Source organism: Vanellus vanellus, assembly GCF_965231255.1.
Source record: "Vanellus vanellus genome assembly, chromosome: Z".
NCBI classification, from domain to species: Eukaryota; Metazoa; Chordata; class Aves; order Charadriiformes; family Charadriidae; genus Vanellus; species Vanellus vanellus.
Genome location: NC_138908.1, coordinates 29,735,042 through 29,807,130, shown reverse-complemented (window position 1 = coordinate 29,807,130; position 72,089 = coordinate 29,735,042). Strand labels below are relative to the sequence as shown.

The window sequence follows — 72,089 nt, the reverse complement described above, 5'->3', positions numbered from 1 at the left end:
ATACAATTCAGGTGTCAACCATTCTTCCATCTAATCTACTTCCCTGCTTCAATTGTGGCAATACAAAAGTGCAAAAAAAAAAAAAAAAAAGAAAATGGTTAAAAAAAGCCTTTAGTGTTTTTCCCTAAAACCTGCTAATAAGTAACTCTTGCTCGAGTAACTAACTCTCATTTTTTTATATTTGCAGACTTTTACTACATATATACTTTATGCTGCAATCTTAGAAACAGCTGTGGATACATATGTTTTTTATAACAGTTCCTTACTAAACATTAGGTTCTTCACTTCAGAGACATTTTTAGACTTTTATTTTACTAAATCATTTTTGTTTGGGCAGGTTTTTAATACTTTTTAAACTATTTTTTCTTAAAGAAACTCTTTCTTTTTTCACAGATCAAAATTAGTGTTATAACGCTGAGGTTAATTTCCAGCAAATTTGGATGGCTGATTAAGGTACCGCCTTCTATTATATTTCACATATTTTCTGTTCTACTTTCTTGAGTTTTAATTATTAGTGGGGCATTCTGAGAATTTGCAATTTGCAATTTGAATTTAGAATTCCACTAGATGAATGCATATTAGATTCTTGATTTTATTTTGAATATTCTCATCTATTAATACCTTCTTTATTACATGTTAGCATTGCTAACCATATGGGTAACTGACATTTGATATTACTAGACCCTCTTTTCACTTGGAAAATTTTGCCAAACTTTAATCACTGGGGGTGAAAATTTTCATGTATGTAACCACAATGTAACAGGAGGGTAAAATCAATATTAAGCTCTGAGTATCAGACAAAAACCACTATGATTTTGTGTCAATTATGGGACAAAAACTCACTACTGAGTCACTTTTTTTTACAACATGATAAAAAAATTAATTTGGTCCTGCCAGACATATGTTAAATTAGGTGTCATCTGTCTACCTGGAACTGATTAAGAGCAGTATGAAAAGTATAAAGTAAATATAAATTCCATTATTTCATGCTCTGATGGAGCAAAAATATCATGTGCCCAAACCAAAACCAAATCAGATCTGTACAATCAGTCTACTCAGTAGGGTTTTGGAACTATAGACTAAATCTTATCAACACAGTTATTTCTGAAAATGACATCAGAGCCAAGAAGTTTGTCCCATTTGAAAAAGTATGGAAATTTCTACTATGAAATAATAAAGCACCTTCATTTATAAGTCTTAAAATTTGGCATGAGTGGACTTTGTGTGAGCCATGCTTTGCCACCTTTGTGAAAATTTTCATAAATTTGACCAATTTATAAGACTTTGAAATACTGTGAAGACAGAAACCCTCAGATGCCCCTTAGGCTTTGGCTGTTAAATCTCAGGATAACTCATCTTTACCAGCTGAACAAGAAGCTTGAATAAATCATGTAGGAAGGTAAAGGGGAACTGAAAATTTAAGGATATTGGAGGACATTTGGCTAAGGAAAATCAAGAAAATGGGTTTGCTATATAAGGCTGATGGTGACTACAACTATGACTAAGAAAAACATACAGGAAGCAGAGAAGCAGACCTAAGATTGGCAAACGAAGAACTGAACTGGGCAAGCAAAGATGATGAGATAAGATGTTAATGGTGTTGAGAATGAATGAATGGAGATCTAGCAACGAGCAGGACAACAAGCAGTCTTGAGCGGTCCCCTTTCTACAGACTTGAAAAAAGCTGAAGATATTTACATTTCATCCTACATACTGCACAATATGAAAACCAGTTTACCTCTTAAAACCCCATGCAGAGGTGTGTGTGCACATATGTGCACATTAGATCAAGTATCTGAAATTAGGAAATAACAAATGGATATTTCCTTGCAACTTAAACATGCAAGAATTAAACAACATTGAACTAAAGCATTTATTTTCCATAGAACCTTGTCTCAGTCATTACATAGACTAGATGCTCAGGAGGTGAATCATGCATTTTCCTCATTTATTGAAAAACTTGAAAGATGTTTGGTAAATGAGGAGATTTAGAATGGATGATCTCAGATTTAGGGAATGTTTAGTTTTGATTATGAATAAATACACAAAAATAGAAATACTTTTGGAAAGGGAGAGAAGTCCAATCTTTCCACTGCAGTATTTTCAAATGTCATTTTTTAAGTCATTTACTTTGTAAGATACTACCAATTATTTTAAAAAGAATGTTAAAATACAAGGTGCTTTTATTACTTGAAAACAGTTATCTTCCACAAAAAGCTGAAAACAATTTAATTTTGGCTTAATCTGTACAACTATTTTTCAATTTTTTTTCTTCAGCTCTGAAAAATAATCTATTATTCACAAATCTCTAAAAGATGTATAATACGTTGTAGGATCATATTCTATGTTTTCCTCTTGCACAAGCTGTGTGACGAAAGGCAAGTCATTTACACCATATTTTTCTACGGTGACCATAGTTATATATTCCTCATTTTCTGAGTGTTTCTGGTCCCACATCTCTGATTGGGTATTCTGAATGATTTAGGACTTTTACCCTCATCTCTGTACCTCAGATTGCTATCAGAAAATAAGCATAATACAATGCCTTCCCCTCACAGAAATTTTGTGAAGGTAAATGAATATACGCGAAATACAAAAGTACCATATAAAAAATCTGTTAAAAGAGTTCATGAAAATAGTTAAATGTTTGACTCTATAATGAGAAGCTTCTAGTAGTTTGCCTTAACAAAAGCCTAGAACCATTAAAGGACCAGAAGAAAAAAATCAACCCTCCTCTGAATAGCAGGCTAGTAACCATTGCATACCAGTCACATTGAATATGGAGGAATCCTCTGAGGAAAAAACATTGTGCTGAGCATTAAATGAAGACCAACTTACTGTTGCACAGAAAATTTTCTCTCTGACAATTCCCTGTGTTTGAGTTTTTGCTTGCAAAGTATTAATTGTAACTATCATATGCATATATTAATATTGTTTCCATTCTTGTTCAAATCTATTTTCTGAATAAGTCCTGCTCCAGTCCATGAGAAAATCTTTCAGTAACAATATTTCAGATGTATTTGTATTTCAGGATTCCTAGTTCACACATTGTGTGTATTGCTAAATGCAAAGAATAACAATAATGGTGTAATTTGTTAAAAATATTTTACAGAACACTATTGAACTGGAGCCACTCAAAATATAGATCATCTTTAATTGATGTTAAAACTTTAAAATGTTTTATATTTCTCTTAAGCCATAATATCTAACCATCCTATGATTCTATGATAACACACCTCTGTGATTAAAAAAAAAAGTTACGTACTATCATTTTCACTTCTTCAGTTGTTTCAGTTTTAGGATTACAAAGTTGTGACAAAGTGGAGTTATCAGAATCAGTATATACAATAAAGCTCAAATTTATCAGCTGTGGACTGCATGAACTGCCTATCTATGCAAGCGTAATTGGAAAGTCTGGAAAATCCTGAAACTGCTCATCTGCCCATATGAAACATCAAGACAGAAAAACTGGTGGGCTTTTATTGTTTGTGTGTTTGTGGGGGTTTTTTGTTGTTTTTTTAAAGGGAAATAAAAAAAGAATTTGTCCAGAGCAATCCAGATTTAGCATCTCCCTGTTCTGGAGAAATTCCTGTGAAAGGTGAAGGTTACACACTAGAGCTTCTCCCTTCTACCACAAAAAGCTGGGTTAAAAATATCAAAGAATCTTTAATGAAGTTATGGATCTAAATTATCAGAATTGAAGATGAAAATCATTGAGCAAATCTCTAGGATGGTGACAGTATTGTGACATGTGCAGATGAGGTTCTAATGTGGCTGTCAGGTAAGGACCAGATGGTTTTCATTTTGAAAAATGTATGTTGAAAAGTAGACTTAAGATAGTGTGCAAAGTCAGTGACCTTGTCATAAAATATTCTGAAAAATCAAAACAACAGTAATGCCATTTGAATTCCATTAAATTCTGAAGTGTTCCAGCTTTGGAATTTGTCTGACATGTTATGACAGTGCATCAGGCAATTAACCAAGAGGTTAGGACACTGCTGTGGGATTATGCACAACTGTGGTTAAGCCTGAGAAGTAATGTTGTCGTTAAATGGCAGCTTAAGTTGCCTGCGAGAAGTCGTCAGTTCCAGAGTTGTTCAGTGCCAAAACATTGATGTTCTACATTATTCAGTTCTCTTTTTAATCATAGAAGGACAACAATAAAATATATGATTTTTAAATTATTTTTAAAGGAAAAAAGCTACGGCATTTATCCCTGTATTCCTGTACTTGGCTTAGCATGGTTGGTAAATGGTGGTGGCATTTATTGTTTTTTTAAACCTATTTTGCACTTACTCTTTTAAGCATGTTAACAAGCATTTTTGCAGACGAACCATTGATGCTACTGTATTCTAGTAGTATCAATAGCATAATAATAGCATATTAATCACTGAAAACATTGTCTGCACTCCCAAACATACTAACTTTCTACTGTAGTTGGCACCATGTGAATTTATTTTATTTAAATAATACGTGTATTGAGTTTTGAAGAATTAGTGTTCTGAGTGAAAAAGTAAATTTCAGGAAAGTCTTCAGAATTGTATGAATGAAACAATTTAAAAGTGCAAATATTTACATGAGTAATGGATTCTAGGCGTTACCCATTGAGATAAAGAATTGAAACAGCTTCAGTCTTGTTTCCAATTAAAAGTAACCAAAGCCACTTGAATTTTGAATATTAAATACTTCCAGTCAATTACTGCTATAATCCATCAACCATTAAATATTTCATAAATTATTCTGAAAATAAATTAACCAAATCAAGCAATAAATTACATTTGATATAATCAGAAAATGTTTCATGGGCGATTTGCAAAATAAAGCCTATATTGATTAGATAAATTATTTATGAATTATTAGCCCAGATTTAATTTCTATCTAGTTTAAGGTTTAAACTTGTCTGTGTGAGGGTTTCCTGGATAGTTCCAAGCTGCCTTCTGTCAAGCTGTTTGTTGTTCCTATGTTTTTAAGGAAAAAGTTATATACATATATGTATTTTATATATATATAATATAAAAATATTATATAATAAAATTATTAATTTAATACATATTATATAAATATATTCTTAATTATATATAAATATAGAACTGTATAAAATATATAATTGTCTCCTCAATATATAATATACAATATATTATATTGCATATACAATGCAATATCTTATATAATATATAATACATAACATATAACATATAGCATATAATTTATAATATAATATATAATATGCAATATATAATATATAATACATAGATACTCTCTCTCTCTCTCTATATATATATATATATATAAAAAAAAAACCAGATTCTACTGATGCAGCATTTTGAGACCTGTGTCCTGGAATTAAAGCTGGAATTCACTGATGTCACCTGGAATCCCTGTAGAAAGATGCAGTGATAAATAGAGGAGATTCAGTGGAGATAGGAACTATCATCATTAAATGTAGTGACCTGTACTATGAAGTAACTGACACATAACACTGATGGGGGTTATCGTACACTACAAACAGTGGCCTATGCCAACTGGACCCACCAAACCCTATCACGACCCATTAGGGAGAAATTGTTACAGCGAGTGTTGTGTTAGACATAGATGGTGTATTAAAAATGCTGAAAGCCACAACTATCTGTCTGCAAGCCCCAAAAGCCACAGCAGCTCCTGTCTCCCCTGTCTGACCTAACCTTTCCAGGTGGACTGTGTTTGTTTGCCTCCCCTAGCTCTTATTTGTTATGTCAATTTAGTATTGCTATCAGATCTCAATAATACAGGCCTTAAATGAACCAAAGGCACTACAGTTAACCTGGGTGAGCCCAGGCCTGCGCTGTGCCGTACTGCGCCGTGCTGCTTGTACGTGGGCTTCAGGTCTGTGCTGTGCGGCACAGATAAACCCCCAGAATAAGCTCCTCTCACTGTAACAGAGGAGCCTGCAGGCAGCGCCCACTGGGTACCAGCAACTATGCCTCCTCCTGTGTCGTCTTGCGTTTCTCGAACAGAGCGGCAAGGAGTTCCGATGTGAACGAGGCTTCTGTTTGACAGTAGAAATGATGAATCAAGTTCATTCCTTCTAAGAAAATCCCATAATAGCTGAAACAACCAAAATGAGAGAATCTTTTCTATGGATGGGGTCTGCCCTGCGTGGATCAGAAGCCCCTGTGATGCTACAGCATCCGAGGTACCCAGCATCTAAGGGGACGTAGGTTATCTACGCTGTTCTCTCCTTACAGTGTTAGCTCTAACAAAGAGCATTTCAAATTACGTGTTACAGACTCTGAGAGCCTTTCTGATTGGGATCGTAACAGACTAGCACCGCCTGCTGCAATACACCAGACCCTTGCGACACCCCCTTGTGCCGAGGCACACCTGTCTGGCTCTGCCTCTGTGGGGTGTTCACATGTGCGTGTGTCTTGGTAGGCTACTCACTTCAACTTCAGCTATAATTCACACTCGTTCTAGAAAGGATCAACCTTCCATAAGTATGATTATTCATTTTATTTGACACACTGAGGTTCTTGAAGACGGAATTTGTAAGCATTTCTTCCTGTTTTGTTTTTGGGGTTTGGTTGTTTTGTTGTTGTTGTTGTTGTTTTTAATATCAGCTAGCACTTAATTGAAAATACTTTCTCAGTGGTAACAGCAACCAGACTACATGTAACGTGTTTCATTAATGACCCCCACCTTTCTTCATTGCTTGTTAATCAGCTAGTCAGAACAAAGGCTACAACCTAAAACAAGCATAAATGAAAACTCATAGGAAGTTCCTGTTTATTTGTGGATAGTTCCGGGTGCAAGTGACTCTTTTAATTTGAGCTATTTTAACAGAAATAGGGCTTTGGAGGTCTGCAGCAAAGCTGACCTTACAGCATGCAATAGTGAAATAATTTTTTCCCCCACTTCTCAGTATAAAACTTTTCTTGGCAGTGGGGTCTAAATAAAAGATTAGTGAATAAGTATCTCTTGATATGCATGAGGGTGACAGGTCACATTCATACTGTTGGAAAATATGCCATGCAATTTATATTTACTCAGCAGCACAGCCTTCTTTCAGGTGCAGTTCAGGGGATAAAAAAGCAAAATATCTGCCTTTGGTGTATTAAAGTCTGTTCCAGCACATTTTCGCTGCTACTTTGTGTTATTAAAATTAATCTCCAGTATGTAGTAAGAATTGTTTATTAAGAGCTTTTTCACAAATTATTTTCTCTCCCTGTTGGTTTGCTATAGACAGAGTAACACAGAACATGCAAAAAGAATATTTCACAAGGGTTTCTGAAGGTATAAGGAGAGATTTATCATCCATATTGCATTGCAATTGTAACGTCTTGCCTCAGCAGGATTGCCTGTCCCCCAGCACTATATCTCTCAGATCAATAATGAGTAACTGAATCAAACCCTGCATCTTTCTTCCAACAAAATGAAAGGGTCAGAATTTCAGAGTTTGAACAGTCACTCTGTGAAATTTTGAAGGTCCTTGCACTAATTGAGTGCCTCATTCTCCAGGTTTTGATGGGATTTTGATACCTAAGCTTTTTGACAAATCCCACAAGGCACCTATGTAATCTTTACTTAGATGTTTGAAACTCTTCATGTATGCAAATAAAGAAACACCAGATCACCCTGACAGTAGAATATTTAATGACACAGAACCGGAGGACTTAGTTTACATTCAGTCGCAGAAGAGGGGAATATTTTGACAGAACTGCAAATAGAAAGAGATTACACTGAACAAAGTTCTTGAAAACCAACACAGCATCAAAAAGGCCCGTTAAAGATTATTTGATCAAACAGCTACACACCCTTTCTCCCACAAACATATAGAGCTGTTCAGATTTAAAAAATACCATCGTTGTGCACTTGAGTGAACAGGATACAGCCATATTTGTAGAAACTTCATTTTTTGAATGTACAGATGACTTACCTATTTTCCTATGTGCACAGGGACATGTTCAGGCTGCACATCTTATAGGATGCCCAGAAGATCATGCAGAAATGAACTGTGGATTGAAGAGAGAGATTTTATGTGTTATGCTTTAATCACTTCAAAATTTATTTTTGCAAGAGACATATTCAACACATTTTTTTAAAAGGGCCAGCCAATGCGTCAACTCTTCTTTTACTTTAGTTAGTTACTAAGTGACTACAGAAACATTTTGGTTCATCATGATATTCATCATAAATAAGAACTGAGAAAATAAAAGACGTAAGAAAAAAACGATGCCTGAAGCATTCACCAAATAAAAAAGTTTATGATGTAACACATTGTTGTCGTTGATCAGACCGTAAATACTGGTCTGAAATTTCAATCACCATTGAAAAATGTAAAATTTAACCAATTCTCCTAATTATGAGCTTTCTTCCTTTTATATAACTTAGTGATGCAAATTGGTAGCAAGTAAGTTTTCCAGAGTAACTACATTCTAACTTCTTTTGAAGGAAATGAGGGTGACATACCCAGGAACTTTGGGAATATTTTATTGGATTTCATTATTGGTGAATACACTTAGGTGTCTGAATACTTTAAAGCACCTAAAACAGTTCTGACTTTTTTTCCACCACTTTTTGGTTGTCATTAACATTACAAAGAAAAGTGACAAAGATGCGTTTCACCAGTTCAGAAAGATGACGTTTTTATCTTCCAAAGCTCATGTGTCTTAACTTGTTTGTACAGAAATACAGAACACAGAAGCCTGCTTTTTGATAAGCATCTATATTGACTGCATATATACCACCAAGAAAATGAAAATAACATGTGACACTGCCTTAGGAGAAGAAAAGGCCTTCCAAGCTTCAAGTAGTCCACCCTGGACAAAATGAAGATGTCTCAGTTCTTCTGAAGAGAGGTCTGGTGAGACTCATGGCTTTTCACCCCTCAGCTTTCTGGAGAGTCTCTGGGACATTGTTAAAAGTGACCAGTGTCAGTCAATTTGGTGGGGTTCAGCGTGGAAAGTGCATAGTGATTTATGAAGAATTGTTCAAGAATTAAGTGCTCGTAAGGAGAGAACCTCTCAGAATTTTTGAAATTAAGTGCATGAAAAGTTTCAGTTGTCACCTCCATCTCCATGGATTCACCAGAAAGCAATGGGATTTTCCAAGATCTGCTTGCTTAATGACTCACTAGAAGAAGCAGCTGCCAGGGAGGAACACTGAATTTGCAATATGGGATATGAGCATGGTAGCAAATATTCAGATTGCCATTTGTTTCTCAGATCATGCTCAGGATTTTTTGAGGTCTTTTCTTTTTGAGTAGTAGGAATGCTGACAAAATATAGGCTTATTATTTCCAATTACTTCCAACCCATGGAAGAAGGATCACATCATGATTTATTTTGGCCTTTGCTATATATCTTGCTATGTACATGCCGTTTTCTTGTGGCACCTGCTAAATGTTGAGAAGGTATGTGTCAGCATCATATGATTACCTGCAAGTTCACTCCACTAAAGGTGCTAAAAAATAGTGGTGTTTGGGTTTTTAAATCGGTTTGTATATTTTTGAAAATTCCACAGTTCATTGCTCCCAAGTGGTGAAATCACAAGGCTGGTTACATCCTAACAGGACTGTATCATAAAATTTTCTTCAGCCTCTCATTTCTCATTCTCATTCAGGTTGAGAATGCCCCAGTAGTCTTTTTTTTTTTTTTTTCATATTGACCTTTGTCAATTGCAATTAAAATTCTCAGTCGTCATATTGTTGTGGTTTTCAATCTTGAGTTGGTGGCAACTCTTTTCCTTTGCATTTTTTAGTTGCTCTTCTACTACAAGACAAATTTTAGGAGAGATTGTCCTGAATTGCTGATAAATTGCAAAAGAAGCTTTGGGGTGAAAAAGTGCCTTGTAGCCTTTTTGCCTTGCCTGGTTTTGAATGAGTACCGCCTGAGAAGAATCTCTAGTGCCCAGCCTGCATGAGGAACTGCTTCTGAGGAGGAGAATGATCTGTTTGCAGCAGCTTAAGAGGAGAACACGCAGACATCTCCATCCAGGAGGTCCCAGCTTGCCAAGAAACATGCTAATGTGACCACCCAAGTCAGAAGTGCCTTTATATCTTCACACACAGCTCATCTAACATTTTCAGACCCTGTTGTAACAATTGGTGGGGAGAAGTTAAACCTGCTATTGCCCCCCAGCCCCCATCCCTTTTACCACAACACAGCAGCCACAGCCCAGATGGTACCGAGGATGCTGCTCCTGCAGCATCTATTGCTTCACCAGGTTATGCTATACCCACCATGCCAAATAGACCCTTTGCACCAGGGCTGGGACTTCCCACCTTTCCAGCTGTGCACCCAGCTCCAGCAGCTATGCAGCCTGCCTGGACAAGCCTGCCTGCCTTGGCTAACCCATGGCTTGCAGTAGCTGTGCTGGCAGAAGCCTCTCCTCTTTTTATGCCAAGGCCACCCCACAGCCAAACACCGACATACCATCACTGTCCTGCTTGCACCTGCAATCCAAATAACTGACCTGCAGGCGATGGCCTGGGACCCCAACCCAGGGTATGCTAGATACCTCCAATAGCTGTTTCAGAAGTTGCATAGGCCAACGAAATAGAGTCTTGTAAGCGTTCAAATAAACTATCCTACTAAAAAGTCTTTGCCAGCTCTCCTGTTCTGTTTTTTAGAGTAGAATCACACTTAGGTCCTAAGACTAGAGATCAACAGAAGAACAAAATCAAGAAAGCGTGGGGTTATTCTTTTTCAGTGAAGAGAAGGTATGAGCTTGAGAAGAGAAAAACAGAAATGGAAAAGGATTCAGAATGCACTGTGTTGGGTCAAAGGTCTTGAAAATATTCCTCCAATTCCACAGTCTTTGGCTGACAAGAGATCTTTGAAATCAAATACCAAACACTGAAACATTTTCTTCTTTTTCCGAAGGAAATCAAGAGTGTTACTCTTGAGGTCAGTAATAGGATTAGGTTCCAACTGATTTGAGAGGGGAATCCAACAATCAGTTTTGGGGCGTTAGACCTATTTGGAAAAAATAAGTACAAGGCTGAAATAAGAGTTTCAGCTAGAAATAAATAGCACTATAGTATTATTTCTCTACTACATGTTAGAAACAAATTCAAGATTATTGAGTGAGCTGCATATGCTGCAGTCTCTAATTATTTCTGCTTCACAGTGGTGGGCCAGTCAGCTCCCTAGTTTTCTTGTAGTAATCAATGCTTTTTTTTGACTGCACTCTAAAGCGTGGAAAAGTGGAAAATGGAACATAAAACAAATAAAGAAGAAATATTTCTTGGTAGCTAGTTCTGTGAGAACATACCTTCAAAACCAAGCCACTGTCCATACCAATTTTCTGCAGAAAAAAGTTTCAGGATACAGTTGACAAATTTTTCACATCTCAGTCCTGAACCCCACACAGCTGGATTATGTGCCAGATTCTTCTATTGAGGGGCACATATATTTTGTTATCATCCATGAAGCATCCAAGTTTTGGGTGTTCCCCCTGGACATGATAATTTTGCGGCTGATGACTGCACCAAAGATTTAATGCATTAGGGCATGGGACAGAAAAGAGGGTGAGAAGTTACCCTAGAGTTGCAGCTAATGCCACATACTGGAACCCCCGAATTCAGATCCCAGTGACTGGCAGCCTCCAAAAGGAAGGGGAAAAAAAAAAAAAAAAAAAGAGATTAAAATAAATAACCTCTCTGAATATCAGGGTTTTAAATTGTTTTCTTTTGGAAGAGGGAACAAATTTTTATTGATTTTAACAAGTATATCAAACAGAATTTTCAAAAAAATTTTACTTGTGTTACAGACTTCTCATTTGCTGGATTCCCAGGTGTTGTGCATTGGCCACAGTGTGAAGGAAAATGGACTGGCCATCTGGCACACTATATAAGGATTTTGGCTCTTTAAACTTTGAGCTTAATTGTTGGATCAGATTTCTATTTATAATACCAGCTTACTGAAAAGCATGGCAGTCTTTCTCTTGAAAGACCCATCCCTTTTGTTATACTGAAGAGACTTTATAGTTATGAGTTCTGACTCATATTTTACATCAACAGCCTGGAAAGACCACTAAATGAAGCAGACAGACATTTTGGCTTATTCTTGCCAGGTTTTTTTCTGTCACAATGCAGGCCACAGTTTCGTGGCAGCCAAAGGTAACATGTCGGTTTTGGCCTCATGTTCCCGAAAGTACCAGTGCTTGTACAGCCATTCACTGACCTATTTTAGCACACAAATTCAACAGAAAACTATTTGCTTTTTTTGGCAGGTTGGTTTCCTGACAGAGCACTGCTGAGTGAGTAGTTAGACAAGTGCTAGAGCCAGCACAGGGAAGGTGGCAAGAATCCAACACTGGGACTAAGGGGAAAGGCAGGACTACGCCAGCCAGCTGCCACGGTAGCTTAGATCATGAATGGCCTATACCCTCGGTATGGTTCTGATGGAAACCTGTCGCTTACTCCACCTTAGACCAGCCACACAAGCAAGCAGAGAACTGTCTAAATCAAGAGAGGAAAGGCCAAATGCTCCAATTGTCTGCTTGGCAGCAGAAGTACCAATTCATTGTTGTTTTGTGTTTTTTTTTTTCCTTTGGGTTTGCAGGTTGCTCAGAAAGAGAGTGAAGAACATTCAGGTTGGCTACTCCTGTAATTTTTGCACGTTTCTTCAGAGAATAATTTATGTGGTACAGACCATTAACTAAAATTAATAATTCATATGGCATGGGGGTGCTCAATATTGTCACGTTACTTTGTCAGTTCTTGGTCAGGGTGCTATAAGCACAACACAGCAGCACAGCATGAAGAGCAAACCTGTCAATTTTACAATCAAAAATATACTATAAAATACATTGTAAGTGTATTGTCAAGCAGCCAAGCTCAATAATTTCTTTTTATGGATATTTATGCAGTTAGATCTCAAGCATTTCAGCATTTCATAGCTAGTGAACACAAAAGGGTTATGAATACAGTTAAAATGATCTTTACTTTTGAACTGGAGGTATGTTTACAGAAAATGTACCCTGGTCAGTACACTATGGTATTACATTGCCAGTGAAAGAAATAACCGTGAAAGTCAAAATATTGATTATGTAGTCTGAACAGCTATATTTTTCTGAAGGAGTATGAAAAGATGAAGCATGTGGGATGGTAATGGAAATACATACCTGCTGGTTCTCCAAATAAATGCCTGGAAATGATTGAGTGGTTTTTTTTCTGCTGTGTAAATTTGTTATAAGAAGAAACATCATATATGAGATAAGCACAAAGAGGTTAGTTAGCCTAACTAGATCTAACACAGCAACTCTCTGTAATAACTTGAAAAAGAAGGTTTCTCTTTTGCACAGAATCTGTTCTCTGCAATGAATGCTCTTAACAGCAAGCTAATTTTTCAAACTTAGAAAGTGTCACATCAATTTGGATCACCTGCAAGCAATTGAGTACCAGTTTGACAAATTTGGGTGATTCAGTGCTTCCAAGGGTTTATGAGCCTATATGCAAGCAAGAGGGCAAACTGCCCTTTCCAGCCATAACTTTATCTACATTTATGCCCTGCCTTTCAAAGTACATTTGCAATTCATTTGTACCTCTCAGAAAACAAATTGTGTTTATAAAATTCAAAGAATCTCCTCAGCAGAACCTTGAAAGTGTTTTCCAAACCAGAAGGATAATTTGATTTCAGTGTTCTTTAGTGTATGGTTTTGTTCTTAACTAAACAGGAGAATTTTTAAAAAGTAAACAAAATGTTTTAGCAGCTTAAGGAACCATTGACAACAGGTATTCCTTACTATGTCAAAATCATTCTCCAGAACAAAATTCAGATTTTCTTTAGTGCTTATTTCTTCTGTAGCATACTAAACATGTTCAACTTCTACTGGAGCAGTAAAAACAAATGAGAAAGGGTCAGCTGCTACAGCAACTGCATATTACTTAAAAAAGAACATCTGTTTATCTCTTGTACCTGTTATCTTGAGCTAGATAAGAAGTTAGACAGGACCTCCTTTGTGTAGCCCAGTGTTCTAAAGATTGCAAGGGAAATATTCTTAGCAGAATATTTTCTTAGCTCTTTACGACTTAGTATTGCTAAATTTGAATTTGTAACTTTAATGTCAACCGATCTCATGTGCAGGTATTGCAAACTTATTTCTTTAACATTCCTTGATTCTGTTCATTCACATTGCTCTTGGAAATTTTTCCCAGTCTGTTAACTTAAATGAGATGACCAGATATAGACAGACACTCTATATCCTCTCCTTGATGGTTATGTTGTGCTGGATATTTTAGATGTTCATCCTTTTGTTCTTAACAAAGTACAAAAAGTTCCCAAATTATTTGAATTATTGCTTGTGATGTTGTATTAGGTTTGCAAGGTTTTGCTAGCAAGGGCGGGGTGGGCTGTACAAGGGTGGCTTCTGTAAGAAGATGTGAGAAGCCTCTCCCATGACCAATAGAGCCAATGCCAGCCCACTCCAAGATGGACCCAGTGCTGGCCAAAGCTGAGCCAATCAGCGATAGTGGGTAGTGCCTCTGTGATAACATATTTAAGAAGGGGGGGGGGGGGGGGGAACAACCTGTGCAACTGCAACCGAAGAGAGGAGTGAGAATATGTGAGAGAAAGAACCCTGCAGACACCAAGGTCAGTGAAGAAGAAAGGGGAGGAGGTGCTCCAGGTGCTGGAGCAGAGATTTCTCTGCAGCCCGTGGTGAAGACCATGGTGAGGCAGGTTGTCCCTCTGCAGCCCGTGCAGGTTAACTGTGAAGCAGATATCCAACCTGCAGCCCATGGAGGACCTCACGCTAGCTCAGGCTGGTGCTCGAAGGAGGCTGTGACCCATGGGGAGCCAGTACTGGAGTAGGCTTCTGGCAGGACCCATGGCCCTGTAGGGAACCCACGCTGGAACAGTCTGCTCCTGAAGGACTGCAGCCTGTGGGAGGGACCCAGGCTGGAGCAGTCTGTGAAGAACTGTCTCCTGTGGGAAGGAATCATGTTGGAGAACGTCATGGGCAACTGTTGCCCATGGCAGGGACCCTATGCTGGAGCAGGGGAAGAGTGTGAGGAGTCATCCCCCTGAGGAGGAAAGAGCGGCAGAGACAACATGCGATGAACTGACCACAACCCCCATTCCCCATCCCCCTGCGCCACTGTGAGGGAGAAGGTAGAGAAATTGGGAGTGACGCTGAGCTCGGGAAGAAGAGAGGACTGGGGGTGAAGGTAGTTTTGAGATCTGTGTCACTCATTATTTTACTCTGATTTGATTTGTAATAAATGAAACTCATTTCCCCAAGTTGCATCTGTTTTGCCCATGACAGTAATTGCCGAGTAATCTCTCCCTGTCCTTATCTTGACCCAGGAGTCTTTTGCCATATTTTCTCTCCCCTGTCCAGATGAGGAGGGGATTGATAGAGAAGCTTTGGTGGGCACCTGGGGTCCAGACAGGGTCAACACACCACGGATATAGCGGGCTGCATATGTTATCTGTAACCTTAAACTATTTTGACACGTTGAAGTGACTAATAACACTGATTCCATCAAGAAATTCTAGTGATCATTTTAGGGACAGAAACTCTGGACATTCAAAATCTTGATATGAAATATATTTGTCGCACCACTAATTCATTAATGAACATGAAAAATAGTACAGTATTCAATTAGAGTTATGTTTAGAATTAATAGAACACAAGGAGAATATTTTTAATTTTATTTTTTATTTGGAAAAAAAAAATCAAACTCAATTGTAACAGGAAAACACCAAGATTAATAAACATGACATTGGGAAATAGCAAGTTTCTGATATTTTTTTTTATATATGAGCATGAGGTCTCAGGGGCCAATAGTATGATGGTTATATTACACATCAAGTTCCTGTTTGATTAGTCTCTTTTACCCTAGACAACTTTGATGACCAAATTATTAGTTATTTTGTAATATCTCTCTTTCTGAATTTCCTTTAAAAGCTTTTAAAGGTCCCAGTTCTATCTTGGTATAAACAGGGAAATATATTTTTCAATTTCAGAATTTCAAAGCCAGTAGAATATATTTTATGACCAAACCTAATAAAATACATCAAGAACAGTGGATAATATTTCCACACTTTTTTTTTTATGGTATGTTGATTACTTGAGTTTTCCCATTGCACAAGCTCTTCTGCTTGTCCTCTGCAAGGCTTTTTTCTGCTTCTCATACTGCTCGCCAGCGAGCAGGATGGGAGTACACAAAAAGTTGGGAGGAGACACAGCAGAGACAGCTGACCCCAACTAACCACAGGAATATTCCATGCCATATGATGTCATGCTCAGTATAGAAAGATGAGAGACGAAGTAGGAAGCGGGGGATGTTTGGAGTTACGGTGTTTGTTTTCCCAAGTCACCATTACACGTGATGGAGCCCTGCTTTCCTGGACATGGGTGAACACCTGCCTACCGATGGGAAGTAGTGAATGAATTTCTTGTTTTGCTTTGCTTGCATGCACGACTTTTTCTTTACTTATTAAACTCTCTTTATATCAACCCATGAGTTTTTCTTATTTTTCCAATTCTTCTCCCCGTCATCCTGGGACATGGGAGAAATGAGTGAGCGGCTGCGTGGTCCTAGTGGCCAGATGGGGATAAACCACAACATCTACCGTACCTACAAACACTTGCACTAGTACAAGAGAAGAGATGAGTAACAGTCAAGATGATTTGTTGAGAAAAAGTTATGACAGACGAACATCATGTGCAGAGCAAGAAGTCTGATGAATACATAAGAACTAGTAGATGTCTTTAGTTGATTTTATTATACTCCTGGTACTACTTAATGTGGAAAGCGAAAGCAATTTTAGATGAAAGTATCATAGCATGGATCCAAGACTGACTGGAAAATAAGTCAGTGTAACTGTCTGTCAAATGGAAGAGAAACATAACGTGGCACTCAGGAAAATCTGTACTATCCACTAAGAAGTTTGACAACATACTCAAGTAGTATGCTTACTTGAGTGACAGAAAGATGTCATGAAGCCAGAATACCCAAACAGTACAGTGAGGAACATAATTAACAGTTCCAATTGGAAAATGATCCCGAGCAACTGAAGAAATAATCTGAAAAAAATAAGATTAAATTTAACAAAAGCAAGCATAAGATACTCCATCTGTTCAAGAATAAGATTTTAAGGAATTATTTAAGTCAGATGAGGGTAGTCTACAGGAACACAATGTAGATGATAGAAGTCTAGAAAGCGAAACCAAAGTGGAAGGGATGAATGAATTGCGGTAGTTTAGCTCTGAGAAAATATTACCACTCCACTACTTATCTACTAAAAGGCTGCTGTACATAGAAAAGGAGTAATCTGGCTTTCATATCCATTTCTAATAACTTTAGAAATAGATATGTCATGAACTTTAAAAAGGCAGACTGCTTAGCTATAAGCTGAAACATACACGTTAAGAGTGGGTTTTTTTGATTCTAGACACTAAAAACATGATAAAACTACTGGCCTAGAAGTGAGAGGTCCCAGGTCAAGTTTCCTGGCTGTAGGTGACTATAGCCAAGTCATTTTGGCCTCACTTCATATAAATTGAGGTCCCTAACTGTGCAACTTTGGATCATTTACTCCAAAATCAAGTTGTTATACCACACGCAGATGCTACCTAAATTCATAAGTGCCTGAACATCCCTTGAGAGTTTAATTTTCCCAGCTCTAATTAATTTTCAAATCCATTTCTCTTGTTAGTGTCAATGGACAGTTACACATCTGTGAAACTTGCTGTAAGTATTCTTCCTCCTCTTCCCAAATGTGTTTTATGCAGGAAAAGACCGATATGGTCTTAGCAGGTGATTACATACTACTAAGATGGGCATCTTATTCAAGGCTGTGCTATACTGCAGCAGAACTCCTTTGTGAATCTAGTCCTTTCTGCCATGGTTTCTTCTGTACAACAGTGTAAAGCTGTTCTCCTCAATCACTGGGAAATGAATAAACAAAAAGGATTTCATGGTGTTCAGATGTTATAAAACAAACTAGTAAACATTTTATCAAAGGGATTGTAAAAGTTTTAATAGCAAGGGTTTTGTCCACCACGCAGGTGGAGGATAAAGAGGTGATAAAGTCTATGGAGTAACTAGTGTTTGGCATGATGTGGAACTCTGCTAAATCTGGGAGGCTCCTGCAGTTCTTTGAGACTTTGTGCACAGCGTTATACAAGCAGCCACTGACCCCCTGCAAGGCAAAATTTGCAGGTCCAGGTAATTTTCTGTGATGACTTTCCTTCCTACTTTGTTAGAGCCCTGACTGGTTTGGCACTCTCACCTGGTGTTTGGAAGAAGTGGGTGTAATGAATAAATCCTGGTGGTTCCAGGAGTAGTATATGGTAGTAAGAAAAGAAAGAAAGTGTCATCTTTTAGACCTGTGGAACCTGTAAGGCAACAGACAGCTCTCAGTAACTGAAACAACTCTGAGTATGTGATTGAAATCACGAATATAATAGTATATATAAAAACACCTGTTCTTTGGTTTTCCAAATGCGAGCCCTCATTTTTCAGAACAGTTCCCTAAAAAAAAGCATGCTATAAATGCATAATATTTCTTTGGAAAAAAAAAAAAAGAAGACACCTTAGTATTGTTCAGCCAGCTCTATTTCTTTGTATCTATTGCGGTAGATGGCGGCAGACTCAGGTCTTAACTACAAATTAATCTGGTTTAAATAGCAAAATACAGCAACAAATAAAAAAACCCACCATGAATACTCATTAAAAAATTAATGTCAATTTCACTGTTTTTAATGGCCCTTCCTAGCCTGTTTCCATGTACCCTTGAGCACTTTACATGTAGTGGCATGAAAATAAAGGAAATGTTAAACACTCACATGTGCTGTTACAGCTGTGATGATAAGGATACCAATAGGACACGGGCTGAATGAAGATGTAATGTCTTTCTTGCAGGGAAACTGGTTCACTTGGGAGAAACAGACAAATCTGTGGATATACAGGACAGAAGAAAGCCTATTTTTTTTCCAAATATATTAACTGATTTAATAAAGTATCTGGTGTCTTTCTAAACCTTTTGTTTCTATAAGACTTTGAAATTGATGCCTGAGCTTTAGGTTATATGTTAATTATAACATTTTAAATTCATAATTTATATTTAGCCTATGTACAGGTAAAGCGCTGGCTAGCCAAAACACTCTCCATTCTCCTTGTAATCACACGGAGTTAACACATTTGTCAACTTCCGACGATCCTTTCTCACAAGTGGGACTTGGGTGTTCTCCTATCTGTTTCAGGTGATCAACGATTCACTGGAGGGCTAAGCACTCAAAATGTGTTTCATGTAAGTATTTATGTTAAGCAGAAAAAAAAAAAAAACCAAAAACCTAATGAGTAGGAAAGGCTGAAGATATTACACCAACAATTAAGTAGCAGATGTCTCAGCCTGCAAACTGCCTTCTGGAATTAAACAGAAATCAGACTAATTTTTCCTTTTAGCCCCTCAAAGAAACACAGGGTACAGAATACTGCCCAACAGCCCAATGGATAAAAGATCCGTATTGACATATTCCTTTCAGTTTGAAAACAGAAACATTTGCAGAGAAATGTGTTTAACTATTGAGCGTTTCAGATATTGTAATGGTAATGATATAGAGTATTTCCTTCATTTTGTGTAGAGAAAGAAGTATCAAAACTTATTTTCCAGATAAAATCTTTCAGGAAAGACACTGGGAGAAACACATAATAAATAAAAACCTAAGGTACAAATTAGCCTTTGCAATAGCTGAAGTTCTCAAAAATTAGGCAGTTCTGTGCTTGCTTGCTAAGAGAAATTAGGTGTCTAGAGCTGATTTTCAGTGGAGCTGAACGGTACCACAAGCCAGCTTGTGACCACTAATGCCACTGAGATGTTAGAAGCACCAAGCGTTTCTGTTCCACTTTTAAATAGAGGCTCTTTGACTGTGTAGACAAGACATTGAAACAAAAATGTATGATTTTACTAGTATTTTACCAATGAGCAAAGAACAAATACATGTTGTAAAATTTTGAGTTCCCAGTATGTTTTCTGTTGTTTAGTGGCGTAAATCACACAATCAGACCATAGAAAAAATACCAGAGGATTTCTATAATTTGTGTAGTGAAAAAGGCAAATGCTTTTGATGAACTTGAAGCTCAAAAGCATTCACTGAACAACTATATATCTTTTTAATAAAAGCACATTCAAATATTTTTCAATCAATAACAATCCTTTAGAATAGTGAAGAATACATTTTTACAAATTACTGGTTGAGGTGTGAAAGTACTTTCCTGTGAGACAAGCTTGAAGTCTATGGAAAGATGTCAGTTTAGTACATAAACTATATTAATATCATACAAAAATAATAATAGACATTGCGATTTATAACAATTTCAGACAAATCCTCATCTGAGACGAGAGTAGTGAAGCAGAAATGTTATGAAAGTAAGAGGTACCATGTCAGAAATAGAATTATTTTAGTCTTAGATAGCCATGTACCACTTAATGCATCAGGGATGAAGAAGCAATATAATTTATGAGCTGCAACACGTCAACATTTACAGCAGTTTGTAGAGACAGAATATATCTCCCTCATGTAAGGCTGCATATTTCTAAAATGTGATTCCAACCAAGATAAATTTATGGATGCTTGGCTTCCTTTACCTTCCTTGTTTTTCCTCCAGGGACTACATAGGAAAAAAAAAAGATGAGAAAAGAACAGTATAAGCCTTTTGGAATTGAAGGAAAACAGTCTGGGACACAGACTTAACCAAGAGGGGAGACTTGTTTTCAGTTATGATCCCCATTCAGTGCTGGAGAGAAAAGCAGCTTGTGCAGATTCTCCTCCTTCTCACCAAGACTCACTCAGAGTGCAATTAGAAGAAACTCACCGTGCTGCCAAATGCAGTGATTGTTTCAGCTGCTATGTTCAAATAACCACTACTGCAATGAAACAAACTCCATGAGTAACCCCTGTGCCAGTAGTCTCTAAGCAGAATTCTTGCATCTTCTTCAGATTAATATTTTCAAACCATAAAGAGGTGCTCTGCGAGGGGGGTGGGGGAAGACTGTGAGATAATCTGGTAATCTTTCTAGTGGCTTCTTCAAAGATTTTGCTAGGGTTTGAATTTAAGATATTTACTACCTACAGGGCATAAACCTTGACATGGATTCTGTGTCTTCCTGTATTTAACCTAGACTTGTAAGTAACACCTAGATAGCCAGCTGGATCTATGCACACACGTGAGCAGGTACACGTCTCTCTGTTCAGGGAAGAATCACTAATATCATTTAGTAGTGAATTCAGTTTTCAGTACCTATTAGGGGAACAACTGGTGCACTTCCCTTTCATCCCAGTTTTATGCCAGGACAATCACCAGGTTCAATAAAGTTAGTTGTTTTGCATACATATATGAGGAGTACAAGCCCATGTGCAAGGAAGAGCTTTAAGAAGAGTCTTGAAGTATACTGTCTGAATTGCATTTGCATTGCAAACAGTCAGTACTGTCCCCATACCTTAATTTCTCACTGTTAGATCAATAGAGTGTCTGGGATAGAGTCAGAGCGGGTGAGGAAAAGCAAATTACAAAAGGAAATAAAAGAGAAGGTAATTACATAAAAGTTCTTAAATCAATAAGTTTCTTCAAAAACAACAAAACAAGTCATAATGACACAGTATGAAAACTGCATCACTTTTGAACAACAATAAAACAATTAACAATGGTATAGTACAACAACTGCATTGTTGCTGAACAACAATTAGTTCTGCTTTGCAGGGTTGAGAGTGCCTGGACTCTACGAGGTGCATGTCATTCCCTCTGTTAGAGTGGCTTCACAAATGACTCTGAGGTTTGGACTTCCAGCCAAAATGCTCTCTCAGCTACCGGAATTTACAGTTCAGGAAAGGCTTAGCAGGAATAAGGAAACTAAAATCCAGGAAGCTCAGAAGTGAGTTTCCTAAGATGGCTATAGGGAATGCAAAGCACAGGTTTGTGCCTCAAACTTCACTTTTCCAGCTTGGCAAAAAATGTTCTGGTTTGTGGGTTTGGTTTTTTTTTGTTTGTTTGTGTTCGGTTTTTTGGTGTTTTTTTTTTTTTTCAAAACAGATCTGTCCTTTTCTAAAAAAGTTTTTACAGAATAGAATTTGAGCCGCAGTCTTCTCAGTGTACAACCCCTTTGTTTTCTGGACCGTGTGATGAATAGGCCTATTAAATTAGGTCCTGGGTGGTTGGCCTGACTGAATCCTGCTAGCACCCACCCATGAGAGGCATGGAGACAAGCCTTTCCGACATTGCCAGTTCTGCATGTGAGTAGAGCAGAAATATAAAATGCCGAGGAACTTCAGCAGTCTAAGTGTAATTTAGATATTCTCCAGGTTAGGCAGAGGAGGGGAATGTACTAAAATCACCCTTGAAAATCTGCTGTGAACCCTATCTCTCTGTCTAGTATGGTGACAGGATCTTAGTCTATATTTCTAAGATTATGTCATCTAATCACTCTTAAAACCACCCTGTTTCTAGCCCCAGCATTCCCCTTATTATTTGCATTTTGCTCCTCTTTTCCACTCTTCCCTGTGTGCTTCCTCATGCTGATCTCTCGATTTTGGATGCGTCTTACCGTTCTGAATATGCTGTCCATTCTCCCATCGTACATCAAAGATCAACTTTTTTTAATCAGCTTCCAAATCTGGTGCTAGCTATTTCTCCAACTTTGCCTTCTTCTGAATCTTGTTCATTTACTTGATTTATATATTTTTTTTTATTTTTCTGTTTCATTTACACTGATCTGTGTTTATCTTTTCCTTCTCTGGTTTTTGTTAGTGCTTGCTTCACACTGTGTATCTTTGGAAAACAATGAAGTATGTATTAAAACCATAACTAGACGGAAAGGTAAAAGTAAAAAGAATTAAATTAATGGAGTACTGATTGTATTGATAGATAGCAAAACCTTTCTGAAGAAAAGATTTCAAATGCAAATATACAGCAGTGATACAGTCAACTGCAATTTGATTATTTTTTTTTAAACTGCAAATCTAGCTGACCAGAATGAGGGTGATTTTTCAACATCACTATGTCTGTGATAGTGGCAAGAGCTGCTATTTATTAAAGTACCTCTCATTTTTGAAAAATGGGTAAAGCCGAATGTAGATGGAGAGAGTGGTTGATTTATGCTCCATCAAATGCCCTGTGTTTGGCTATGTCTCTAGATTTTGCTAAGAAAAGACCCTGTGCTTTTTCTCCATCAGGTTTTAATGGATGGAAAAATACCAAGAAATGTGTAAATGACCATGGAAAATAGGTGAGACCATGGATTAGCCACACCTTTATTGATTTCTAGACTGAAAACAGTAGCAGAACCATTTCTTTTTTAATGTACAGCATTATCACAATAAAGATCGATACTGAAATGATACCTTAAATCAAGGCAGTATATTATCAATTATCATGCAGTTAGCAGAGAATGATCCACTACCCAATGGCATGAATACAAATATTCACCAGGACTGTAAACTATTGTGGAATTACTGTTAGTTTTACTTACTAGAGGGTAATGTTCAAAAGAAACAAAACTGTATTTTGTGGGTTGTTGTTTTCATAGAGACAAATGGGCCTTGATGATGGGAATAAATTGGATATTTGTATGAAAACTGAAATGTTACAGTTGGCGACTCTCAAAGATGTGCTCAGTGATGACTCGAACAGCAGAGTCTCTGAGGACTTAGTTCTAGCAACCCAGCTGCAGCAGCACACTTCAGAGAGGCTTCAGGACTGCTCTGAATTATACATCACCGGCAAAGGGCTTTGTCTACAATCTGCATTTAGGGTACAGTGCACAGAATCCACAGCATCTCTTGCTCTGCGTTTGTCCCCGTCGTGCAGACTAGCAGTACTGGTACAGTGCACGGCAATTTCTGAGAGTCTTTGGCACTCGACTGAATGACGAAGAGATTACAGTGGTAGGGTGTGGTTTACCCCTGAATACAGGGGTTGTGCTGGGTAATATTTTGTCATCAGGACCTTTTGCAGCTTACTGTGCAAAACCTGAGGCTTTTGTTGAGGGAAGCAACAACCCGAGGGACTGAAAAATGTGTACGGAAAAGAAAGTCTTTCCTATGGTCTCCATACAAATGCTGTTATAGAGAGCAGTGCAGAGAATTCATAACCAGTTCAGTATTTCCTCCACAAATCTACAGACAGCCTGAAACAAGAGGTCTGAAGAGGATTTACACACCCTATCCTCTAAAGGGAGTGTTAAGAGGAAAATAAAATTTACAATGCAATGTCTGCCTTAATTATATGGTTGGTGAGTATTCTAGTCAAACCATGCAACTAAGGTACTTATATTAACAACTCAAAAGCTCTCTGACATCTTCTCTGTTATGGCCCAACTCTCCCATACATAGCCATTAAAGCCTGCAGAGCTGTGGTCCTTATCAGTGCAGCTTTGGGTTACCAGTCCAAAATACTCCAGCATACAAAAAAATGGAAGTGTGGTGATGGCTTAAGATAAACTGAATTTAATCGCCAAGAAAGTAACACAGGAGACACTCACTGATTAAATAAACAAGAAAATGAAAAATGCAATCAATTTCTACTTTACTGTGTATTAAATTGTCCCAGTCTCTCCAGTCTGCCACATCATGCAGCAGAATTTAGTTCTGATGCTTCACAAGATATAAGACACAAGTATGATCTGGAGATCTTAGAAAAATACTGAGGCTTTGTATTAATATTTATGATTTTCTAAAGCTAACACTAGAAGGGACAAGAAAACTTCTGGCATAGCAAATACAATGAGCCAATTAAGGTGCTCTGGATCAAATACTCATGTTTACTTCTGACAGCTCATGGTTTCTTTGTAAAGTTAGGTAACAGTCTGTCCCGTTATTTGGCAGAGATAAAAGCTTAATTGGTAAATGCAGCTTTGTTTCCAAGATAACTTGCCACTCATAGCCATGTATTAACCCTATTATTAAAATTCATCTAACTATTAAAATGTCTTTTCCCCATTATTTCATAAAAGATACTATAGCTGATCACAGTTTCAGTGACTGGTGGTACTTTGAATGTCTGCAAATTCCTTTCCTCAAATCAAATGTTCTTTTGTGATGGGTTTCTATCAATCTTCCAGTTGCCAACTTTTCCTTCTTAAGAGGACCATCATTCCTTCTCAAAGACTGACCTTTTGCATTACAGAACGGAAGCATTTGCAGTGCAAATATTATTAGCTAATGTTTGATATACCTTTCTCTCTTTTGGCTAGTTTCAGCTTCTATTATCTTTTTTCTTACCTTGATTTTCTATTTTTATTACCATACCTATCTATAGCAGCTACTGCCTTTAACTCTTAAAGTTTATCGCTTCCACTGAGATTAATTTACATAAATTTATTTGACCTTTAAATGACTGCATGTCTCCAGTGATCATTGCCAGCAGACTCTGATGCTGAACTGGGGCTGTACGTTGTAATTAATCCTACTATACTACTTTTTCATTGGTGTTTTATTCTCCCCTCTTAATAACAATTTACATATACCTAATATTTGTTTAACTTTACAAATTATTTTAATTTCTATGGGTTTAACTTTTAGCCCTTACTAGTCTTGGTTGGGGCCTTTTTTTCCTCTCCAGTAACGTGGTTTAAATGGGCCTTGTGGCAGGATTCACTGAGGAGAAAACGTAGTAGCTGTGTATAAAAAGTAAGCTTAGAGTCTGCATGGATAAATACAGAAAGCTTAATTTACCAGAAGTGAACAAAAAAAGGATGACAAGACCCAGTGTGATGGACAAGGATTGGCATAGTAAGAGGGAAAAATAAAAATGAGAAAAATAGCAAGTAGTTAGTGGGCACAGGCATCAAGAATTTTGAAGCCAATCAAAAGATTTAGTGTATTGCTAGGAAGGTATTTCTTGCCAAGGGATTCAAAGGATACATAATAGAGCTGACTGAAAGTCCAGGTGGGTGTAGCCACGTCTCTGCTGCATTTAGGTATGCGGGTCTGGATGCAGTCAGGCTGCATCCCCACTCCATTTTAGGACACGAATTAAATTCTGTCTAGCCTGTGAGGGAGGTGTGCTTCACGGCTGTATCTATTCATTCACAAATTAAAGCATCAGTGAGAATACGGGAGAAACTGGAAAGGAAAAATGCACGTTAAAGTGGTATAAAGAAGGATTTCTGGAATCCTTGAGTGAGTGGAAAGGAAAAATAACGAAAGCCTTCATTAGGTATTTCTGGTAGAGTGAAGAGAGAGAGATGAATCGAGCAGCATAACTGCATTGCATAGCATGGCACGGCATCTAAAATAGTTGTTCTCAGCAAGGAAGACGCTTGTTCTCTAGCCATTGATCTAGCTTCTCCAGTGCCACCTCTGGTATTTTTGTATTTCTTTGCCAGATTTTAAATCAGAGTAATGGTCTCAGTAAAGTACCCAGTCCCTAAGAGTGGTCAGCAGCTTAGGAAAAACTGCACGAGACAGAAGTACAGAACGTTCTTTTTCTATGTACGTCTTCCCAGTACTCATCATGTATCAGGAGCTCCTGACACAGAGACTAGAGAATGAACCTTTGTGTCTGTTTAATAGAGAATGAAAACCAAATGCGCCATGAACTTTTGTAACATTTTTTGGAACTTATTAATATTTTGGGTGTTTAGAATATACTGCAGCAATGAGCTCTACAATTTAATTATGCACAGCAGATCTATTTCTAGATATTGTGAAGGAGAAAGCCAGATCTGAATGTCGTTTGTAGGTGAAAGCTGAGTGAGAGAAAAGTCAAATACTGAAACCCTTTCAATTCTCCCTCATGGAAGGTCACAAAATCATGGGCAGCCCAAAAGTGACTAAGAATGGAGAAGAACCAGACTATAGACACCTGAATACTGGCAGAAGGAGAAATGATCAAATAATGTAACATTTGCGATAACAATGTGATTCTGCCGCACTTACCAACTAGGAAAGCAGTTGTATGCAATATGGAATAGTTTAGGACTTCTAAACAGTTCTGAACATTAATTTTTTTCTGTGCTGTAGGGAGTAGAGAATTTTTACAGTTATGATAAAATTTTTATATTTCTGATCTTCTGTGAGTTAGATTAAATTAAACTTCCTTTAAGGATTGGCTTGTTAAAGTGGCCTCTGGGCATCACACATTGTTTATCTGTATCTTAGTGGTTTAATAAAAGAATAACGCATAAGAGTAAACTCTAATAATAAGCTACAGGGTAAGAGACTAAAGTAACTGGTGGCACTTAAGAGTAAACTCTAATAATAAGCTACAGGGTAAGAGACTAAAGTAACTGGTGGCACTTTAAATCTGGTAACATACCCAAGGTAAGAGACAATGGAGAACTCTCTCAATTTGGGCCCCTCACTACAAGAAAGACATTGAGGTGCTGGACCATGTCCAGAGAAGAGCAATGAAGCTGATGAAGGGTCTGGAGCACAAGTCCTGTGAGGAGCGGCTGAGGGAACTGGGGTCATGTAGTCTGGAGAAAAGAAGGCTGAGGGGAGACCTTATCGATCTCTGCAGCTGCCTGAAAGGAGGCTGTAGAGAGGTGGGGGTTGATCTTTTCTCCCAAGTAACAAGTGATAGCCAAGAGGAAATGGCCTCAAGTTATGCCAGGGGAGGTTTAGATTGGATATCAGGAAAAAGTTCTTCACCAAAAGGTTTATCAAGCATTGGAACAGGCTCCCCAGGGAAGTGGTGGAGTTGCCATCCCTGGAACTATTTAAAAGGCAGGTAGAGGTGGCGCTTAGCGACATGGTTTAGTGGTGGTTTTGGCAGTGTTAGATTGATGGTTGGACTCGATGATCTTAAAGGTCCCTTCCAACCTAGACGATTCTATGATTCTGTGATTCTAATTTAAAGTATTGGAGTGCAACCAATATTACTGTATCAAACCATCATTTTTGAAACTTTAGATAATTGAAATTCTAGGTATAATTTTACAGGAATGTTTGTCATAGTGAAACATTACCATCATAATTCATTTCTTCAGCATATATTGCTTTGTTTAAACTTAGAGAAGACAAGCACTATGCTTTGAAAAGTACTGTTTATCTGTGTAATGCTTTTGATATGATTAGCTGTCCGCTTTTGCCAATAAAATCAAGCGTTAGTTCTTTTTTCTGTTGAGTGATTTTATTTCTTTTTATAAAGAAGGTAGATCATGCCTATCAAACTGATGTGCAAAAGAAAACTATGCTATTTGCAGTCCCTGCTAATGATCTTTTTATGATCAGCATAACCATGAAAATCCATATGTATGCAGAGACAGTGCTTTTTAATGACAATCAGCAACACAGAATGTGACAATTATGAAGGGTTTGCAATTGGTAAGATTTCATGCCAGAATGTTTTAAACTGTATATTTTAATATGATGGTTTTAAATGGAAATAAAACATGCTTTTTTTGGACCAAATAAAAAGATAGCAGTTTATAATCTAGGCTTTTTGATATTTTTCTTTTAAATAGCAGAAATGTATCCAGATTTTTTTTTTAAATTGAAACCTGTAGAAATGTGACTGAACAATCTGCTGTATTGTCAAACCTTTTTTTTTTTTCAACTTTGTCTGAACACAAGGATATCATGTGATCTGTGCAATCCCAGCAAACAGTTCAGTGCTAACTGCAGAGCTTCCTTAACAGGGAGTTGATATAGTACACTTCCTCACTGCCATTCATGTGGCACCTTTAACTTTGTGTTCAAACTACAGGTTTTAGTGTATCCTAAATTGAAAAGGAAATAAGAAGTCATCTTATTAGATGACCTTTCTTACAATATAGGCATGAGAATTTCTAAATAATTGATGTGTTTCTTTGATTTGAATCAGTTAGCTTAGAGCTCCTTTTTTGCAGAAAGTTCAATAGCAAATAGTAAAATATAAAACATTTTTAAAAATAATGGAATGTTTTGTATTCACTCCTCTGACTGCTACAATGCATAATTTGGGCAAAAAAGCAGAACTCTTAAGACTGTTTATATTGCAGAGAGCTGGATAGAATAGGCATGACAGGGAGTTTCCACTGGAAATCCTTTCTTGGCCTTTGATTGATAAGCAAAGATGCTATAATTTTAGAAAGACCTCCTCCACTGCTCCTCCATGAACAACACTGGCTTTGAGATGAACCTCCCACAGATCATGCTAGCAAAGGAACATATCAATGTGCTATGAGAAAGGGCAGTGAAAATACCCTCTTTCTACCTCCCTCAAACTGCCATGGGCATCAACAACAAATAACAGTATTTTTATTATTCCTTCACTGTTTATTTATTAAACAGATGGATTTATAATAGATGAATTTATAAACGCTTACTTCGTGATGAACAGTTCCCACCTACCCATTGGCCTGTGGTGTCTCATTTACATCTCCGGTCTTTTGCTCTTTCCTTCCTTAAAGCACTTACCAGAAAAACAAACGGAAATCACACAGAATATGAAGAAGATCCATATTGCAGATGATCTGGTGCCAGTCGGATTTTCCCATAAGATTCTTAGACTTTCCTGGCGCAGTTACGTCATTCTGTTTGTGGGTTCACGTGTGTGAAATATGCCTGCCTCTCAGCAGGCTGGCGGCCATAGAGATAAAAGGCACTTGGGCCCCAATAAAAAGCTAATAAATTTACAAAACGATTATTCTACCAAAAGCTAAGCAGAGTTTTACACTTTAGAATACAGAACACCTGGCAGCATTGCCGTCACATATACTGTTGTAGTTATCTGACTATTTGCTACTTCTTTCATAAAACACTAAGGGTCAGAGATTTTTCTTCCTGCCTTTTGAATATGCTTCATGCTTTGTTTTGTTTTGTTTTTCCATTTGAATGCAGTTTTTGAAAAGGATGCTATTAAAAAGATATTTTATGCTGCTACATTTGACTGGCATCTAAACGGCTCTTCTTGAGCACTTGGCGTGTGCAATTCTTTAAGGTAATACAGCAAGGAGCTCCTTGCTATAAAGAAAAATGTAAGTCCTGCCTTTAAAAAAAACACATCAAACAACCATGTAGCTTCATATAGCCAACACAAAGCACTGGATTCATTTTCAGAGGTGTTAGAATTTCATGCACAAAAAATCATTATTGTATTTGAAACACATTACACACTGGGACTTTATATGCTCCTTTCCACTTTCTTGTTTGTAGGAGATAGCACCTGCATGGAAACAAGAGCAAGAAGATAAGCAGAAATGAGAGAACAAGACGAAGTCACTGCAGTACGTTTTTCCTTTTCAGCCTCTGTTCTCCGAAGCTAGGGTCCACAGCTGTATGGAGTTGCACTGAAGTGCCGGGAAGGGAAGGAGGTGGCTAACTTCACACTGGCAGCCTGAGGCACGCTTGCATTTAGACCACCAGGGATCTCATGGCACATTACTGAGATCATGATCACTGCTTACAGAAACATCTGATCCTCAGAAACATCAGAATCCTCTCATTTTCTAGCCCATCACCCTTTCTTCACCCTTACTCGCTGTTCAAATGTGGCCACGCTTAGAGAGCAGACAGTAAGTGCTCACGAGAGGGTATACAGCAGATCCTCAGCAGCTCAACACACCTCCAGGGATTACCTGGTAGAGCGGAGGCCGCACTTTACTTTCCCTGCATCATGACCTTTGATATCTATCGCCTGCAAATCAAGTTCCTTACTCAGTCTGAAAGCCTGTTTGTATTCAACACAGAGACTGAATTGCTCACCTCACACATATAAGGAGAGACTGCTGGCCCTGTATGTAAGAAGGATTTGGCTTCTTTGAGCTGGTGAATACCAACAGCTGGCTATCCTGGTTCCTGTCTGAAGTCCCTAGGAACAGCTGGTTTCTCTTTCCCTCAAAGGGACATGCTCAGAGAATATTTCAGGAAATGGTTTTGGCATTTGCCAGAGCAGAAGAGAACTGCAACTGAGACCTACAATTTAATTTAGAGAAATTCACGTAAAGCATATGACTTAACTAAACAAAAAAAAAAAATTTTTTGCACATCACCAGTTTATCTTCTCAGTCAAAATTCACTAGGGCATAAAATTTATTCCAAGGCAAATATAAAAACTGTTTAACAGCCTTTCTGGAGAAGCCAAGTGTATTTTTCTTTTAGCCTTCTGTACCAGATAAATATGTAGTTCATAATATCTCTGCAGGCGCTCACCAAGAGCTTGGATACAAAACTTTCACCTTGACTCTACAACCTATAAGAATTTAGCAAAGTACTAAAAGTCAAACATGCCCTTAAGTACTTTAATGAAAAGGACTGGACATAATGTGTTTTTTTTATTAGAACTTCACTGAACAAATAAATTTATAATTAAAGGTTCTCCTTTGCAATTTAAGTATTGCAAGTTTTAATTATCAAATGACAAATGTAAATTATGCATTTACAACTATCCACAAATTTGCTAAGAGTGCATTCTATCTTAAGTACACCACTGACGATGATATGCCCCAGCACTGACTTCTGACTCAGCTTGTTGCCAATCACATATTACTGTATTGGTTATTAACCTTTGAACCAGGTGTTACAGGCCATTTTTATCCCATCTGAGTGTCTTCTCATCCAGGCCATACTTCCAAATGAGAATGCTGTGAAAGATGGTGCCAACAACTGTGCTAAAATCAAAGCATATGATATCCATTGCCTTCTGCTCAGGTGTTTCATCAGTAACAGCAATCAAGTTGGTCAAGCATCATTTGCCCATAGCATACCTGTGTTGACTGTTCATGATTACCTTCTTGTCTTTCACATGTTTGGAAATGTCCTCAAACCAGGGCATTTACAAGAAGACATCCTCCATAATACTTCTAGAAACTGAGATGAGGTTAACAGGCCCATAGGCCCCACATCCTCCTTTTTCATTTTTCCTAAAGATGGGTATAGCTGCGGCTTTTTTCTATTTGTCAGGGACCTTCTGTGATTTCCCTGATTTTTATTCAATGACAGACAAGGACTTCACAGACATATCAGAATACTCCATCAGCACCCTTACCTGCATCCCACCTGGTCCCACTACATTTCGCTTCTATAAAATATCTGTTGTTCCCTAACTGTTAGTTGTCACTCTCCTTCCCAAACATTGGTAGTACATGTAGAAATCAGGAATGAGGTTGCCTGTGAAGTCTTTGGCAAAAAAATGGCATTGGGTACTTCAGTGGTTTTTATGTTGTTCATCATAACATTGTCTCCATGTTCAAAACCAGATCAGTTTTATCTGAACCACCTTTCATCATTACTGTATTTGTAGAATACTTTTTATTTCCCAAGTCATTTCTTGTTCAGTTGGCTTTCCTGATTTTGTTCCTGAGTGCTTTTGTGACCCTTCTTAGTTAGCTGTCCATGTTTCCACTTCTTGCATGCGTTTTTTGCATTTTAGTTAATTAAGAAGTTCCTAAGTCAGGCAAGCAGGCTTTCTGTCAACTTTCCCAGTCTTCCTGCACAACACCGTTTTTCCTTCTTGAGCTTTCAGTAAATTCAGTCAATCTGATCTGAGCACTCTTCCTCTGAGGACAGCTTCCTAAAGGAAGGACTTTGTGTAGCAATTTCCTAAGCAACCCAAAGTCCGCTCTTCTGAAGTCCTAATTCTACCACTTGGCTTCCTCTGAAACTGAAATTCAAACATCTTGTCATGGCTACCCAAGATGCCTTTTATGGCTACTTTTGCCACCAGCTTCTCCCTGTCTGTGTGTAGCAGGTCAGGCAGAGGGTGACCTATTCTTTTCCTCTCTAGCATTTCCATTAGGAAACTGCCACTAACACAGTTCAGGAACTTCATGGATTGCTTGTGCAAAGTGTTGTCATCCTGACAGATGTCTGGATGGCTAAATACCGCATGAGAACACCCACAATGAGGAGCTTTGGGTCAGTTGTTTGTCCACTTCCTCCTATGTGGTCTGTAATAGATCTCAACGACATTTTTGGTATTACGTCCCCCTCTAATCTTGACCCAGGCACCCTAAGAAGACATGCCCTCAGAATCAAACTGGAGTGATGTGAAGACACAGAGCTCCTTTACATACAGCATGATACACTCTCATCTTCTTCCCTCCCTATCCTTCCTAAACAGCAAGTTGTTATTTGCTGTGAAAGCTGTGAACATGTCATTGTGGCACGTGAAGAACCTCTGAGGGTGCAGGTTGGGAACGCCAGCACCAGCGCCAGCCAGTGGCTAGGTACTGTAAGAATCTGAAAATGCCAATCAAGATTGGCGTACCCTCTACCCAACTGCCTGACTGAAGTTGTCTGTCATTCCAGGGAGACATCTGGAAAAGACCTCAAGACACACTCCAGATGGGGAGGGGAGATGTCACAGGCAGAGGGACACCCAGACCTGCCCCAAGATGATGTACTGCAGGGCTGGAACTTCCCCCCCAGCCTGCCCCAGGCTGCCCTGGCCTATGCTGTCCCATAAGACAGGGAACTCATATAATTAGTAGCGCTGCACATCTATCTGTAACTGAAGTATCCAAGTCCACCTAGTCTCCACACTTCTAATTTGGCATCAAGTCGCAACACCGTCCACCCCCACGCCGCTATGAATTTAACTGAAAGGTCTCCTTACCAAGTTACCAAGTGTTCACGTTGACATCATCCAGTAATAACAGCACATGTGAACTATACAAGTCTGAGCCAGAAACCTTCCCTCTGACCACCGGCCTCATTCACATCTTTAAATTCCCACAGCTACAACAAAGTGCTGCTACACAAAGTAGCACATTCAGTTTATATAACAAGGAAAACTGGCAAGAAACAAGCAAAGTATGAAGTATTTCAATTAAATGCCAGCAGTATGAAAAAATGATCACAGAAGAGACAGTCCCAAATATTTTGAATCTAGCCACAAAGATCAACCAACGCAAGACTGGTGGTGAGTAGAAAGCAAATGAAGGAAAGACCGGATACGCAAGGATACACAACTGCTCTATTTAGTCCAGGGCACTTGCACAGAAGTATGGAGCACTTAAGTATTAAAAATATAATGGGATATTTTAAATAAAGAGGATTAACAGATGCTAGCTCAGTCAAAAACTGTTAGATCAGATTTTCTAAGGCAATAGGTCATCAAAAGTCTTATTGAATCTGGAGGCTGGTGACTGAGAAATTTGTTTTCAAAACTGGATTTCTGGAATGCAAGCTTAATATTCTGGGAAGCTGAACCTGTGCAGGTACTAGTAATTTATCCGGATTTAACTTTATGGCATAATAGCTGTGTACTAGAAGCTGCAAACAGCATGTTTTCAATCTGAAGATATTTCTTTGCAAATTGTGGCTCATAATTATTTGTACAAAAATGTTTTTCTAATTGTACAGAAAAAAAGTTCATGTGTTCAACACAGAAAATTACAATGATTGGACAGACTGCCAGGAAGTTTGGAAACTGGTTGAAAGGTAATAAGGGAACTGTTAAGGCTTTTGTCTGTTCTTATATATTTATTGAATGCTTCTAGAAAGCAGAAGCTAGCAAACAAGGAACTCCGGTTACAAAACATTAACAGCTTTAGAAAAACTAATCTGCAAGAAAACTACAAAGACTTTGCATTTAACTTACGTACTGGCAATTGGATATTGCTCTAAATTCAAATGGAGAACATTCCAACATGAAAGGTAGCAAACTTTGGAGATCAGACATACACTACCTAAACTCCACCACCCTTGCACCACAAGATCTAGAAAAGCCTTCCTCACCCCTGCCCTACTAAGCATTTTCCCTAAATCCTAGACCTCCAGTCCTGCCCTACATTCCCTTAGTCTCTTTTGGCCATAGCACTTTCAGAAAAGCCCTTCCATTCTTTCATCTTGTGCTAATTGTCCTAACTTCCTGTACTCCCCACCCACTCCCTCCGGAAGAGGACGCTTTTCATGATCCTCTATATCTGTGCCCTGCTCTAACTGGTGGTCCTTAACCTTCCCTGTGAAGATGAAGCTCTCTTCTGCCCATGGTTTCAGTGCAGTTATCACAGCACATCCTGTGATCCCGCTTGGCTTGTGTAAGAAAACCACCTCTGTGCTACCAGCAATCGAGCCATTGCCTGGACTCAGCTGACAGCTCCTGTAGCCTGTTCCATTGATAGAGTAAACTTGCACTCTCTGCTCCTCAGCAGAAGGGAGAGGCTTTAAGGGGAGGAGAGGGAAGACAGAGGAAGGGAGGAACTGAAGGTCAGAAAAGGAGGAAGGTTTGATGGGATTTCCATAGGGATTTCATTTTGACTGGATACATTAGTGCCCATGGCTGCCCCCTATATACAAAAACTTCTGTGGCTGCAGTTAGGAAAAAGGAGTCAAGCCAAAAGAAATGCAGCCTGATAGCTGTGTCCTTGCATACCTATTTTTTATCTTCTGTTACAGTCATTGCCTCATGCTTTCATAGAAGATAAGCTTCATGATACTTTTGAGAGACATCAAATATTCAGGAACATTATGGACAGTCATTTGCCAGAGAAGCAAGGAGAAATGTCTCACTGAGATAAAGCCGGGAACTGAGATGAGCTATCCAGAAGGGGCCCTTTTTTCATCCAGTCTGAATTTCCCTCACATGGGATTTCTTTCTTAAGTTACACTGATCTGGTCCAGAAAAAAAAAAAAAACCAAAACCAAAACCAAAACCAAAAACAATTTGGGGAAAAAAACATGCCAATGCTATCACAGCATACCAAAAAGGCAAGTGCTACCTTTATAACTTAAAATAAAACATAAATTTAGATTTCTTTAGAGCTGATTGTGGGCTAGTTTTAGCAGCTCAGCTTTTCCCCTAAGGCTTTGCTCCACTTTGCTCAATAAGCTGAACCACGAAGGTGGCTGGCCATCACTGTGTAACAGCAGTTACCAGGTTTGTGAGGAGGAAACATGACTAATACAGACCGAGTCATAATAGGCACTGCGGCACCCAGGCAAGTCTGTGCTCTCAACACTCCTCCTTCTTACCCTTCTGCACCCCTTTGTCCCTCAGTCGTGACATGGCTCCAGATACCCAAGATGTCAGTCAATGCATTGCCTCCAGTCACACAGAAAACTCATGTAAGACATTCTCTCACTTTCGTGCTAAATCTCTCTGTACTGATACAACATGATCTCTTACATGGGAAGAATTAGACATTACAATATTCATTTAAATGTGGTAGATAATCATCAAAAAGCTGCAAGCTTCATTTTCTATCATGGACCAGTATTTTCCCCTGACATTAAAAGATTACAAAGACATTACAATTTTAAGGTATTTTCAACCTTTTTGTGAGGCACTTTTTTTGGAATAAAATTGTACATAAGAGACTATATTTTAAATGTGTTCTTTTTTCCCCTTTTTTGTAAGGACTCTGCTAATCTACTTTAGGTGGAAAAGATGGGTGTTACAACTCTAAGAACCTAATTTAGCAATGTCATCTGTCATCAGCCTCACTTTAAATTTGTCTGTAAGGAACCTGTATATAAAAGAAGGTGAGAAAAATCCCCCAAGCCACCCTTCAAACTTTCACATTGGAAAAGCTGTTAATGATAAAAAGGGCTGGCATATAAAAGGAAACTCACTATAACAAATTACTTCGCATAACAAATTAGTATAGTATTACAGCATTTAATCCCACAATTTAAGACTGAATTTTTTTTGTAGGTATTAGTTATGGCAATTGTAGGTTCTCTTTTCTGCTGTAATATGATCATCTAGTGAAAGAACACAATGTAAATGTGCAAGACATTCTTGCTGGTTTATCTCCATAAACCACCTGATTTACAGCACATCTGGGTGTTGCTGTACTGTCTAGACAGGCCCCATTATGAAATTTTCTGCCCTCTTTATGGCTCTATTTTTTGGCTGCATCTTGCTTGGATATGACATGCTTCATACTTTCTTTTGCTAAACTTCTATTTCTCAACAAAAGGTTACTGATTAAAAAATCTTTTTCTGCCTGTATTGTATTTTCATTGTTGACAGGTAACATCTTCAAATATTTAATAATACAAATAAGTGTTATAAACAAACAAGTGATCTCCATATTTTCTTTAAATAGAATTCAACTGTTACCCCCATATGGTCTGCTCTTCATTTCCTACTTTCACTCAGCATGTCTTTGAAGACACAGAATAAGGAAAGATAAAAACATCTCATAACGTCCAATTGTAAAGCTGTGCTTTTTGACACCCTGATTCATGGGTGTAGGCTGTATTTGAAAACATTTCTAACTCACTTTTATGTTGAAAATGTTAGGTATTAAACTGACTATTCTTTTACCACCACCATCTGTTCTAGGATTACAGTAAAATTTGTTAATGAACTCTATGTTATCTATCTTCAAAGTACAGTTGTGTCTAATCTTACTAGTTTTAATGTAAATCAGGTGTGTGTGTAACACTGAGAATCTAAGCCCTTGAGATTTAATTCACACTTTGTGAACAGCCTTGGCAGTTCTAAGCAAAAAAAACATGGTATCTTTTCACAGTTTGACAGAGAATCCATAAAATGGATTCCTGTAACTGATTTATTTAACTGTTGTATTTTTATTGTTCCTAAACCAAGACTTTTTTGGTGGTTTACAACACAAGAAAAATTGCAGAGACTTTATTTTTGTTTTGCTTCTCCCCAACACCACTCCCCAATTCATGAAAATACTCTTTTGGGAGTGCACTAAAGCCCTAAACAGTGTACTTCTCCACTGAGGCAACATACTGAATTCTTGAGGCTTTTTCAAGCGAAACACAGAAGTTTCAGAAACAGGCAACGTGTAACTTTAAAACATAAATAAGGACACAAGCCAAAAGAGTACTCATGCACGTGCACATTATTGATACATTTCTGGCACCTAAAAAGACAGTCATAAACTTAAATCCCTAAACTGAATACATTAGATTTTTAAGAAGTAATTAAAGTGATAAGCAATACTGTTTATTCTGAAGCCCCAACCTCCAATGCTTTTCAACAGCAGACATCCTACACGCTTTCAGCATCAGGAAACAGCCACAGGCCACTCATCCTTTTAGAGAATATTCAGTGCTTCCAGGAAGGGACCAGACTACCACAGGTGCATCAAGCATGTGCATCATGCAAACAGATTTTACCAAGAGTAGCAAATCTGTGTAGGCGAGTCTCTGTGTACCACAGAGCAGGCCAGAAAAGAAATGAGCTACTGTCATGAGAACAATTAATATATTGCACTCACTGTGGCTCTTTCTACTCGGACCTTTTCGTGCTTTGGCTTCTCTCTTGACCAGGACACAGCTGTGATTCATGGGGAAACAGCAGAATATTTTCAGAAAGCACTGCAGCTGACAGTGTTTGGTAGCAACATTTTTTTTACTTCAAATGAATCACAGCATGCCTCTAGGAAGTTTACTGTCTCTTTGACACAGGAAGAGGCTGCAATGGTCATAGGCTCAAAACATGTTGGAACCACAGATGTGTCCTGAAACACAGCCAACCGCATCCTGGGCTGTATCAAAAGAAGTGTGACCAGCAGGTTGAGGGAGGTGATTCTGCCCCTCTACTCTGTTCTCATGAGACCACACCTGGAATACTGCATCCAGCTCTGGAGACCTCAACATATGAAGGACATGGACCTGTTGGAGCGGGTCCAGAGGAGGGCCATGAAGATGATCAGAGGGCTGGAGCACCTCTTGTCTGAAGACAGACTGAGAAAGCTGCGGTTGTTCAACCTGGAGAAGACTCCTGGGAGACCTTATAGCAGCCTTTCAGTATCTGAAGGAGGCCTACAAGAAAGCAGGAGAGGGACTTTATACAAGGGCATGTAGTGATAGGATGAGGGGGAACGGCTTCCAAGTGAAGAGGGTAGATTTCGAATAGGTATCAGGAAGAAATTTTTCACTATGAGGGTGGTGAGACATTGGAAAAAGTTGCCCAGAGAGGTTGTGGAGGCCCCATCCCTGGAAGTGTTCAAGGTCAGGCTGGATGGGACTTTGAGCAACCTGGTTTAGGGGAAGGTGTCCCTGTCCATGGCAGGGGGCTGGAACTAGGTGATCTTTAAGGTCCTTTACAATCTAAACCATTCTATGATTCTATGTAGACCAATTCAGTTAAGAAAAAATAAGCAGGGGACTGTGACAGAAGGACACATATAACAACATGATACACATCATGACCTCTTCTGGCTTTCATGTCTAGGTAAATAGCCTAGATTCTGCTGGAAGCTGTTGGATCTAAAGACAGATAAATATGACAGTAATGAAAAAAAAAATAATACTGATCACTTGAATACTGGAAGACAGTGATGGAGATGAAAACTTTCCAAAGAAACATTTGTTCAGACCAGTAATGAGAACTCATTTTAAAATCCTTAAGCCAATTTATTGTTGCTATAAACTACTGAATTTTTTATAGTTGTATATAAAATGATTTCTTCTTTGAAACAAATTAAAGTAGCTTGTCTACCTTCAGCAATTTGCCATTATACTAAAAGCAGACTGTATCTGGCAACCCAATTTTACAAAAGCACTATAAAAGAGCGACATTTATTGCCAACACTTATTATCCTCCTGCTTAAAATAAGAAAGCAAAATACAGAGTGCATAAAATGTTGTGATTTTATTAGCAAACACCACCCAAACATTTTATTCCAAAAATAATTTAAACTTATGTGATATTTTCCTAAGTATATGTTCATCATTTACAATAAAAAGTATAAGACAGAGATTTTTCCTTGCAGCATTCTTTTGTCCTCTCTCTTACTTCATATTCTTGAGCACTACAAATTGATCCTGGCACTTCCAGAGCCCTTTGGTACTACAAGGACAAAAGATAATAAACAAACTTGAAAACATAATACTAAACACAATGAGATTCCTCACTCCCTTCAAGGCATTTTTTCAAAAACTTACACAGAAATACAAGCAATTATTTCAATTATGGTAAACATTTTGTGCAGGACTACCATAACATGAACACCATAGAATTGTTTTACTTCAATGGTACCAGATACAGTAGTCTCTGGCTCTGCAATTCCACAGATACAGGAAGAGCCATTCCACATCTCATCTGGGGTACATCTGTGTGCAGAGTAACATTCAACAGAGTACCATTCAAAACCTGGTTTTAGACAGTATTTTCTCAAACTTTGGAAAGGTTCCTTACCTTCAGATGCCAGATACTACTCTTAGAACCAGGAAACCATATGATCTCTTTCAAAAAGTATTCTTTAAATACAACAGCTTAATTAGTTTGGTCCAGGGCTAAGCTAATGAAGACATTTAAAATAACAATTATGTGGACCTAAACAGCTGCCTAAAGAGGCACTCAGCTGTATTCTAAAAAGCAGGCAGGGAGGCCAACCTCCAGCTGATCGTACACAAATGTAAAATGTATCTCTTTTTTAAAAAAAGTTATATACGTATTTTTTTTTACAAAGTGTATCTGTAAATCCTTTGCAGAGTATATTCTTCTGCAATCTGTTGCCACAGTTTGTAGTTACTTAGTTTGCATATCATCAGGGGAAGAGTCATTAAAAGACAACAGACAGATTAATCTCTGGGCATTTTTTAACTGATATTGCTTGAAAAGATTCCCAATCTATTGAAGGACAAGTACGGATATATTTGGACAACGATGTTCTCAGGCAGCATAAATAATAGTGAATAGAATGTGGTTTGGAGACCTGTAGAATTGGATAGGGCTATTCAGGATTTAAGAGATTAACATGGTTTATAGGGGCAGAGGACAGCTTGCACCTGGGTATCCTCCTATCAGAGCAGAGAGACATGGTCACTTCTGTTTTCTTCATTTCTCAAGATCACCTGGAAGTCATTGCACAAGGACTTCGTAAAGGATGACATCAACAGACTGACAGGGCTGAGGCAGAAGGAAATAGATGCATTCTGTACTGTGCCCTTTGTCACTACAAGTATCAGGAAGCACAAAACGGCATTTCACTCGAACTAGCAAAACGAGAAAAAGAAAGGATATACAGAGCTCCTAAGTGCCTTTCTCTGAATTACCATTTCATTTCCTGATGAAAAGGCCCCTTCCCAGACATCCTTGACACTCACATAATCTTGCAAAGTAATTTCTCTGCTCTTTCATTTCATCTACAAGGCCTATTTTAAGGGACTCAAAAAAATTGGCCAATTTTGTTTTTCTCAAAGGTAAAAGTCAAGTAAGCTCCATTAATTTTAATGGACAATTTAGCAGTCTCAGGGTCTTTCACTGGCACTCAAGTTCTTTCACCTTCTGGGTTTACAATATGAAAGTGGAAGTTCTTTAGTTCTTTTGTAAGTGAGAAAAGTTCTACAATTTACACACGGAATGGGGGAATATAACCTTAAGATGCCTCTTTCAAAAGCTGCTGTATACCAAGGTGATCGCAGAATGTCACTATTTGTTTTCTATTCTCTTTCCCCATCTTTGGCTTCAAGCAATAAATTAGACAATTATTAACAAGCAGGTATACTTCAAAAAACTTAAAAGTGACTGTCAAATCAATTTCCAAAGTTATGTCACATTTAATCGAAGAATTATCTTACAGCTCTCTCAAAAGCAAATTTCTGCATACAAACGAGAAGGTGATTTGTACCCCACTTGAATACTAAAAAAATTCAGGCATTTCAATGATAAAAAACCAACCAAGAAATCTATGAGGACTCCAATAATTGTTTTTGTTTCAAAATAAAGAACACAAATTGCTGTACTTTTGTTTTCTATTCTGAAAATTAAAAGACTATCTTATCTTGCTGAAATAAGAGCACTAGTTTCTTATTTTGGAAAAATCTTCAAAAAAAACCTTTCCTTGGCCATACAGCACTAGAACCCTTGGTTTTAAGGAAGGCAGCTTTGCAAATAGGGACACTGAAAAGTGAGAACATTAGGTCATGACATAGTCTTCACTGACCAAGATAATCCCCCCTTTTTTTCCTCACACTTTGCATCTGACATACAATTTGCATACAATATGTCGTGGCGTTGCCCTGAGTGAGTATCCCAGCACTGTTAAATCTTACACAGTCCATGCATCACTGGCATTTCTTTAGGACAGTTTAACATCAATGACTGATGTTCTAAAAAGTATTCCTCCTTGACTTTTGAATATTACACTTTTCTCAGTTATAAGCCACTGTGCTGGAAGCCAGTTGCTTGGACTTGTCAGGAAGAAACACACCTCAAGGGAATTCATGGGGAAGAAGCAGCCTGATAGATATCGGGTGTGAAGGGACCTGAATAAGTCAAGCTCTATCAAAGTTATAAACTATGGAAAAAGCTATCGAGAAAGTTTACTCACATGCTCCCTTCAGCAAAAAATGTTGTTCAATGCATTTGAAACAATATTCCCATAAAAAAGGACCACGATTTTTCAAGGGGAAGCTGTACAGATGATAGTTAAATGGCAGACACGCTATTTAAATCAATTTCACCCCTTTCACCCCTTCCAAATTCTGTCTCATTGTCTGACAGAAGACCTTCAACTTGTTTTCCCAGTTAACTAACAGCTAAACTTGTTAATAGTTTATTAACTGTTGAAATTATCTATGTGACTTTATGTGACCCAATATAACTGATAAACCAAAAACTTTAAGGCCTCTGGGATATCAAAACAACTCTGCTCATACACAAAACCTGCTTGTTACCTGTGTTACTTCAACTGCAGAAATATTACTGTACAAGGCTTCTTTGCTACTCTGGCATTTTATCCCTTTCCTTCTGCAACATGACAAATGAAAAAGAGCTCACTGCCAATGCGGATTTCCTCTTCTTCTATATGCACACCTGACCCCTGAAAGCCTTGCTGTACTCTACTGTTCACAAAAAAAAAGAGCCAAAGAAAATAATTTAATAAAGGATTCTAACAATTAAAGGATTATCCTGCCAGAATGGCATTTACTGAAGGAACACACATGACGCAAGTGTAATGAACATTACGGTAGATTCACTCTGTACAAAGCATTAACCTAAGTTAGGGTCCTGTCACCCAGGTTCATGAATGTCCACTAGCTTCCCAACACACTGGCTGCTCCGCCACCTTTGGTTGCGGTCTGCTGAGACTGAGACACAGCCACTTTCTTGATCTTTCCACCGTTTCACTTCAATTGAAGCAAAAATTGCAGTCGAAGCCTTCAGGCCCTAATGTTTCCCAAATCCTCCTTTTGCTGACATTTCCATAACCATTTCGCATAAGGGCTTAATTAACGCAGGCAAAGCCGAGCAGACCACAGACCACCGGCACGGCACCACCGCACCCCAGCCGGGAGGCAGAGCAGGGCCCCCGTGGGCGCCGCCACGCCTCAGGCCCACCACCAGCCCACGCAGGTACCCGCGGGGCCCAGCAGCTGCCGGGGCCGGCCACACGCACGGCAGCTCAAAGGCCGGCGGAAAGCGGGCCCGCTCCACCAGCGAGGTCCCAGGTGTGCGTGGGGAACCCGCCAGCTCCCCCCTTCCCACCTGCCCGCGCTCCAGGCTCCCCCCGGGCCCCGCCCAGCGCCACCGCACGGCAGCGGGGCGGGCCGCCCTCCGGCGCTTCCATGGCAGCGGCGGGCGGCGAGCGCTTCCGCTTCCGGCGGCCAGACGGCGGCGGGGCCCGGCCGCGCTTAGGCCGCACCGGGCGGCAGGGGGAGAGGGCGACATGCGGCCGCCGCCGCCGCTGCCCTGGCTCCTGGCGGGGCTGCTGCTGGCTGCCCGTTGCGGGGAGGCTGCGGCGGCGGCCCGTCCCCCCCGGGGTGCCGCCACCGCGTTGCCGCGTCCCACGGAGGTGGCCGGCGGGGCCGCCACGCGAAGCAGCAGCAGCAGCAGCAGCAGCAGCAGCCGCCTGGCCGAGGTGTCGGCGCCGCCCGAGCAGGGCCAGCCCATGACCCAGCGCGCCCTCTCCGTGCTGGTGCTGGCCAGCGCCGCCCTCATCGTCTACTTCGTGATCCGGACCGTGCGGTGAGGGGGGGGGGGGCGCGCTGGCTGGAGTGCCGCCGCGGGGGGTGAACGGGCGGGCGGGCGGGCGGGCTGGGGAGGCGCTGCTGCCCCCTCCGGGCCAGCGTGGGCAGGCAGCACGGCGCCGAGGGGCCGGGGCCGGCCCCGCTGCTGCCAGCGCCGCGCCGGGCCCGCCGGTTGTGTTAGCTGTCGGAGTCCCCTCGGCTCCTGGCCTGGGGCCGGCGAGCAGGGCCTGTCTCCGCCGCCTGCGGAGAGCGGCGGCGTCTGAGGAGCTCCCGGTCCCGCCGCCTCCTCTCCGCCCTCCCCCGCCGACTGTGGGTGGAAAGGTGCTCGCTCGGGCCCCTCTGGCGGCAGTGATGCCACTCATCGGTGTCGGGCCTCTGCTTGCTCCCTCCTGGTGTCGTCCTCCTGTCGTCCCTCTTGTCCTCACTCGTCACTACCGACACCCATCCATCCACCTGAATTTAGTCTTGTGCGTTCTGTGGGTTATTTTTGGCCTGTTTGCAAACTTCTGCCTCGCTGAGCTACCGAATTTGTCCATCTTCCCTTCTTTGTCAGTAAACGTCTTTCTTTCCTGCATTCTTTTTCGGTAAACTTCTCTGCTTCACGCATTCTTAAGGAAAAGGCCATTAAAAAGCTTGCACTACCAGTTCAACTGCCTTTAATTGTCTCATGCAAACTATTGACTGCATAACTCTTACATGCTTTTATGGTTAATTACAGTGTTTGTCAGTGTGTTTTGTTGTCCTTGCAGTTTTACTTGCTGTCTCTTATGCTTAAACTGTGAACTCTACTGAGCCAGGCCCAAATGTGTGATTATGCATAAAGCACATTAATTACACGGCAAATTCTCTATGTACTTTTCATTGTAGTTGGATATACTGGTGGTTAGCATGTCTAGTACCTTCATCATTTATTCCAGAAAAGTAATTGAAAGATGGTGGTCTGTGTGGAGCACTTACTAAGACGCACAGTCCAAGTAAACTAGGATATCCTGATTGCTCCACAGCTCTTATGGATCACTCAAGTAGCGTTCAATCTTATTTTCATTCGAGTGCATATGTTGATGATATCATATCTTAAAGGAAATAACGTAATCTCTTAAGCAAGTGAAAATGGACAAGAGCACTTCTCAGTGTTCCTGTTCCTTGCAGTAGGAGCCTGATTTGGAGTTCTCAGTAGTTCTATGGAAGGGCCAAATAAATAAATGAAAGCCTCACATTGCAGGAGCTGAAGAAGGAAATTCTCATCTACTGCTATTATTTTCTGGATAAGTGGCAATTATTTTATATTCTGGTTTTGGCAATAGGAAGGTTGCTGTTCTGCATTTGAACCTGGAGTGCTGCCTTCTAGGTGTTACTGTAAAGAGGAAGGTTAAACCTCATGTTCTTCTGTTGTAATTCTGGATCTTTCTGCTGCATCTTGCTTCTCAAATTCAGAATAGATGAAGTATGTGCTTTTCAATTTCAACTTGTGGCTGAAATATTTTTGTCAATGGTTGTACAATAAATTTAAGGTTAAGGTTTAGGTACAAATGTCCCCATTTCCTTTTGAAAGTTTATCTCGGGATGAAACCACATGTATTGTCATCGGACATAAAAGCTTCAAGGCTTCTTAGAAACTTTAAACTAGGTCACCTACCTAGTGAGGAAAGGAAGGTATGGGGCTACATCTGGCTGATGGTCAGTCACCAGCAGTGTTCCTCAGTGCTCAGTTCTATGGCCAGTCCTGTTCAGTGTTTTTTGTCAGCGATCTGGAGGCAGGAGTTGAATGCACCATTAGTAAGTTTGCTGATCATACTAAACTGTGAGGTGCTGTTCACTCTCCTAAAGGATGAGAGGCCTTGCAAAGAGATCTACATAGATTGGAACATTGGGAAGTGGAGTTCAAATGCCGGATTCTGCACCTACAGCAGATTAACGCCAAGCACAAGTATAAATGGGAAGAGGAGTGGCTGGAGAGCAGCCCTGCGGAAAGGGGCCTGGGGGTGCTGGTCGACAGCAGGCTCAACAGGAGTCAGCAGTGTGCCCTGGCAGTCAAAAGGGCAAACCCCACCCTGGGGTGCATCAAACACAGCACAGCCAGCCGGTCGGTCAAAAGAGGGGATCATCCCACTATATCAGCGTTGGTGTGGCCTCACCTTGAATCCTGTTTGCAGTTCTGTGGCCTACAATTTAAAAACAATGTTAAGGGATTTGAATGCATCCAGAGGAGGGCAGCCTAGGTGGTGGAAGGGCTGGAAGGCATGTCCTGTGAGGAGTGGCTGAGGACTCTGTGTTTGTCTGGTTTGGAGAAAACGAGGCTGAGAGGTGACCTCATTGCTCTCTACAGCTTCCTGAGGAGGGGAAGTGGAGAGGCAGGTGCAGATTTCTTCTCCGTGGGGTGCAGTGACAGGACACGTGAGGATGGTTCAAAGCTGTGCCAGGGGAGGCTCAGACTGGACAGTAGGAAGCATTTCTTTACCAAGAGATTGGTCAAACACTGGAACATTCTTCCTAGAGAAGTGGTTAATGCCCCAAGTCTGTCAGTAATGCCCTTAATGAGATGCTTTAACTTTTGGTCAGGCAGTTGATCTCTTTCAACTGAATAGCTCTATTCTATTATGTTTCTGTTCTAACTTAATATATACACATGCTTTCACAACATTTATTCAGAGGAAAGATCTGTAATTTTAAAATAAAATACAATCTTTTTCAAGTTCTGGTAAAGACTTTACCTGGAAAGTCTAGCTATTCTCTGTTGAGATACCTTCAGCCAAAGCTTTGCCTGATTCAGTGTTGTGTTTTGGGCTGAACCAGACACTGGGTGGAAGGACACCCCTCTTTGTTTTTCCACTTCCCACCCTCCAATGGGGCAAATAACAAAGTTAGCTGGCCTTGGTTGTTATAGCAATCAGTATAAGCAAGAGCCTCTCTGCATACCATTCCCTGGCATCAACTATAGACATACGTCTTATCACTCTGAGACAGAACGCTTTCTGCACAATATGCTGTTAATTTCTGTAGTTAGAAGAGGCCTAGCTAAAAAGTAAAGTTACTGAACAAAATTGGTCATGTTTTACTTCAAACCAGGATGTTCAGGAAAGTACCAATGTCTTCCTTTATCAGAATGTAGAAACTTGATAAAGTATGACTTCTCAGTTTTCAGAGCCATGTGACTTTCTTTGAAAATGGTGCCCTGAAACTACATTTTCAAGAAAATCTTGTGCAAGCTGGTACAACTTTGCTAATGTAGCTAACACTTACCTTCTGTCCATGTAGGAGATGCATTTTGGTTGGGAATGGTTAAGTAAACTATAGCAATCTCCTGTCAACCTTCTCAAGTGATGCTGCTGCTGATGCAATTTCTCTTTCAGAAAGAAAAATAAATCTTAATTTTGTTTCTAGCTTTGTATGGGGACTTGTTGTTTTAACCCCCTCATTATAAAGGTTGGGAAGCTTAGTTTGGGAGGTGTTGTCAATAGTTGTGACAACTGAAATGGACAATCACAGAGCAGCAGAAGCTGGCAGGCAGCTCTGGAGATTGTCTAGTCCAATTTTCTGCTCACAGCAGGGTCACCTACAGCAAGGTTGCTCAGCTCTTGTCCAGTTGAGTTTTTAATATCTCTAATGATGTAGATTCTACCACCTCTCTGGGCAGTGATTCTCTGTGTGATTATTAGCATGGAAAAGACATCTTATTTGAGAAGAAAACCGAAAATCTATTTTATTTTATTTGTGTTTTGCTAGGTTTTTCTCTAATGCACACGGAGTTTTCTTTCTCTCTGGTACAGCCTAAGGACAGAGTAGGTTGTTTCAGGCTACATTTACATCTCCTGTATTTCCCTAAGACAAGGTGAGCACTATTCAGAGGCTGTTTAATTTACATCAACTTATAAGCAGCCATTATCCTGCAAATCATGCAACACTGTGTTCTACACAGAAAATACATGCAAAGGTCTTTGGAAAAAAAAATATTTTACATACTTACTATGCTAAATTAATTTTCTCAATGAAATTAAGGACTAGTATTGCTATGACCCTTTTGCTTCATATCAGATTCAGATAGGAATTGTGTTTGAGCTGTCTTGTTGCTTGAAAGATGTTTACCTTTTCTAACTGAAGTAGTATTTGCCACTGAAAATACTGCAGTTTCTCAAGATACACCCTATCAATGTGTTGATACACAAAACTAAATCATTGAGTTGTTAAGACTTTGTGTAAAAATGAAAATTCTTCCATGGAAAGGTACCTTGCATTGTTGCTTTTTGCTTTTTAATGATTCTTCTGCCACTGTTTGGTGCAGATGTGTTCAGAAGAGGGTTGTATTTGATATACCAGATGAGTATTAAAAAAACTTACGGGTATGTAATTGAGAATACCTTTTTGTACAAGGAAGTTCTGGGATCTAAGATAACATTTAACTGCCTGAGATGAATGAGATTCTGAGATTTCTGTCAGCAATCAGTTTTGGAATTGTCTCCCCCAAAGGGAAGTCACATGTTATGTAGTGCCTTTTTTTTCCCCTGTACTCTGTGGGGTTTTTTAACTCTTCCCACCCACCCAAGTCCCTTGCAGTTTTATGTTTCTCTAGGCACTGGATGTTCTTTAAACTTGACCTGTTGTTTTGCTGCAATTCTCATTTTCTTAACATACTTTCTGACACACCCCCCCCCCCCTTTTTTTTTTTTTTTAATGCCAACATTTCTTAGTTTCTCTTGTTTAGCTTTCCTCTTAGTTTAAAAGTCAATTATCTATGACATCTCAGATGTTGGTCAGATAATATCTTTTCATATTTTCTTGTGGATTCCTTTACTGCCATTAGCTGTATTTGAGCAAGGATAGGGACTGAGCGTGTAGAAGTATAACATTAACTTTTTATGTGCTTTTAAATCCATTTTTATAACTTCATCTTATTGGACCCCAAGGTATCCATAGTAACTACAAGGATAAAAATTATCCCTGTTAAGATCATGAGAGGTATAGAGAGCGCTACCAACTTTAATGAAATTGGGATTTAGTCCTAGGTTTTCTTCCTAACAGTCACAGGGTAAAAATTTTTAAGTTAGTTTTTGTTAACAGTCATGACATTAGAGCGCTGTCATAGTTAGATCATATGTGCGTATTGCGTGTCTTCAGTATTGTTTTAGCTTTAGTCTTTTGACTAATCTGTATGTAGAGAAAGTTGTCATGCCACAAGTAATTCTTTTATGCCTTTTTCAACAGCATTCATTTGAACCTATAAATTTGTGCCAACCTTGTAGTGAGATTTTCTTGCAATCTGGACATTTGCTATGACTGTCTTAGGTTATTCTTGACCCACTTTTCTTTTTACCCCATTAAGTACAAAATGTAAAGTGTATAGTGAGATTGACAGAAATATTGATTATAAAAAATAAAAATAACATGAACTGACATTTCCAATTTTATTTATGTTCAAAATAATTTATAGTCAGTTAGAATATCTGGGAGTGCTTATTCTAGTGCCAGTTGCTTAGTTGCTACTTTAGTAAAAACAAACCAAAAGACAATATTTGTGAAACAACCATATTTTTCATCATGCTGTCATTGTAAAGTTTTAGAATTTTCTTCTGCTTGGGACTTTGAAGTATACAACATCTTTCTATGATAAGGACTAAAGGTCAGATGAAATGGAGGAAGAAAATGGAAGGAACTTAGTCTTGAACTGAAAAGTTAAATTTGTGTCTTTGTTATTAGCCTTAGCTTTAAACAATAAAGTTAGGTACTTTATGTTGTGCTAAAGCACTTAAATGTCTGGCATAACAGTTGCTGCTGTTTCAAATCATGGTGGAGGAAGTGATCATGCTGATTATTTCTTTTTTATAATATCAGAAGTTGGAGCACTTGGAAGAAAGGCCTGTATTTTATACATCCTAACAAGGTTACATTTGTTTCTCAGTCCCAGAAGGCTGTCTAATACACCGGAGTGTAGTCAAGACCAAGACTGGATACTGCTGTACTTTCTTTCAAAGTTGTCCTGGTGTGAACGGGTGAATGCTTTTCCAAGAAACATATTAAAAGAAAAGTATTTAAGCACACCAGAGTTCAGGACAGAATCTGAAGCTGCGAGTCTCAGTATTGTATTTGCTATGTCTTACAAGGTGGTTAAAGTGGTGCCTCAGTGTGGAGCAGAGAGGTGATTATGCACAGTATAATAATAGTGTAATATATTATACATAGTATGATAATACATACTGTAGTAGCATAATACATTATACATAACTAATCTTTCTGATTATTAGCTCTGAAATATCCAGTATTGAAGTTCCTGAGTGTTGTAAACACTCTTTGTAGGCACCTAGCTTGGGTTTGTAAATTCTGGAGTTTCTAAAAGGAAGGGCTACTATCACCTTTGAGCTCAGCACTAAATGCCTAGAAAGCAGTCTTTTTTTCCTTATGTTGAATAGCTTTTTATATAGCTGCTGTTTGCTAATATACAGTAGCTGAAAGTGATTGTCAGCATTTTGTAAACAGGTGTCTTTCCATAGTGTTTGCTGAGTGGCTAGTGATCTGAGTTCCTGATCCTCAAAGACTTGAGCAAGGCATATTCAATGCATATAGGAGTAGTTCTGCAAAGCCAAATGGAATGGTTCAGTGTGCATGGGGTTTATGTGGGACCCAGGCCCACACAGAGAAGCCACGGGAAGTGATAAAAGCAGATGCAGTCTGTTTATCTGTGATAAGTACTGAAATGTGAGTCACTGCCTCTTCCTTCCGCATTTTCTGAAGCATACAAGACATTGACTCTACAAGTTCTCTCTTATTGCAAAGTGTAATTATAAACAATATTTATAACTTGATAGCTACAGAAGACTTCACAAATGATAATACAAAGTTTTGATGCCACCCAGGACTTGTGTTACATCTTTGCGATAGCTTTGTTGAGTTTCTCCGATTTGATCTGCTGTTCTGTAGAGGTGCACAGAAAACATAGAGAATATGTAGCAAGACTATAATTTTTCTCATTGTAGGATCTGCCAAAAGTGTGCATTTGCATATATTTTTGCCTGGCTCTTGCATTTAGCTACCAAGTGGTTGTGTAGGCTTTTTGTGTTCACTACAGTAATTCTGTACAAAATCACAGGTGACATTCTTAAAAATGGCCTTAATCATTTCATGTAAACTTTTGATGCTTATAATTGTCTGACCTCTGAATTTCATAGAGCTAAGTGCGCACACTTTACATATACTAAGTTTTCTAAAATTTATAAGTATGAATATAGCTGTATTTTAAAGGATAGTTTTCTTACATTGTTGGAATAGAACGTAGAGAAGTATTTCTAGAACTTAAATGTTTTAAAAAACATTTCAGGCTCAGAAGGCGAAACAGAAAAACCCGAAGATATGGAGTTTTGGATACAAACATAGAAAACATGGAGCTGACTCCATTAGAGCAAGATGATGATGATGACGATACAACACTATTTGATGCCAATCATCCTCGAAGGTTTGTATATAGAAGCTGAATGTACTTCTAGCAATAGAAGTGAAGGAGTGTGGATGATAAGCAGTTTCACTGAGAAAGCTCACTACTGTGTTTCATATGCATGTAGTTGGAGAAGGGATGTCAAGATCACTTGAATTTTAAATGGGCAAGAATTTAGTGGGCAAGAAGATAAACACCATTTGTCTTCAGCATGTGAGTTCCAGAGAAATGGAGAGGAAGGTACGATGTTTTTGTTACAAATATGGTGTCATTATTGCAGCTTATGTTAAAGTCAACAACTAGCTTTTACCTTTCTCTTTCCCTTTTTTTTTTTTTAATATTTTTTATTTTGGAGGCTCCTCAATTTTTCCTGTGTGTTCTCTCCTATGAGTTCTGCTTTCAGCAGCTACATTCTGCTTTCTCATTGCTAAATTAGTCAGCAGTTGATGATTCTGCACCAAGTTTTAGATTTGGTACTGCTGCATAGAATGGTTCATATTCTTAAGTCACGCTCTGGAACTATGTAGATACAGGAAAATTTTGTTTTATTTCCTTATTGATCTTACATTTAAACATTATGATCAGTTCAAACTTAAACTTATGCAATTCAATCTTTAAAAAAGTTTTCCTTATTGAGTAATGCCATCACACGGCACATGCAAAGACATTGTAAAAAAATTGATAGAATTGTCATAGTGAGGACTACTGTCAAGTATCAGAAGAGAGAAAATGATGAATTCTGCCAGTCACAGATAGTAATTGATTCAACATGTTTAATGTCAAGTCTCTCTCTTAATGTTTAAGTCTCAAGCAAAACAATTCAACAATGCAATACATGATGTCTCAAATGAATTAAAAGTATTGGAGTAGTAAGTCAGATTGTTCCTGTTTACCAGGAAACAATTTTGGATACAGTTCTGGAACTTGACATGAAAGGTTCAGTCTTTTTTAACTTTATGTCCTTAGGGGGAATTTTTCAGATTAAATTTATTTCATAAGTCAAAGTTGCTCTTTCCTTTTTCTCTCCCCCATATATTAGAAGAAACTAGTTGGAATATCTCCACTTACCACTTCTCTGTATTAGAGAGTCATGAGGTACTTTGTGTTATCCCATGCTACTAGTCTTGTTCCAGTATAAATTATGCCTATTATGTAATAGCTTAATTGTCACAATTGTATCCAGAAATTCCCTTGATGTCTTTTCTAGATCTTTTAACTTCATTTGTAACTCAGCATACTTATTAGACTTTGAGGTATTTGATGACCAGGTAACGTGATATTCCTCATAAGTGTTTATTTACAGGAGTATCAAGTAACCTTTTTACTAGGAATGAACATGATGATATGGCTAGTCCTTATTAACAAACAGTATTATACAATTAATAACGGTATTGTTGTATTCATGTTATAGAGGTTACTTCATACTCTTGTATGCTTGTTTGCAGATTAAGCATGGTTGTATTTGTTGTTAAGCTTCATTGAACTGATTATGTCTCAAAAGCAGTATTTTATCTAAAGGGACTGTATTAATATGTTATATAGGTGTGTTCACTGTGTCTTCTAGTGTGGAGGAGGCTGTGTTAATAAGTGGTATTGAAATGTATGTATTTAATGCATGTAGGTAGGTGTTCTGATTTTTTTGACTGCCTATAACAACTTCCAATTTACCTGTTTTGGGGGGATTGTATTAAGCTTTCCAGACCATGAAATGACAGCGTGTGTCTTTTAACCCTACTCTTTACCTTAGTAGGTTGTTGTCTAAATTTAATCCACATTCTGCAGATAAATCTAAAATTCCTACCTTGAAACTTACTGTATAGTAAGATAAACAAGATTGTATTTTTGAAGTCTGAAGGTACAAAAATGCCCCAAAGTGTCAAAGTGATTGTCTGTTTCTTTAAATCTCTCTGCATACCTTAAAATAGAAGTAATGAAAACCGCAGAGGGGAAGTGCACTAAATTGATATCACAGGTTTCAGAGGGTGGATTTCTGATTATTTTTTTTTTTTTTCCCTGTATGTTTCTAAACACTTCAATTTGAGGGAGAAAAAAAAATTTCATTCAAGTATTTTCTTGTAGAAGTGTCTAATACACACAGTCCTTTTAAATAGTTACAAATCTGTTTTTTCAATCATAGTCTTGCAGCACCTTATGGATTACCCAAAATACGTAAAGCAAATAGATACTGTTCTTATCTGGTTTACATAGTTCAGTTATTTCATTCTTGGGTATTTCATTCTTGTCCCTGGCAGGATGTATAAGGACAAAACAAAAGTGAAAACAGTAAGAAAAGGAAGGAGGGTTTAGACTGAGGTCTGTGTTTTTTTTTTTATTTTACTTTTCTGGTTTTGCCACACAAATATGCTAGGATGATGCTAGGGTGTATATATGCTTGTTGACTGCTTGACTGTCTTTTTTAGAAAAAAGACAAACCCAAGAATTTCTAAAATCTAAATAGGGCTGTACCAAGGATCCTACGTATTTCTATCATGGTTATTCAATCAGGTAGAGCATATTCTATTAATTCCCCTTCAAAATTTGTCTTAGAATGTCATACTTAATGAAGTGGTTGTCTTATGGATTGCCCTACCTCTGGTCCCAACATGGATTTTTTTTCAAATTATGTCCAAATTTAATATTTTTGTTGATATGTTTTCTGTAGTTCTGTGGCTGAAATTAATTCAATTTATGATAAAGAAATTAACTTGCATTAAAGCAAACTCTTTATAACTATAGACAGGAGGCTTTGAACTGCACTTGCCCTTAACTGTGATAACTACAAAAAGAAAAGAATCACATTATTAGTTTTTTTAGTTTGAAAAAAAAAAAAAAAAAAACCACCGGAAAACTTTGTTCGAATTTCTATATACTCAACCTTTCTTTAAATTGACGTACTTCAGCAAATCATCATTTAGTTTAGCACTACCAGGCAATTTGTATGTATTTGAAAGTAGATTACTGATCCAGACTGTTTTAAAAGTAGTCCTTTGGATAACATATGGTACAAAGTTTGAATGCTTTAGTAGTGTTTCATGTAGCTGATGGCATAGCTATTGTAAGATAAATCAAGTATTTATTTTAATAGATGTAGTTCCTCACACACTGTTGTTGATGAAAGAAATTCTGCTAGATAAGTAGTATTTGATTTTTTTTTTTTTTTTTTTTAAAGCATCAGCTTCAGCTGAAAAAGCAATACCTGGTGTTTGATCAAAGTCCAATGATCCCAGAAAAAGTGGAAAGAGAAGTGGCATGTAATGTTTGAACATATCCTAGTCTGGAGTAAATGCGTATAGTGATGTAACTTCAATGTAACATACCTTTATTTCTGCCCTGTGGAGCTGAAAAATGTCCTAAAATTTGATGTTTGCTCACAGAAAAGATGATAATGTCAATCTCTCAGTCAAACTGCAGGAAAAGTAATTGTATTGGAGTAATTGACTGATCTAACCAAACTTAATTTCAATGCATTTTTGTTGACTTGCTGAGGAAGACTGACAAAACAGATCAGAAGTAATACCTTAAGAAGAGAATAGCTATAGATAATGAAGAAGATTTTACTATTGTTTCAAGATAGCTCAGAAAGTAAGTGTTTAAATTATCAAAGTCATTGTTTTGATATTGGGAGCTTGAGAAAACAAGAACTTCAGCTATATTTAGTCAAAATGTGAATATACTCTGTTTATGTGTGTTGAGAGCTTGCTGTGTTCTCCTTTATGGGGAGAAGGTCTCAAAAACAAGTTACTTTTTATCTTGAAACAGTGTTTGTGTGTAGGAGGAAAACAGTGCTGAACAATATGAATGCGCTACACAAATCTCTGTAGAGCAGCTTGATAAAATGCTGTCCAAACTTTGCAAAGCAATGGCATGGCTGGCAGGGAAGTTTGAAAACGAACATACAGTACTCAAAAGAAAAAAAAGTATACTTAATTGGAAACGGACTTGTTTCAACTAAGTCTTTTGCATCTGCATTGAGGCTTAGTAATCGGTCTTCATGTCACTGCTTAACCAAGAATGACCAAAGGGAGTACAAAATACTTAGATAATCAAATAGTCACTGAGGACAACCTGATGATAATGAAACTGGGGTATTCTCAGGAGATGTCATTACACTTTGTCCTGACACTTGCAGTAATTCAGAGGTATGCTTCGGTGGAATTTTTTTAAGGAAGCATAAATATGCAGTTAAGCATCGAACAACTAATTGGAACAAGGAAGAGTGGCCTTTAATGTTTTTTGAGTTTAGTCTTTTATTAAGTAAATCACAGTTTCAGTTTTGCTTAAATACAGTCAACAATCAGCTTATTTAGTTCATAAATTTCTTACACATAACAGAAGGCACTAAAAAACTAAACACAGTTACAGGAATTCTTATCTGTGTGTTCATGTACAATTGTTTTGGAAAACAAATTAGATAAGTATTGTTTTATCTGGAAAATAGCTGTCTTTTTTCCTTCTCTCTTTATGACCTGTTAGTAGACCGCAGTAGTATCCTCTTTGCTTTAATTTTTCTTGACTAAAACAATCAAGCTTTTTTTAAAGGTGATACTGTAGAGCACAGCATCCATATGTTAGGCTTGTTTTTGGGTTACCTTGTAAGTCTATTTGGCTCTTTTCAAGGCTAGGCAGAGAAACTGCCTTCTTTCCTAAAATCAGCATAGCAGTGTTAGTATACTGGTGTGCTGATACAGTTATTACTTCCAGTGTTGCTGTTTTCTTTCAGAGCTATATGAAAAAAAGTCCACAGTGCCCTCTATTGTAACATAGATGCAACTTAAGTGTACTCCCACTGTGGTCATCAGCCACTTAGCTAGTCTGTGCCTCTTAAATTTGGGGCAGCTTACCGGAATGGGGTATTTTAGCCATTTTGTTCAATAGAATACTACTACACGTCAAAGTTTGAAATTCTAACCTTTGGTTTCTCGCCATGGAACTTTACCTACATATCAACTGAAATACAGTACCCTAACATCATGTCTTTGTTTTTTGAAGGTATATCACACTAATAGTTTACAACCCTCATTAATTCACCTTACAAACAAACAGCTTCCTGCACTGCAAGGCACTAGGGAAAACACTTATTCTATTTTTGATAGTATTCTGGTTATGGAATGCTACCAAGAGTTACCAAAGTTTGAATAGGAACTGAGGAGACTTGGAAGTTTAAAAATATGTCCAACATGCTAAAACCCCTGGCTTATCAGTAAGTGAACTGTCTCTCTATTTGTGAGGTTTACGTGAATGGAGTTTTGTTGCATTTTGCTTCACAGTGATATGGTAACTATGAGTTATTACAGGAAAATTTAATAATAAAATGTTCCATCTCTGTGGGGTTTTTCATAATGTTTGATCTTCAAAAATGCAGGCTAAAATGCCCCTTGAAACAGGGCATTTCACATTAATGCATCTGTTTCTTCTGTTGTAGAGAAGTACGTGCCTTTCAGTGAAAGAACTTAATCTTAGAACCAGAGAAGGAGACTGCTTCATGGGAGGAGTAAGAAGCAAGAGGGTATGCAAGTTGGGGGGACTTATTTAATTTGTGTATATTATGACATCCTTAATTTGTTGCAATAAATACTGTACCAATTTGTTGTACTTTTTTTGTATATAGAGGATTCTAAATGTAAAGCCTATGGAGAGAGAGTGCACTAAAATGAAGACCTATTCGGATGGGAAAATACTTTTAAAACAGGGTATTTTTTGCTTGTTACAAATCTTGTATGCCATAAGTGTGGTATACACTTTTTCTACAGTAATCTGGAATGTTAACGATTTTTTTTGCTGATATTAAATTGTAAGTAAGCATAGCCTCTGTGGACTCCTCAGAATTGTTAGAACTTGATTTTAGTTGAAGAGGTGCTTTATGCTTTACAAATAAAAAGCCAAACTACTGCCTTTTGTCTTGAGACTTTTTTTAAGCTGAATTAACATGTTTTATGTAAACTTTAGTGAAGAAATAAAAATTTCTTACAGCGTTCCTAGCATTTAGCGTGATACTTCACTGTAGAATTTAAGGATAATCTTGTAAAACACAGTACTGCAACATTTTTTTGCTGTTAAGAATACGGATTATAACTATTGAGTCAACTTTTTTGTGAGGTCCAGTTTCAACTTGTGTGAACAGATGTTGCTCACTGACTTTAGGGTACTGCTGGTGTAGTCCACGCGGTGTCAGTGTTCAGACCTATGGTGAAGCAGAGATAAGCCTTTGGGTAGCCTTGTTTACTTTTGTGCTTTTTAAACAATCTAGGTCAAATACGAAATCTACTGTAACTCTAAAATGAAATAGTGACATCAGAAGCAGCTATTATTATGAAATGTGTGGTAATATTCACATGAATGTAGTTGGCACCTGGAAGTTACATTTATTTTTTAGCTAGTGCCATGAAAACTAATAGAACAAGCCTTAAAACCTGGAAGACCTATTTTTGTTTCCTAAGTGTATTACAGTTTCCACAGGAATCTTAGTAATACAGACAAAATGTTCAAATTCCAGTTTATTAAAATGACTGTAAATTTCTTGCTAATTCTCTATATATCTAGGATCAAGGCATAAACTTGCTATAGCAATATTGGTGGGGCTGGCTGTGTTTCCTGAAAGCTCCTGTATTATGGGCTATTGGGAAAGAGGGATTATTTTTCCTGATTCTTCAGTCCCTTCTCACTGTTTGAACAAAATAGGAATACCTTGTTTGTCTCTGAGGTTATTTCTACAGTGATGGACCGGGGAGGAGGTCTGCTATAGAGTTTTTTTAACCCTATACCAGCCAATTTGCTGTACTGAAACCTACTTACTTGCCTGAGTAACAACTCGGATGAGATCTGAAGCAATGGATGCAAAATCAGCTTCCCAAGGTAACTTTCATCTGTACTTGCCCATGTGCCGCACACAGCTGGGAAATATATTGTATTTCCTGGTTATACGTACAAACTGGGGAACAAGAGGCCGGAGAGCAGACCTGCAGAAAGAGATCTGGGGATTTGGGTTGATGGCAAGTTGAATGCGAGTCAACAGTGTGCCCTGGCAGCCAAACGGGTCAACCATGTCTTGAGGTGCATCTAGCACAGCATGGCCAGTTGGTCAAGGGAAGTCATTGTTCTTCTCGCCACTGCTCAGGTGTGGCCCCCGCCTCAAGTACTGTGTATAGTTTTGGGCACTTCAGTACAAGAAGGACATCAAACTATTAGTGTGCCCTGAAGAGGGAGACCAGGATGGTGAAAGGTCTCGAAGGCAAGACTTACCAGGAGCAGCTGAGGTCAATTGGCTTGTTCAGCTTGGAGAAGAGAAGACTGAGCGGTGACCCCATCACAGTCTACAACTTCCTGAAGGGGGACAGCAGATGGGGAGGTGCTGATCTCCTCTGTCTGGTGACCAGTGACGAGACACTATGGTATGGTATGAAGCTGGGTCAGGGGAGGGTCAGATTGGACATTAGGGAAAGGTTCTTCACTGAGACCATGGTCAGTCACTGGAACAGGATCCCCAGGGAAGTGGACACAGTGCTGAGCCTGTCAGAGTTCAAGTAGCATCTGGACAATGGTCTTAGTCATACAGTTTTGTTTTAAGTAGCCTAAGGAGCAGGGAGTTGGACTTGATGATCCATGTGTGTCCTTTCCTACTTGAGCTGTTCTGAGTGTACATGGCAAGGGCATAGTCTGAGGTCAAAACCATAAGTTAGGCCAGAGGTCTTTTTGAACTGTTATTCCAAAATAGCCTTTGCTTATTGATCTTCTTCCCTATGCCTCATTCTGTTTAATAGAAACAAAGATTCATTCATTATAGCTTCAGAAAACCTGACCCATAAAGATAGACTATGAAATGGTACCCGTTCTCACCCAAGTTTTTAATTGTTCATGTTTTAAAGTCAGTGTCAGTTCAACAGCTATCAAACTTTGTGCAAAAATTACTTATTTCTAATGAACAAATTCTTTATTCATTCCACAGCTTTTTCTTAGATAAATGCAGCAGAAAAGCTTATCAGTAAGGTAAATGGTATTTATGAGGAATCATTATGAAACTCCTAGTTTTAGGGGTTTTAGACTAGCATACGCTTCTGTGAGAGATTACTTCATTCAAAGACTGTATGCCACAAATGTTTTGAAACCTGGAGATTCCGCAGGGGAAGTACAATATGTTTGCACTGGTCTTACTCTCTTGAATCTGCTTTGGTCACTGTCCAAGAAAAGATGCATGGCTTGGTGGATTTCTGTTCAGACCAAATATAGGTGGTCTTATTCTGTGCTCTGATGGAGTCCAAAGGTCCCTCATCTTTCTAAACGCAGAAGATAAAGTTTTGTGAAGATACACATTAGAACTACTGATCAAAGGAGCAACAAATATACCAACATTGTTGCGATGTTTCTGAAAGTTAGTTTTGCACTTCCGAGTACGAAGATTGTTCCGGTAGGTTGAGAAATTTAGTTCAAAGCTTAACCAGCATTATTTGTAGATTTGGGTTTTAATTTTGTTTTTCCTGATGTATAATCTAAATCTCCTTTTTGGTAATTTTAAACCTGTTACACTTAACCTATAGTGAATAGTAGAGGGAGCTTTGTTCTATTGCAGATCTGCCATACATTTCAAGATCATTATAGTCCCCTTCAGTCTTGTCTAAACAAAGCACCCTCAGTTTCTTTCCTGGTACTCTTATGGCCGTGGGTGTGTAACACTTCGTTCTGGAAATGAAGCAGGCGGTTCACACATTCTGTGAACTGCAGTGTCCAAAAGGGAAGACAGTGGATGCTGGTTATGAGATGGCAGCAAGAGAAAGTATATGTGTGACATCAGTGTACATAGCCCACCTATCTTTATCCCTGCAAAAGATCACTGCCTTTTTTTTTTTTTTCTTTATTATCATTTATTGAAAGTACTAACTGGGGAATCAACTGTCTACACACTAATGTCTCTGTGGGGTTGCTAGCACAATGTAAAAGGCTTTCAATCTACCCCAGTAGTGTTGCAGTGAAAGTTTTTGATTGAAGTGTGTTTAGGCATGCTAAATGATACATAATCTTAGAACTTCCATACACATGTTGTTTCTGAGTATGTGGCAATGCTGGACCATGGAAAGAAACCAAACCAGGAATAAGCCAATTTAAATACTGAAAGGAGCTTGTCTGCATCTGCACAGTGCTCTATCTGGCCTATTTAACATGCCTATTTCTTATCCAGATCAGTTTATTTGGTTGGATCAGATATTTGTAAAGTGCTGTTTTATGCCATGTAGATGGCATGAAGGCAGCAGTAGTTACAGCTGCTTTTTCCTGCTGAAGCAACACTTGGCCTTAATCACTTATGCATCTTACCTGCATGCAGCATGCACGTGTGAGGTTTTCTGTTAATATTTGCAGCTGTCAAAATAACAGTCCTCCATATGGGATGGAAAGGGATCGTCTGAAGTCTGAGCTGTTAGCTTTGTCATTGGAGGCTTACGTGTAACTTCAGTGACTTGCGTTCAGTTCTTTTTCGGAATTTTACAAACATAAGAAATAAAAACGTTCCTCCCCTACCCGTATAAAGGATAAGAAGTTACCATATTTTCAATTTTAGTGCTCTAAATAATTTTATTGATTTAGGGTCTTGGGTTTTGTAGCAGCATCAGAACCATTCAATACCAGAAAGTAAGCATGCAGAAAATAGTGTTCTAAATTAAATATTAATAACTACATGTCTGTCTACAGCTGCAAGCAGGCTGGAGGTTCTAGAGCTTTGTTCCATCCGAGCTAGGACATGATAGCATTCATTTTCCCAGAGTTGCTATGAGACCAGGGCTTATTTGCCTGAGCAGCTGTGGTGCTGCTGGCTCCAATGTTATATGGTCTCTATTAACATAATACAGACATATCTGAGTGCCAGCATGCAATATTGATGTAAATGAAGTGTTTATAGTCTTCTGGATATAAATGGCAGAGACTGATTAAGATTTTAATTTATTACCGTGGCAACTCCAGCTGTCCTTAAGAAAAACCCTTAAATTCACTTGTATTGATGTAAGTTTCAAGAAAAAGAAAACTAAAGAAGGATATATGAAAAACTTGTTAATTATAAAATGTTGTTCTTTATTTTGCTATTTGAATATAAATTATATTGTCCTTGCTGCAGATACATCTGTCTCCAGTACCTATGAAATTGAAATATTTTCCCCAATTGATAGCACTGTAGATACTGTTCTGCCCATTTGCATGACTAGATAACATAACAAAGTGTTTTGCAACATTTCAAATTTTAAATGAAAATAAAAATTCCCATATTGGATTCAGTTTTATCTTCTTTCTAAAATCATAAACAGGCAACATTCTGATTAAAAATGCAAGTTGCAAAGATTTGCTTTTGCTGTCCCCTCTCCCCCCCCCCCTTCATAATCTAGGAGTTTACCAAACAGTTCTTCCAGAAAAAGGAAATCTTAGAATTGAAGATTCAGGCCATCTAGCTGGGTAATGTTGCAGTTGTCACTGTCGCCTCAGCTGTGCTTTTGAGTGTGAGGGGTGTTAACGGTCACTGTGCTCAACACTCCTTTTGCGAAAGTGTGAGACTTGCCTTGAATATGAAATTTTAGAACAAAATCCTGTTGAAACGTTTAGGATTGTCATTTTATTTTTTTTCTCAGCAAACAGAAGTTCAGTTTTGGGTAGCATACCTGCCATTCTCCAGGGAGCAAAAGCAAGAGAAGGCTACTGTGAATGTGTTTTATTTAGCAAAGTTAAATGTACAGGTTCTTAAAATCTGTTTCTGGTTAAATGGCAAGGTGGTAATAATTTGATATTTTCAGTGTTCGATTTAATTATTTGGTTCAGAGGATATTTTTCATTTAAAGTATCAGCTTGTCTATGTTTCAGAGTGAAGTTGCAATTCTAAGAGTGGAGGGAAGAGAGCACATGCTTTGTACGCACTTAGCCCTTGGCCAACAAGACTGTTTTGGGCTGATAATAGACTGACCTATTTTGACCATTGTTGCTTGTGCCGATGATGTCCTTTGCACCCTTTAAAATCATATCTTGTTGACATGCATCCTAGAAATCTGCATGGCAGATTTGTCAGGGACTCTGTGACCATGCACTGACTGAAATACAACATCCCCTTAAAAAAAATCTGCAACGAGGCATCCAAGGTGTACATCTGTCTCTCTTCTCCTTAGCTAGCAGTCAGGAATCTAGTACCTGAGGTGTTACTTGATAACAAATCAAAGAGGAAGAGATCATAGGGATGAAATATGTATGCTATAGGAACTTTACTGACACGGCAAAGTCATATTTTCTAATTACTTTTACCAGCTTGAAGTTTACAAAATAAACTACTGACTACAGCAAGACTGTCACAGAAGTGTTGGTGGTTGTGGGAAGATTTCACTCTCTTTTGCCTAATGCAGAAAGTCCTGAAATACAGAAGGAAAGTCAACGTTCAGCCTGTATGTTCTTAGTGGGAGAGGTGGTATTTTGTTACCAACAATGATGAAAACAGAAGGGCTCACAAGCTTTTATCCCAAGGATGCTTCTGGATAATGTCACTGATATGTCTGGCACAGTTGTGTGGTTGTAGGTATCCTGTCAACACTGACAGAGCATCCATCCACCGACATTACCAGCCAGAGCCAGGTGCCCACCCTGTTGGGGTTGCTGCAAAACGGTAGTGAAATATTCCTTCCAGAATACAATCCCTAACACCCTGCTAGCTCCTTGGCTGAGCTGGCTGGTGTCCCAAGCCTTTTTTTTTTTTTTTTTACCTGTCAGTTGTCACCCAGAATGGACCTCTCTTCAGCAGCAGCTCCCAAAGAGATCTGTAATCAGCCAGACTTCCTCTTCCTTATCAGCCAGGCCCTAAAGAAACATGTTGAGGGGTTGGGATTCTTTGTGGTTTTCTTTTATTTTTCAAGTCACTTGGCCAGCATACCCAAAAGTGGACCCTTCCAGTCATGCAGTGGAACTGCTGTGAAGAAGGACTTGGTCTTCACAGCAGGCAAGCTCTGTGAGCTGGTCCTAGTAACCTAAGAGGGAAGTACCCTTAATTGGATAAACAGCTGTCAATGGAACACTGGTGCAGTACTGCTGACATATATTTTCACCTTCTATTACAAATTTATGTACGCTTTTGGGACTTGATAAAACAACAAAATAGTTGCACATTACAACATGAGGGTTTTCTGTCTTGGAAAGGCCCTAGTTTTCTCTCTGTGATGTGTAAATGTTACCTTTTTATGTGACTTGTCCTGCTGTTAGCCTCTATTCCTTGGGAAGCTGTGTCTGCATCACTTGGAGGAATATGAAGTGGAATAGAGGGTCCTGCCTCTGGGAAGCCATGAAAGAAGGGAAAGGTGAACCAACTTGCATAGGTATCATTCATAGGTGGCATTAGTACATACTGAATATATGAAGCAAGTGATTGCATTTTGCTGGACTATGAACTGAATGAATATGAACTATGAATATATGAACTATATGAACTTCAATATGAACTATGAACCATGTCTTGCCTTCTCCCTACCTTCCTCCTCCTCTGCCTTCCTCTTTCAACAGATCCACCCTTTTCTATTGTGTAATAAGTGCTGGCAAGGAGAAATATTCCTATGTGATGCCCTCCTGAGGAGGGTCACTGTCCAGAAACAAAGTATGAACCTGCAAGCCATCAGGTTGGATGGATCTGTCATTCTTCATGTGAATTACAAAGCATGCAGTACATCATGATAACGCTGCCAGTGCAGAAGGCAAAGCTGGTGTGTACGGAGATACCTGAAGGTCCAGTTCATGGTCACCTGGCAAAAGTTAAGGACCCACTATTTCCAATAGCTTTGACGATTGTACAGAACAACATTAGGCACCAGAGCAACAGAGGTAAGGCAGTGCTGCTGACAATGTTGTAGTTATTGCCCCGTGTTTGAAACAGGTGCTAGCTTATCACAGGAGACAGCTACTGGACTTCTGATACTGATACGCGTTGGTGGTGTGTACAGCCAGTAGGCTTAATCTAAGTATGCATGAATCACTTCTGCTGAGGCGCTGCTGTCATTCCTCTCTGTTCTTTTGGTTGTGACAAATCCTGTGTTAGTCACTGGATTTCTTGTCCGCAGACTGGCAGTTCTGGAGCTGATATGTGTCCCGAATTCTGTGGCCCTTGCACTAAATATTTCAGGTGCTGCCACAGACCTTGGTTATAATTATGTTAACTGTGCAATACCGAACTGCTGTGCTGCTCATCCCTTGAACCTTAGTGTTGCCTGCTTCCAGATTGCAAGAAAAGCCCCGAAAATGCAGGTTCCTGAATTGAACATAGCATCAGGTCCAACAACTGGCTCGGGAACGTAACCTCCTGCACCCAGAAATTTATGGACACAGAAGTTGAGGGGATCAAACTGCATTCCTGTAATTTTTTAGCAAGGGTGGATGTAAGCTGAAAAACGGCCAACAACTCAAAACTATTCAGACAACTTACTCTTTTTCTGATCAAGTTGTTGCAGATTCAGTAGCTGCCTCGCTTGTGCTTTACTAGATGTCTCTTGAAGTTCTACTTCGTAAAAGCTCTGTTTTCCCTACCTCCACCTTGCAGACCCTAGGTTGGTGCGCCATACTGCCTCAAGGAGGTTTGGGTGGACATTGAAGGTAAATGGCAGACAGAGCTTAAAAAAATGGACATGGTAGATGAGAGAGGTGCCAATGAGTTGGTAGTGAGAAGAGGCGCAGAACAGACTTGCCAAACTTGGAGCAAATCTTGTAAGTTTTGCCTCAGATCATGCCTTCTTCATGTCTTAAATCTTGGTTGAGTAATCTCTCTGTGGTTTATTAGCGTAGGTATGAGTGGAGATTTACTGATCTCTTGCCACGTGGGGTTGTTATGTGCATATAGGTGAAACTGTGTAGCCTAAATAAACCCTTGGGAATAATGTCGCAGACTGACCTAGATGTAGTCACTCAGGCACGTGCAAAAAGGACAGTTGTGCAAATCATTGTCTCATATTTGTGACAGACATTTTTCTAATGTGAATGCATCTGGGCAACCAAGCTCATTTTATGTAGATATAAGCTCAAACAGGCAGCAGATAACATTTTCATTGCAAATCTAGATTTGATGTGAAGGAGCAATCTAGGCATGATGGTTTTATATCTCATTACAATGTATTTGATTCCTTCTTAAGGAGATCTAATTGAGACAGAGTCATCTACATTCTCAGCACAATATACCAAAAAGAGAAACAGTTTATTTACGGCAATGTACACATTTAACTCCAGAATAACTGCACTGCTCACAGCTCTGACTTGCAGCATTCTTACTACATGTTAATATTGATGCTTATTTAAAACAAGCAAACAAGTAAACTAACTTATTAGAGTATTTAATCATACATTTAATTCCCACAGGCTTCAACTGGATTTAACTGACGTCTAATGTCTCTGCTCAGCTAAGGTCTTGAAGCATTGTAAATTATTGTAATGGAATTCCAGTTTATCTGGAAAAATCAGATAACTGTACCAGGCTACTGGAAAGCCATTCCCTGTGGAAGTATGGAGGCAGAAACAATACCCTGTTCATGTCGATAAATTATGTGTTACTTAGTAGTACTAAGCAAAATTTGTTAGACCATAGAGTTTTGGCTCACTGAAGTAGGTGTATTTAAGTGATTGCTTCCAACATATGAAGGACTTCCAACCACTTTCATTGCATGTGGTTGTCAACAGATATTCAGCTGGTTAGATGCTTAAATGCACCAAGAAGAGGAGCACTCATTCAACTTAAAAATGACAGTTAGTTAGTTAATGTATGCAATATTGAAAATTCAACTACGTGCTCTGTTAGACATTATTCTTTGTTTTGTATTAAAGTAAAAATTTAATCAGGTTTCGCTAGGCAATTAAATTCCTTGTTATCTTCAAAAATAAATTCATTTGCTTGGAGGTTCTTGTTTGATAAGAGTCTGTGTTTAAGACAGATGTACATCTTTACATGCATTTGCTAACATCTGTTCCAAGTGATCTTTAATGTTACTAACCATAAGGGGATTTTTTGGCCTTCTTCATGATCAGAAATTTGTTTTTCCCTTTTTTGCTGTTTTGCATTTGCTTGGAGTAACAAGTCCGGTTTTACAGTTTTGCACACCCTTTTTTTTTTTTTTTAAATCTTAAAACCGTTTCCAGAACATAATTGAACTCTTAGTTGAGAACTGATTGTCAATATTTATATAGACAACATTTCAAATAGACATTCTGTGACTCTTGTTAGCTTCTCTCATGGCTTGTGTACGTGTGTGTTCACATCGCATAAAAATAAGTTAAAAATGGCTGAAGTTACAATAAAAGATCAAGTGCTTAAATACTGGAAAGTATCCTACAGGTTTTCTATACAACCTTAATTTGATTCTTTTGTATAAACTGATGATGATATTATTATTGAAGATGTAACGCTTTTTCCACAGGGCTTACCTTGCTTACTTGCAAGGTGAAAAAACTCAATTAATAAGTACATTTTTGATGTACTGTTTTCCTCACACATTTGCGTGATTTAGGCCTTATTCCTTGAATTCAAATGTTTTTCTACACAAACAATGACTACTTTCCTCTTAGCTTTCTTCCAAGACACCTATGCCAATAGTGGCTTAGAACTTAAAATGAACGAAACCAAATCGATTTTCACAGAAACACCAGAAGTTCTTATTTCCATTTTGTAGATAAGGGTACTGAGACTGCGAGAGTCTAAAATGCCACTAATTTAGTATGTTTGCTTCAGGTAAAATAGCTAGAAATTATTTTTCAGGGTGTTGAAGCATTTCACATGTTCTAAGTATGTGTTGTTTTATTCATCATTGTGTTGTAAGAACTCTTGCAGATCAGAGCTAGAATCTTAATTTCACAAATCAGAAAATGAGAAATACATAGCGAATGGCAAACTGGACAAATTTTGAGTTAAAAGGTTTGTTTAACATCACCTGGAAACTCAGTGGCAGAACCGGGAGTAGAATCTGTTTCTGTAGAGTATTGTTCAATTTTGCTTCCCTTTCTTTTTCCTTTTAACCTTGTAATAAAGCTCATAGATTTTTAATCACCACGGATCCCTAGTTCATTCCTCGAGTGTACTCCATCTGGTATGCTGAACGAAGCAGGGTCCTTTGGGAAAACTACTTTCTGATTATGTAATTAAGGACTGTATTGCAGTGCATATGCACAAGGGGGCAACTTGCTTCTGCTATGATTAAAGAAAAGTTATTTGTCTTTGGAGAACTGGGCTAGTAGGAGAAAGAAGGAGGATGAACTTGGGAACTGTTAACTTAAATTTGTGGTTGTTTTGAAGGGAATATTTTATTAAAGATTCTTCTGAAGGAAGGGGGATTTCTTTGAGGGTAGGGGATATGAGATGATGTGTTGAGAAGAAAGACCATCTAGATTCAATAGTTATTGCTTGGGGATGACTGGGCAGGAATTTAGTGCTTGGCAGACCAAAAGGTTGAAGGAACCATTTATCTGGCAGGAGTAAATTTTAAATTCTGTCTGAGGATATGCTTTACTGCAGTTTGCAGTAGATACATGTCAGCAATCTGGCTTGCTGTGGTACAACTTTGTGCTCTGTTTTGTAGATACCTGGTTTGTTTCCTTCCCAACCGCTTGTGTTTGGTTTTATCCTTTGCCTACAAAATGTGTCTAACAAGAAAGACAAAGGAAGGTGCCTCAAGTAGAATCAAGGGTGTATGGTTCAACACAAATGGTTCAACATAAATATAATAACAGACCAAGAGCTTAGACACAAAGCAGGTGAAGCAGACAAGGGATAATAGACAAGAAGCAGCAGTATTTTCATTTTACAGCTACAAGATGTAGTGTCCTCTACTGACTGCCACAAACTTTGCATCAGGTAGGGCAAATCATAAACTCTTCACTTGTCTAACCGCTTCGGACCTTTCACTCAGGAAAAATCAGAGCAGAAGCTTTTGTTTTATTTTTCATGTGAAAGCGTAATAAAAGGATGTAATGGCTTTATTTATGGGTCGGTTTTTAAAGAAGTTATCTTTTCTGAACTAGGGAAAGGTGCATTCCATGTTACCTGGGTGGTTGGGCTTGGTCTTCCTGTAATTAGGTAAATTCTATTGAGTGTCTAACCAGTGTAGTTATATGTAGGTAAATAACGAAATAAAAGAATGGGTCATTTTTATTCTAAATGAGGAATTACTTTACCAGTAGTGCCTAAACACCTAATTAACAGGAAGTCTGGGGATGGTGGATTACAGAGGACACTACAGAGCCTACCCACGTCCTCTGCAATGAGTACTCTGCTGGAGTAAAGGACAAGTTAGGGAACAAGCTGCTGGCCAGTGAGAGATTGCTCCAACGAGTCAGTCCTAGACATAACTACCGATATTTGGGGCTAACAGGGGAGAAACTAATTAATGCACCAGATTCCCACTTGCATGTCTGAGTGCAATACTGGTTGGTCATACGGGGTTGAATGTGGACAGATGTGACACTTTGGCTGAGTCAGAGCAGGTGCAAGTGAAAAGCGCTTGCAGAAAACCAAGAAGCTGTGTTTGACTTCCCGCAGTCAGTGGTCCTGAAAAGAGTCTGGATCCCTCACCCACAAGGGACACCCAAACTCAATGAATTTCAGCGCTGCTTGTCTCCTTTAGGCCACAGCAGCAACAGCAGGAAGTTGTGGATAGCCAGGAATTAATGTCACTTGTGACTTAATCCTTCTGAAAGGAAGTTGAATCCCTAAAAAGGGATGTGTTTACAGAGCTCCACTTTGCAGATCAACCAAAGTTTGTGGGAAAATTACAATGCGTGTTTGAGAAGACTTACTTCAATGTTTAGCAATTTGTGTTTGTTGTTTGGTATCCAAGGTTCCCTTGCCTGACTCCTTTCCTTCCTTCCCTTTAGTTAAACATGTTTAATTCTCTATGGGAATAAACGCTTTTTTTTTTTTTTTTTTCATTCTCACTTAAAAAAAAAAAAAAAAGTCCTTGATTTCCTGTTACTCTGATGTGTAACAGCTTAGAAATTTTAGGGATCATCCTCAGTCGTTTTCTTGGCCACAGGGTGGCAGCACGAAGAGTCAGGCCCGGGCCTCCCTATCTCAAGGGGTTCACGAGGACCTAGAGGAAGGAATGAGGAGCACCAAAACCTCCGATGAGCCCCAGATGCAACTGTAGGGCTCTCTATATCTCCTTTTCTTTTTGTTTGGAGTCTCCGTTCTTAAGCAGAGTGTAAATTCTAATTTCGGGTTTGTTAACAAATGGAGTCCCTGACAGGTTGCTACAACTTCACATCAGTGCCCCAAAACAATGATGGTGCTAACTTTTGCTGAAAGTGGGAGGAAGTAAGTATTCAAGAGAAAGAAAGGACTTTCTTCAAGCTGTTAGGGAGGAAATGAAATAGGATGCAGCAACTAATAGATGAGGAGAATGAATTTTCCAAATTCATTCCAGAATTTGCTACAGAACAGCAAATAAGTGAATACCAGTAACAAGTACTTCAAATATATTTCAAGTATGAAGGATGAGAGAAAAAAAAATAATCATTACAGTTGGTAAGATACATTTTACTTAAAAAATTATCTTGTTATTCTCGCTTGAGAAGAGCTGCAGTTACCTTTCTCTGAGATAATGCTATTTTTAGTGATGTATTAAAATACTGTATTTTAAGTATAGTGATTTTAGAATTATGATTAAAAATGTAACAGTACTACTCTATGCCTTATAAAATATACTATAAAACTTCAAATGCACAATATATCTGACTTTTGGAGAACTTCAGCATTCATGAGATGTTCTTTAGACCAGTAAAGTATGACTTTACTTTTCTTCCTCTGAAGGAATGCTTTCGTATTGTAAAGAAAGTATTTATTCTAAAATATGGCCAGTGTTGTTCTATCAAAAGACTCATATTTTATAAATTAATGGAAAATATTTAATGGTTCTTTGGTTCTTCAAGCAAGCCAGGGTTTTCTCTTTATTAAGATTTTCATTTGGACAAATAAAGTATGACAAACCCCATTTATTGAAAATTTAAATTCTGCTGAAAATGGTGTGTTTTGCTTGCATTTATTATGATTCTTCTGTTCTTTTATAATCCTAGTAAGAATTATATCCTGGGTTTTATTACTGCTTAATGATTAGGAATCCTGGTAAGAACAAGTTAAAGATCCCCTTAAATGCCCTGTAAATATTCACTTGAAACCTATTTTATGTGGTGTGCCTGCTAGCAGGGGTGATTTATAACTGACCTATAAAGGAAAAGACTAATGCATCTCAATAGAAGCAGCCACAAGTCTGCCACAATGTGCAGAACGCACAGAACCATATCTTCCCTATTACGTTGTCTCAGATACCTTCATTTAAGCAGACTCAGTCAAATTCTCCCAGCTATGAATTATGAAAGAGATGATTCTTTTCAGAAAACAGGCTGTTCTCACAGAGTATCGGTGGCTTTTCATCATTATGATTTTAAATGGAGTTTCACAACTGAATGAGTGACCATGTTTTCATATAAACTATTTAAACACTGTCATCCTGAATTTTACTAAACTGCATTGGTACTCATATTCTCCTGAACTCGTCTCCTCCTGAACATAGAAGACGCAGTTTTATACTTTGCCCATCTGTGAATGTCGTCTTTTTAATTCGACACATGAATTGCATCTCTGTTAATATTATTTCTTTAAAGTAGGCACCTTACCTCACAGTAAGTGTTACACCAAGAAAAAATAGTTAAGCATACTGTGAGAGAAAGTACAGTGTGCAAAGGTGTTTCCCCCAAACACTAAGGAATATCTGTATATAATCACGCTAAGATATTGTCCACTGAAGAAGACAGATAAAGGTAAAGAAAGCGGAAAGGAAGTGTGTGAACTTCACTGGGGACAGGTACAATATGTGCTATATGAGTTAGGTTCAGTAGACAATTACCTCTGAAGAAACCTCATCTGGCATTTTTTCAGTGGCTGGACAATTTATTTCTATTTTTTTGGCATATGAAAGATAAGAATAGGCCATATACTGCATATCTCTTATGGTGGATTCTGAGATAGGAAAGTCAAAGTAGAGTGTGGCATACATAAAACAGCTTAATGGAGCGGGCATTATTTGTTTTTGTAGGTGAAAATTCTGTGCACAATCCTTACCTGAATGAAAATGTGTTTGGTTTCAATATTATTAATTTTTCAGTTTTTGGTAATTTTCAGCATGGAAATTCCTGTAGCTCAGCGTACAGTCTTGAAATGGAAAATGGAGGGTGAAGAAAAACTATGAAGACATGGATTAAGATCTGTGAATTTGCTCTAAATAATATAAAGTGCGGTTTGACTCAGAATCTTTATAGAAATGAGTAGATAATTGTCAATAATGGGCTCAGTTGTAAGGGGTTTGTTAGCACTAACCTCTGACATTTTCTGATGCCTTTTTTCCAACTGATGGGTAGACATGGCTGAATCTTGCCATAATAGAGTTACAAGTGACTGTAAGTACTGCAGGGGTCTGGCTGTAGTTTAACCATTCTTTTTCAGGCTGTTAAACCTTTCTTCATGTTGCGGCAGTGATCTTTAATCAACCTATTTATTCATCCAGATTGCATCTGAAAAACAGAACATCCGATAAGGTGATTACTGTGCTTGGGAAACAACTAAAAAGAACTATGTAAAGTTCAACAGAGTATGTGTGTTAGAAACATCGCCTTGAAGTTAAATATTTTTCACTGTCTGCTGCTCTATAAAACACTTTTTATTCATGTATGTTTTAATTGTTTATTGTATGATAACGCTTTTTATGTATAAATATCATCAGTATTTTCAAAGACTGGAATATGTTGTACTGATTCTTTTTGTTTCCACTGTGATAGTAAACTGAATTAATAGAAATAATGTTGCAGGTGCTTTGTCATTCATTAATGTTAAAGTAGAGAAAAATGCATTTATATTCAAAATGAATGCAAAGAACTAAAATTAAATTAATCTTGT

At 38.5% G+C, this 72,089-nt stretch overlaps 1 protein-coding gene across 2 annotated transcripts; it reads left to right on the top strand.

The window, feature by feature from the left end:
* Nucleotides 1-43,396: 43,396 nt before the first annotated feature.
* On the top strand, nucleotides 43,397-57,060 carry FAM174A (family with sequence similarity 174 member A). 2 transcript variants are annotated; one of them, XR_014270167.1, is made up of 4 exons: nucleotides 43,397-43,750; nucleotides 51,059-51,193; nucleotides 51,300-51,412; nucleotides 56,595-57,060. XR_014270167.1 is itself a non-coding variant. In XM_082497043.1 (3 exons), exons 1-3 carry the CDS (start codon nucleotides 43,452-43,454, stop codon nucleotides 56,614-56,616), a joined length of 456 nt encoding a protein of 151 aa, XP_082353169.1. In that variant the 5' UTR covers nucleotides 43,397-43,451; the 3' UTR covers nucleotides 56,617-57,060. The 2 variants fall into 2 exon arrangements, 1 of the variants encoding a protein (XP_082353169.1); XM_082497043.1 differs by lacking the exon at nucleotides 51,300-51,412.
* Nucleotides 57,061-72,089: the final 15,029 nt, after the last annotated feature.

Excerpts from the sequence above, each read along its gene's own strand:
- FAM174A (XM_082497043.1), top strand. The coding sequence starts at position 43,452 with ATGCGGCCGCCGCCGCCGCTGCCCTGGCTCCTGGCGGGGCTGCTGCTG. Across the intron at positions 43,751-51,058 it reads TTCGTGATCCGGACCGTGCG|GCTCAGAAGGCGAAACAGAA; the intron begins GTGAGGGGGGGG and ends AAAACATTTCAG. Across the intron at positions 51,194-56,594 it reads GATGCCAATCATCCTCGAAG|AGAAGTACGTGCCTTTCAGT; the intron begins GTTTGTATATAG and ends CTTCTGTTGTAG.